This window comes from Dermacentor silvarum, chromosome 8 (genome assembly GCF_013339745.2).
Source record: "Dermacentor silvarum isolate Dsil-2018 chromosome 8, BIME_Dsil_1.4, whole genome shotgun sequence".
Taxonomy (NCBI): Eukaryota; Metazoa; Arthropoda; class Arachnida; order Ixodida; family Ixodidae; genus Dermacentor; species Dermacentor silvarum.
In genome coordinates, this window is record NC_051161.1 from 19,416,777 (window position 1) to 19,488,655 (window position 71,879).

Here is a 71,879-nt window from a genome sequence, read left to right on the forward strand (position 1 = left end):
CAGTCAACCAGTAATTTCGCCATCGTTTGTGTATAGCCTGACTTTCTGAAGTCCCCATTTTGCTCTCTCTGGAAGAGTCAACAACCCTGCTTTGCTCGTGGTTGGCGCTTCGTCATCTTTCTTCCAGATTCAAAGCGTGTGAATTCGGTGCTACTAGCGATGCTACGAATAGCAGTCAAACAAAAAAATTTCTCCTCGAGTAACCATGTTTGTTTCGCTACAACGTGACTACTTTTTCACACAGAATACGAGGACTGAGACTTTCACTCTATGCTGAAATTTATTGAGGAATGGACGGGTGTGCATTTTCATGTTGGTATAAAATCTTAGAGCATAGTATTTGATTTGTGGTTCATGAGGTATAGAACTACATTAACTATCTGAATTGTTTCTTTGACATACAGATTTAGTTAAGGACGATACAACAAAAACAAAGGAGGTGAAAGTATCCCTAAATTTAAAATTATAATTTTTCAGAACGAATGGTTGATTACATCTTTGGGACATGAGTTTTCCGGTCGTATGTGGCATGTCGAGAGAAGATTGCCGAGTGAATCCTTCCATAGTTCTGTTTCCTCTAAACGTGACTAAGATTAGCCTCCCCAAATACACAATGCTCAAAACGAAATGTCGCAAGTAGAGAGGATTATTACATTGGGTGAGGGGAACATGGTATGCTGCATTTTATTGCGATAGCAGTTATATGGACACTTCAAGCGGATTTCTGCCGTCGGCGTCGTCGTCGTCGTCGCCGTCAGCTTCCGTGTAAAGTCCAAGGGCGATAAAATTGCCGCCGCGTGCCGTATGTGCGAGTGAAAGCGCGCGAGGGACACGCGCTTTCACGGAGAGCGAACGCACAGTGGAGAGCAAACGCGACTCCTTCCGTCGCGCAACAGCCGTGGGGGTATGGGAGGAAGGGAGGGAGGGGGCGACGCTATGCTGCGGCACGAAATGCGTATCTTGCAACCGGGTGCAAGGGGAACTGGCGACTCAATATCCCACGCGAAAGGAGGAAAGCGGGAAGGCAGTGCGGGAGGGAGGGGGGTGGCTTCTACTCTGCCAGCAGCTGGGCACTTTGCGCCGGTGTGAGCTGTCGCGCGTACCGTATCTTGAAAGCGATCTCCACACGGCTCTGACCTTTGTATTCGCTGTGCTTCCGCCGCTCAGTTTTCGTTGAAGCGATAGACCTCATGAACCTTCGCTCGCTTCGGCGGCGGCGCTTGCTCACGCCAGCATTTTGAAAGTGGTTGTCTGCGGTCATCGAGTGTGATCTATTTATGTTTTCTTGTGCGCGCTGACACCGCGCTTATTAATTCAGTTAGTAAGCGAATGTATCCAAGTTTATGCAGCCGATAAAACTACTATCCCTACTCCGTATGGCTCACTACTAATTTGCAATCGCAATTGATGCTTCGCCTTTCCGGCGAAACTGCGAAAGATTTTTTTACTCTGCTGTTAAAACCTTTATGTCATTGAGGATATCGTCTGCTCAACCCTTTCACTACTAATGTGCATATGAAGAGCCAATATCTCCTAGTCACTCAGCGCAACACTCACGTTACAGAGCAATGTTCTCCTCGCCCGAATACATCAGATGGCTAGCCTGCACAAATTTTTCTTGCCTGCATTCAACACGTTTCAAGGTTAAGCACCCCTCAAGATAAATTTTTTTCTGGCACAAAAAAGCAAATACATGCAGATATCAGCGCAAAAAATGACACAAGAACCAAAGCAAAATGAAGCTATCCAGGCATACATGATGCCAGAGTCGCGCTCTCCAGAAACGGCAGTTTACAAAGGCTGCAAGTTAACTATCGGAAAAGGCCCGATGCTTATCCAAGCTAAGGATGCCACACTTTAACTTGCACATCGGAGACTGGAGTGTTGTGTAAATGAAGTAACACATACTGAACTGGCAATCTGCACCGCAGGAATATAGACATTTACGAGATTCTCAAGAGCTTCCAAGCACAGGCCACTGTAGAAGCCTGTCTGAATTATTTTGAGGTGACCCGCGCAATCACCTTCCCTAGTCACCGTCGCTGCGTAATAAGGACTCAGATTTTGTTGGCTAGTCCAGCTTCGCCTTGTGGCTTCTCCATAATACAAGCCGCAAGAGGTGTATCTTGAACCATGACAGCTGACACTTTAAAAGGTAAAAAGCACTGGTGTATTTCATAATCAGCATTACACTGTATCCGTAAGAGATTCAATGCACTGGGCTTCCCTACCTCGCCGCGCAAATTTTAATTTGGCCGGCATCACTGTTCCGTGGACCCGCAGTCATAAGGTGAATAGCCACAATAAAGGTAATGCTAATGGTGGCAAAGCATTTGACTGGGTATCGGCTAAACTAACAGACCTGGACAACAGTAAGGACGAGCCACACGTAGCGCATTATCAAAAGTTTGGACATTTTGAACGAGACGGAGCATAACAAGGCATGTTCATTTTTTTAATACGAACAGTAATGCGTGCGTTTCTGTTGCCTTTTAGTGTTTACCTGTATATCTTTATTGCCAAGAATAAGTCTGACTAAATTTAAATATATATAGATCATGATGATGATGATTACCTGAAGCCACGCGTTCTCAGGTAAGCTATGACAAATAGCTGCGCTTACAAGTTTGCCTTTCATTGCGGCGTAACGTAAGTGAATTCCAAAGTGGAATACGGGCTGACAGTCATAGTGAAATGCGTAATAGACTTCACCAGTATCCCACTTTATAAATTTTAGTATCGGCTGTTCCCTCATGAGCAAGAAAATTTCACATTTCAGCTGTTTATTCCATTTGGGTCTTATTCTTGAAGAATTTGAAGTTAATATCAAGTATGCAAATTGCAGGTTGAAGTTCATTATTCCTCTTCGGTTTTTTTTTTTTTCGAGACTGCAACGGCGACAAATAACAAAACGAAAGCTCATTTATTCGGATCAATGACGTGGTCTCTTTGTTCACGCACACATGCAGTATTTCACATGTGAGATTTGAAATCTCCAATTCAGAGCCCCCCTCCCACCCACCGGGGCCCCCCCTCCCTCCCAGAAAAAAAGAGATTACTTGGGCCCAGTAATTTATCCACCCAAGGCGAAGGTCAAATGTTTATTCAGTGCCATGTTGTTGCATAGCATTGTCTCTCCGTGAACTGGGATGGAAGCCGCACACAATGCGTTGGCTCGAATTTGACTCACGAGCACTCGTTCATTGCACTGTTTTCTTTTTTTTTACAGACTGAAATAAGGGTTGATACAAATGTGTTGCTCTGTTTCAGTCTATAAGGTATGCCAGTGCAAACGTGCAATGTCTCTCAAGGCGTACTTATTGTCCAAGAAAATTAGGGCAGATCCCGTATTTTTTGGAATCATTGTGAACGAATCTTTCTTGAATCGTTTCAGTTAAATTCTAAGCAAAGAAAATAAGATTGGCAAAAATAACATCCACCACACGACTCACGCGTGGTACTTCTGACCGCTGGGCCCTTCCTCTGAGTCTGCCCGGCGAGATGTCCATTATCGTTTTTAAATATCCTTTGTCCAGTGAATGTTCTTCTTTTCCTCTCCGCATCAAAGCTATGCGGGAGACCCCTCCGGTGCTTCTATTACGCAGGACACCAACGCCAAACCCGGAAGACGCAATGAAGCTAGGTCCACATATACCTGAGCCATTGCAATGAGATATTACTATCAGAATTATCAAATCTGCACTGCCTGAAGGATCGGCTCGCGTTAGAATCCACCTTGAAACGCTTTGAAGGGCACACAATGTGCACCGGTGTAGGGATGAGGAGCAAATAACTTTATTCAATACAAAGATAAGAAACGCGAGCCCGAGGGTTCGCTTACGCGAGCCTGCTTGCGCCTGGGATTGGTCCTCACTCCCGGGTCCGCCACACCAGCTGCTGCTGGTCGATTGGCCCACTAATGTCCCTGCCTTCGATTAAGCATCCTGTGTGATTGGTCCAGCGTTAAATACATCGTCTCCGGGAGCGGTGCAGTTTACGATTACACTCTTCCCGCGATCCGCCCGCTTTACTCGGCAAGAAACAGGAAACCTGTACAGGTGGAGAGAAGGTCGACAATGGAAGATTCATTTTAATTGCAAGCTGTTGCCTTCTTAAAGTGTAGCTTTCGATACGTCAGAATGAGCGAAACGTTTGCCTTTAGTATATGATCACAGGTGTTGTAGTTTTCCATGTGCAACGCCCCTTTCGACGAGCTTGAGCCTTGACCCCCCGCCCCTTCGCCCCAAATGTTCCTTATAATTTACGGGCGAAAGACAGAAATGCTTTATTTGGAAAGCGGGGGGCATATCGTCGTCGTCATTTGTACATACGACTCATCATCATCTTTTGTCTCGTGCGGTGCTTCGTCTCTGCCTCGGGCGGCTGCTCGGAAATAAAGGCATCGCATCGGTCGACGTCTCAAAATATATTTGATCTAAGATGTCGAATAGGTGTTAAGCATGGGTTAATTTTTTTATCTGCACTCATGCTTGCTCAGAAACAAAAACATAAACCCAATGAGACCTTTCGCTGATGCCAAGAGGAAGCTTTATATTTGTGGACAATTTACGCGCATTTCGTGTAGTTGGCTGTCCTAAATATTTTCAAAGCGTATGGCCACTCGGTGGTAGATGGTGCAGCAAAATGATACATGAATTATAAGTTTTGTAACGCACGAAAAACAAAACACAAAGAAGAACAGAAGAAAAGCAATATGGCAGGCTTCTTTCATGGCAGCCGCCGACGTTGTTGGTGCACTGTGCCCTAATTAAACTTTCATGGAACAAAGCCGGCTCGTCGGTGTCGTGAACCGAGTAAGTTCTTTATGGCGACTAATCTGCTGTAGACAGCTACAGTAAGCCTGCCGTACCCATAAAGCCGGCGCCATTCCGGTCACGCGAAGCTGAATTACGGCAGAAGTCAGGCGAGTGAGTTCGCTATGAGAGAACTCTATGGGAACTGTATTGGTCAAGTCCTCAAAAAAAGTTCGTTTGCAGTGTCTGGGCTTGCAGCCGTCGCTTCCATCTTCCTCGCAAGAGCGTGTGGTAGTTTCAATAAACTGGTAGCCCATTAGTCCTGAATCCCGGGCTTTTTTAGAGGGAGGAATCTGCAGGTAATGCGGTCAAGTTCTTGACAGGTGATTGCACCGCCAACAGTCTTTAATTACGCAAGAGAACACAGTTAACATAGTTATTAAAATAGGGGCAGGAATTAACACATAGACATGCGCCAGCTGTCAGAAATGAAGAAAGTGCGCACTGGTGCGCGCATTGTGATTCCTGCAGATGTGAGCCGCGCTCCTCAGACACAAAGATTGTTGAGAAAAGCAAGCAAATGTTAGAAGACTCAATCGATTAAAACAAAACAAAACAAACGTCCTCGAGTTATCTTGTGCTTTATAAACGCGATCTTGAAGGCCTAATAAAGCAACTGGAAGTGGCGTTCCTCCGGTCTACTTTTTTTTGTGTATGTGCTCATTCGTTCCCCTGGTTTATTAGCTGTTTCACCTACTAGATCCACAAGAAATACTCTCACGCAAGAAAAATCTTCAGTAAAAAAATGATTAGTGTGAAGTATCCCGAAGATTGTCACCGCTGCAGACTGAGTGTATATATATATATATATATATATATATATATATATATATATATATATACTTTTATTCCATTTTCTTTTTTTCAGAACACCGTCTACTCGGAACCTCTGATTTGGAAGTGCACTGCCTCAAAACACGTCTGAACAATGCACCTTTCTCAACGGCTTATACAGCTACTGGACCAGGTGAGCTCCGATCGTGGGTTCGAAATCCGTGGCACCCCACTGACGTGCCGGTTTTGGGGCTTAGGTATTGCCGCGAAATTCGAGAAGCGAAAGTTTGGCGTACATGTTTATCATCCTAGTAATCAATGTTTTATCGCGTAATTAGCAAGAGTTTTAAATACATACTTTATCAGTCCAGAACGTGATTGCGATGTGATTTATTATGAAGAAATTGGAAGTGTTGGCAAGTTTTGTGTCACCGACTTCTCAACAAATAGATTGTCAATGAGCAAAGGATGGCAACATGAAGAAACAGACAGACAGACGCACAGACGGGTGGACGGACGGATGGACGGACAGGCGTTCCGGCAATAAAGCACATTTCGTAAACATGCATAAACAGTCAAACTATAAAAAAGAGCACGTTCTTCACTTTTTCCAATTAAACACAAATATATCTTTAAATTAAACACAAACCCACACCGAACACACAATGACATACAAAGTGTTGACACAGAGATAGAATGTCACTTTCAGTAAAGATTGTTATTACGGAGTTCAAAATACAAGGAAGAGAAACACTGGTCCAAAATGGTTTAGTGTTTCACTCAGTGTCCCTCCAACGAGGTTTCATACTCAGTTCTGCCCCTGTATCTCTTTCTTCTCCTAAGTATTACACTTACGGCAACAAAGCCAGAACTTGCAGTGCAATAGGCATAGTTGAAGAATGAGGTCTCGAAGCAATGAGATCATATGTACTTTCGAGAAATCACATCATTAATCAGAAAACAAAATACAGAAAGACCTTCATTACAATTTTAAGTGAACTTTCGAATAACGAGAACAGAAAGTGATTGGTAAATAGAGATCTATCTGGTCATCAACCATGCAGAGGCGCTAATTTGCTTTGACAGACGCTTTAACGCAAATTTGACGTAACATGTCCGTAAAATCAATACATTTTAGGTATTTTTGCTATCGTTGTTTATTCTTTCTGTGGCGTATCAGAGAATGCCATATTTACAATTGCCAAATAACATGGCAGGGAACCATCTTGAAAGAAAACTAGAAGTTTGCTCTCCTGTGTTATTTCACCTTGATTGTCTTTAGAAAGAGTATACGCGAAACCATGCAGCAAATTTGGCAGACAAGGTGGAAACCAGGTTCCGGACCCATCCACCTTCCTACCCTCCTCTCTCCATCTTTGCCCCTGTCCACCGCAGTGCACGGACTTGAACGCCTCCGCAACTGTCGGTTTCTTTTTATTAACAGCGGATCTGTTCTAAGCTCTTGGTTAGGCCGTGTAGTGCGAACAAAAAAGCCGGCAGATTCTACGCCCTGTGGGAATCGATGTTATGCGAAGCAGTGTGCGGGGAGCCTACCAGTTAACTACACGACCATGAGAGCACCAAGACGTAGGCGGCTGTTTGAAGCACAGGTCATGACAATCATGTCACGAGTCCTCAGGAGTCCTTTAGTTACGCCTAAGAGAACTTAAGGCAAAAGTATTTGTCATGCTCATGGGACTATCACTTTAACCATCAACCTTTAGCCTTTTCCTTCTCTTAGTACCACATCCAAACCCAATCGATTGGTTTTTGAGTGTGAATCTTTTTTCGCTGAGTCATGATCATGACTATGACGTCTATGATCATTCTTTAGTGTTTCCTTCACTTAATAGCCATGTCAGAACCCATTTCAGTAGTTTTTGAGTGTTAATCTTTTTTCGCTGAGTCATTGTCATTTTCGCTGAGTCACGCTCACGAATATGACTTCTACCAACATCCTTTAGTGTTTCCCTCACCCAGTGCCCACGTCCGAACCCATTCCAGTGGTTAAGTGCTAATATTTTTTCGCTGGGTCATTGTCATGACCTACATAACACGCATGTCGTGACATTTATGTCATGACCTATCACTTACGACCGTCATACACTCCTGCCATACTATGCCAATTTTGGTACCTACCAAGTCAAAGAAACGACCATGAGAGCTCCAAGACGTAGGCGGCTGTTTCATGACCTACAGGACACGCATGTCATATCATTTATGTTCGTCATATGCTCTTCTCATGGTATGTCCATTTTGGTAATACCAAGTTAACGAAACGACCATGAGAGCACGAAAACGTAGGCGGCTAGATAGGTACTATCAAAGTAGCAAATAAATGTTCACAAAGAAATGCTTCGCATTTAAAACTGCGCCTGGTGATGACGTCACCACGCGTTGCCTAGCAACCGCCTCGCGGAGCAGCGTGTGCTTCGCCTTTTCTCCGAGCCGTGCACATGTTGCCTTGACATGGGACGTTTAGAGGGAAGGAGAGCTTGTGTGCAGCACGCGCTGGGGTCGGGAGAGAGAAAGAGAAAATGAGAGCGAGCGAGAAAGAAAGGAATTGTAGCAGCAACAACGGGCAACGTGCAGAGCTGCTACCGACGCCGTCCGCGTTGCCCCGCGTTGGCGCCGACCGCGCGCGGTGTCGATGATGATGATGATGATGATTTGATAGCCTCCCCTTTGAAACGGGGCGGTGACAAATTGTCACCTAGCGTGCGTGATGATCACTTAGACCAGGCAGATATGATGAATCAGAGACCATATCAGGACAGTTCTTAGGTAACATTAGTATTGTCACAGAGTTAAGGTTGTTGGAAACCTGAAAGAAAGAAAGGCGTTCCCAAGTAAAATCACGAGGTTTTGAAATCAGCAGTCCATCGAGGGTGACTACACGCGGATAATTACCCCAAGTGCGCATAAATGTCATTTGGTATCATTCAGACCCAACAAATTACAGTTGCAGAATTAAGTATCTGGAGGTAGGCTCGATCGTCGGTTCACTTTAGCTTACGCATTCGCATAATTACCAGCTCTTTCTGAGTGCTTGGTCAAAGTGGATTTCATTCGTCTCTATCAATATAAAAAGAGAAATGGAAACAGAAGAGTGTAATTGAAGGATTCAGCGGAAGCAGGGCGTCTCAGTAAACTGAATATCAAGACTTTTCAAGTCGTCCCCCCCCCCCCCCTCCCAACCCCCCATTCTAAAAAAAAGTGCATTTCAGCATTGCTGGATCGATGCACTTGCGAGTGCAAAAAAAAAAAAAAGAACGGTAATGGAAGCAGCATCTTGGGATTCGCGACACGCATCGTGGGGGTACATTCGCGGCGCTAATATGCCGATTAAGTGGGACCGCTGCCACTCCTCCTCCTACGCCCTTAATTATTTGGGCGCAAATGGACGTAATCACCTGCTGCATTGCCGCTGGTCGAGCGATGAATTTACTCCAGTTTTCTGAGGTACGTTTCTCCCGGTAGCACCACGACACGTGCAGGAAGCACCTTGCGGCAGCTCAGGGGCGCTGACGAGCGGCGCACTTAGCGCTCACGCTTATAAACTCAATACTTTCGTTCGTTCGTCCGTCCGTCCGTCCGCACACACTGCAGCAAAAATCAACTTTTGATGGACGTCGCAGCAGACGACGTGAACTTCGGTTTATTTACAAAAAGAAAACAAGTAATACTTTCAAACCAAGCAAGAAACTTCTCCCACTGTAAAATGCTACCGATTTACACAATCTGATCGAAAATCAGCCGTTGGCTAACCGGAAGCTTTAGGTAGGGCCCAACTTCGATGTCGTCTATCTAAAACGCAGAAATTCTTTTCTTTGACTGAAATTAGTTTCAATTTGGAGAGAAAATGAAATCCTAGTGACTTTCGAGCGCAATTTCGATTTGGGCCTGGTTGTTCTTCGAAAAATTGACAAAAATCAGTAAGGTTGAAGAAGATAGAAGCACGAATCTAGCACCACGGAGCACGATAACTAAGGAGAGACAGTATCCCACCCACGGCAGCGGAGGCGAGAGACGATTTAGCGTAACTCATACGGCGAGAAGGAAACCAGTTTCGAGCACGTTGCGGTAATGTCGGTCCTAGGGTGCCTCAATGTCCTCTTCAGCCGCCACTTTCTAAGAAATAAAGGATGAGATTACGGCCCCCAAAGGGCCTCTGGCTCTACCAATCAAAAATAAACTTTGGCGACTAAATAATGCAGGCTAAAAGAAAAAGAAGAATAGCGGGTGATTAGATTATCGTTTAACTCGGATGTGGCAGCTTACTTACTGCACAGACGCGAATTCTTCTCGCGTTTTACGGAGGGACATAATTTAGTTGCAAGTGTAACTAAAACAGACAATCCCTTCCAGGCAGTAAGATTCAGCTCTAACTATAATGGCCCGTTAGGATGGCACGTTTTTTTAAAATTTATTTATTACGTACTGCAAGCCCTGGACAGGCCCAAGGAGATAAACAAAAAAAAAATGTCGCAGTTTCACCCGGAAGGCGAAGCATCAATTGCGATAGCAAATTAGTAGAGAGATATACGGAGTAAGGATAGTAGTTTTATCAGCTGTATAAACTTGGACATGCATAAGCACCAACAACGCGCAGAACTGTTGTCGACGCCGTCGGCGTTTTGCCCGCGTTCGCACCGAACGCGCGTGGCGCTGGTGACTATTGCCGGTGCCTCTGGGGGCGGCTCGGAGGTTTTCGACGAGATCAGAACGGGACACTCGTCGAGCAGCGTCGGAAATCTTACCTACCTTCTCGCCTCGCAACGTTTTTATATAAATACGCATTTGGTGCCGCAGCTAGACGTCGCCTCACCACCGGGTGCACGCATTAATTGCCTGCTCTGTTGCTGTTCAAAGGCTGCTAACAAGAAAATTATGCAATTACCAGCTGTGTTGCTTAGCCAGCATTTCTCATGAGCTATAGACATTTGTAACAATTTTAGCCAAAAGAAAATCTCTTTGCCGTTTTCCTTAAGGTGGAGATACCGCCATTTCAAAGAATAAAGAGAAGCTTCGAATCCTTTTATTGTGCCTCATTAAAACGCGTGTCAGTAGCTCGCACATCAAAATACGCTTCGCTACAGCTTGTGTCCAACGCGTTCACGTTGCATCCGAAAGTTTTGATGAAATCAGCACTGCGAGAGAGAAATCCGAGCAGCTGCCCGCGCGTGAGGGCTGCGTCATTGGGATTTTCGGCGCAGTAGAAGGTTACCGCCACTAGATGGTAGAACACCTGGCTGAGGGAAGTGCGCCAAATACCCCAGTAAAGGGTGTTTTCGTACCAGCCATAGGTTCGAAGAGCGCGTATTGAAGAAGCGAACGCTCGCCGTGGCCACCTCATTACAACCCTACTGTAGTTATCCGTAGTTATATCCCGCTGATCGTTACAACGATTGTACTCCGTTGAATTTTCAGTCAGGTGCACCGCATTTGCCCTAAACACCACCGACCAGATGGCGTCAGCTATCGTCACACCAAAAATTGCCACGGCTTGAACACTTGATTTCGAACGCAAGGCTAACGACATGTACATTGCCATTGGAACGGTGATGAAATTTTTGAAGTGCCCAGGGTAAAAGTCCTCCACATGCTCCACCAAGTCAGGCGGGATCTCTGCGGGAGCTTCGTAACGGTCGTAAGTAAGACCGTTCTGGCGAGCGTAGAGAACGTTGCTAAAGAAGTTAGTGTGGAATACCGGTATCGGCATGTCTATCGGATAGACGTGATACGGAAGGACCAGTTTGAGTTCGCGCAGGAGTTGTCGCGCCACAGTAGCGTTTTGGATATCCGGAATGGTGCTGGCTTCGGCTTCGATAGTGTCCACGAGAGCATCGAACAGAGACATGATGACGTCATTGTGTACTCTTGTAGCGGAGAAAGTCAGCATGTGGTTGAGCATCCAGAGGGGAGTCAGTTGCCCTGTCAAGTATGCGCAGAAGTCGTAGTGTCGATTTTCCCACTCCCAGAAGGCCGTGTTTTCGCGCACTAAGCTCACTGCCGCTTTGGTCAGAAGCAGAACGACAGGAACGGGGTGCAAGATTCGGTTCGTCAGGGCTTTGAATCGATGCTCCAGAGCACCGTGAGAAGTATGTATAAAAAATTTGATCACCTTCGCCTCGGTCATATCGTGCACAACACTCTGCCACAGCCGTGCTGGTACTTCTGGAATAAAACTTCCCAAAACATCTGTTACTTCTGTTACTGTGTATGTGCCGTCGTCAGAGATGCTGCAGAGGTACCTCGAAAACTCTAGCAGCTGGAGCAATGTGACGTTGACCTTCATTCCGGCCGCTGTTTCCCTCAGTGCGGTATCATACAGAACTGTTGAAGTTGGAGAGGAAAGCTGCAGGCCGCACAAGTTGCCAGGTAGGGTGATCACATAAAGTCTTCGTCCTCGCGGTCTAGGTAAAAGCTCTCGATCAATGTCTCTTGGAAAGGCTCCGTTCGAATTGAGATACACGATTGGGTCGGTGTGAAGGCTGTACATTAAATTAAGCTTCATGATCAAAATAAACATTCTTAGCGACGTAGCACCTCCATCGACGTTGAGTATTTCCAGCAGAGCTTCAACTGCGTTTCGTATCTTGTTTTCTGGGCGCCACTGCGTCGAAATGCAGCTAGCGAAGTAGGTGAATATGGCTCGTCCTGCTTGATTCTGCGACAGGCCTTGAATGATGAATGCTGGAGCGTACATATAGTTAATAAAACTTCTCGATGTCCGAAGCTTGAAGTTGTAACAGGCGTACCAGTAGAAATCATCGCAGGGATCGAGGCTGGTGTTACTGGATGCCCACAGCATCTGGAGCAAGTCATCCATGCTCCTGTCCCTTGCATTGTCTTTGACGTTCGTGCGTGATCTGAACCAGTATAGTTGAAGGCAAACAGCTATAGCACCAGCCGCAGCGATGAGGAGTGAAGAAGAGATGATAATGGTGACTGTCTTGCACTCGCCAGCTTCTATAGTGTCGTTGGGCAGTAATGGAGACCGTTCATGGGTGGGCCGCCTGCTGGTCGACTCACGGGCTGATGACGGTGCTGCTGGCCTCTCGAATTTGGAGCTACGGCTCAGCTGTAAAGGTGGTCGTTGAGGGGTGCGGTGTCTTCTGGTCCACATGCCGAGTGACGGTGCTGCCAGAGCCCCGATTTTGAAGCTAGGAGTTCACATAGATTCCTAAACAAAGTTCGTAGCAGCAGCGTTCTTTTGCTTGCTTGCGTGTTGCTTATCTCGTGGTGCCAGAGCGTCAACGCAGCGGAACAGTTCTTCTTCTTCTTCTTCGTTTAGTGTGTTGCGCTCATATAGGAGAATGCAAAAAAATGTAATAGTTTTCTTACATCTGACACAGTGCAGAAAACATTTTAAGCAGAAAAGATAGCAATAACTGGAAGGTAGAGGCGGGGTTTTGTCGAGATAATGAACACTGGAAAGCCTCGCACAATGTTCGCGTCCACTGCGAAGCGTTATTCTAAGCATTGGATGCAGACTCTATGATTCTCTGCAAAGAAAAACTCAGCTGAGTTAAGCGATTTTTCCGTCACAGAACTAATATACTGAGAGAGCATCAGTATCTCACAGCCGGACACTGTTTTAAAGAATAAACTTCTTTGCGATGCACACAACGTCATTCTCGTCGGGTATGGTACTACTTCTCATGGCTTCCGAAACACATACACAGGCGCCACCCCTCTCGGAGTCTGTGGGGCGCCCAAAACATTTTTTTTTATTCCGGGAGGATTAGCAGCAAGTCACGTGGGGTATAATATAAAAGACTACACAAATTAACAGGCGGGAATATTTCATGATAGCATAGTGGTTAGCGCGTCCGGTTACTATATCCGCAGAAACGTGAGCTTGATTTTCGGTGGCGGTATTGTGTAATTTTTCCGCGCTTTTTGGTTACCCTCCACGTGTTCTGCCGACGTTTGTACGTAACACCTTATGTGTTTTAAGAACTTAGGTGTTAAACGGCCGTAATTAAAGCGCTTAATATGGTGCCATTCTATTAGCACGTCTGTGTTTCAAAGAAATGCCCATGAGCCGACTATGTATTTACAGGTATTATGCCATGAATAAATCTTTGATCACGAACAAAAAGATGCGCTCACTCCAATTACATTTCGCTTTTCTACACTGTATGGTGAAAGAGAAGCTGTTTATGACGAAGCAACTTGACGGTGACGCGATAAATGACGACAACCTGATGGTGACGACTACGGCCGTCGTCATTCTCGTCAGCGTAATGGAAAGCACGCACGGTGGAGACGGGATGACCGCAGCAAACCGAGTAGCGATCTCAAGCAGTTCTCGCAGATAAAGAAGCCTGCAGTTCACGTTAAGAGAGAGAAAGCGAAGAGAGGAAAGGCAGGGAGGTCAACCAGACGAACGTCCGGTTTGCTACATTACACAAGGGAAAGGGGGAATAAAAAGAGGAAAAGAGGAAGAGTGTGAGCATTGTGTGTGCAGCGAAGCACCGTGACACCAAACTCAAGTCCGATAGCTGGTGATGTGCGTTGTATACATCTGACATGAACCAAGGGCCAGTGGTCGTTGCGTGAATAGAAGGCTGCGGGTGAGCCATGGGGCTTACTCCAGACTTGCAAGCACTGGATTAAGAGCATCCAGTACTTGCACTGCACTTCGCGCTGACGGAGTATGCAGCTTGCTTAAGAGTATACGAAGGGTATTTACAAGGAACCGAAGCATCACAACCACTTGCCGGTCTTCTTCGGGCAATTTATCGGGAGTCGGCATTGTGGACTCGACCGCGGTGCACTGTATTTTTTGATGTGACATTGGTGCCGACTGTGGCATCGGTTGTGACTCCGGCTGTGTCCTCGGCTGCGGCTTCATCTGTGGCGTCGGCTGTGGCTTCAACTGTGGCGTCGGCTGTGGCGTTGGTTGTGGCCATGGCTGTAGCTTCGGCTGTGGCTTCTGTTGTGTCGGCGGCTGTAGTGTTGGTAGCGCGGGCCAGGCTTCAGTATTGGTGTTTTCCGGCACGACCTTGTCAGAGTTAGACTCGACTCCACTAGGCCAAGGGGTAGAGGAGGAGGAGTTGTCGGATGTGCCGCACTCTTCATAGAGGAATCTTCGTTCTTTGAAGTCCGACGGCGTCAGTAGCGTCGCTTTCTAATGGCCGCAACATCTTCCCGGCGAGACGAACGGTCTCTTGCCATCTGCTTCAAGACCGCCCTTTCTCTCTTCATTTTAGGGCAGTCCTTTGAGGTAGCATCATGGGACCCAATGCAATTGGGGCATTTGAGCACCGTGGCTACACAGGAGTCTGCAGCGTGGGGCTGTGCGCAGCGCGAGCAAACTCTCGTGTTCTCGCACACAGCGCTCACGTGTCCCAGCCTTAGGCAGTTGCGGCATTGGAGTGGTCTTTGGATAAATGGACGCACGGGGTGTCTAAAGTGGCCCACCTTGACGTGTGAAGGAAGAGATCCGCCCTTGAAAACCACCTTCACACAGCGGGATGTGCCGAGTCGAGACACATGAGTGATTGCACAGCCATCAACGGCTGGCTTAATTAAAATCGGCATGTCGGCGCTGGAGATCTAGACGTCCACGTCACTGATGACACCAGTCGTGGTATCACTGTGCAGAGGAATGCACGAGCGGACCTTCATGCCGCCAAGTTCCGTAAGTTTGCTTAAAGTGATCCGTGCCGTCTCATGTACGACGTCAATAGCCAAGACATTTTTCCGTTTGTTGACTCTGACATCCGTGACTTGATTTGGCGCCAACGATTCGAGAAACACCGAGACAGACTGTCTGTTCAGTCCCCTCAGGTTGTCGGTAGCGAGTTCTGGTATAAATAGAATTGTAGTGACTGCGCTATTCCGAGTTGGTCCTGCAGTCGACGTGCTTGAAGACAGGTAAGCCCTGGTGTTTCTTCGTTTCGCCTTGCGGCTCCTCACAAGCTGAAAGTCGTCATCAGAGAAGTCCTCACTGCTGAGCGAGTAGACACTGGTATCTTCGCTGTCGGTGTCGCTCTGGAGGCCGGTCCGCTTCCTAGACGCAGCCGTCGCTGAAGTCGCCATCCCCAGCAGAGGCGCGAGGACGTCAAGTTGTATCCGTGCAACACTCCATGACAGCTACCCGGAGATTTACAGAGAAATCAGGGGAAAACAGCAGATCTAGATTTGGTTTGGTTTGCTTTGGTGCCTATAGAAATAGCACAACCCACTACGGGGGATTGGCCATGAATCGGACGGCAGTGGGAAGAAAAATGAAGGATACTTAAATGGGATTTTCTTACTTAAGAATGAGATAATAAATGAATTCTAATCGTTAATTTTAATTTTCATGCTATAGCATCTTAAAATTTGAAGAAAATATTTTTGTTGTCTTGTGAAAAAAAAATAGCATGGCAGTCTCCTTGTTTCCATTACAAAATTAAATATGGCATCACATACATTCCTATCACAGTGTCCTAGTGCCGACGCCCCCAGAGATAGAATGATAGGTAGCGTAATGGTCAATCCAAGTTGGCGGAGGGGGTCTTCTAGAAGTCGTTTTCTATGCATGGTGAACCTACGACACTCTATAAAGAAATGATCCACAGTTTCGGGTTCATTGCAATAAAAGCATTGAGTGGAAGGCGCCAAACCAGACCTATGGGAATAGAAATTAAGCCTTCGTATTCGGCAACGCTTTCTAGTAAACGACACTTCAAATTTTCTTTTTGAACACCATCTGCTATGCCAAGGAAACCTAAGGTGCTGAAAATTGGTGTTATTGAGTACACGTGATTTGGCATGTTCTTCTCGGACAAAAAAATTTTTTAAATCTCGCATAAGTGACGCATGCCGAAGGTCTTAGGATCCTCAGTACCGGGCCGTTAAGAGATGCCTCTGCTAGTGCGTCTGCAGATTCGTTTAAAGTGAGCCCCACGTGCCCTGGCACCCATACCAGATGGATAAGGCGTAAATGTTGGGGGATGGATGAACGAAATTCTCGGAGAATGATAGATGAATTGGGCACTGATAAAGCGGAGCAAACAGACAAGGAGTCGGTTAAGATTACGGCTGAAGCAATAGATGTGGGAAGTTTTCGTAGAGCTAGGATGATCGCTAATAACTCCGCCTGAAATATTGGCGTAAAGTCGGGTAGTCGGAGAGAGAAAGACCAATTTAATGATGCCGAAAAATTACCCACTCCTGCCTTCTCTTCACTGACAGAAGCATCTGTGGCTATTACTGCATTTATTTGGAGGTTCTCGAGGTGGCCACCTAACAAACGGTTTAGCGAAGTAGCATTCTGGCTCGCAGAAACTTCGTCTTCGTTTGACCCATCTCTGACTATCGGCTCCTTGGCCAATATATCGCAGTCAGTAAATATTTCGGGCAAATATTGGTGCACTTCGGCATTTTTCCAAACTCTGAGATCTCCCACTGTTTGTGTTATTTGATTCTAATTTGCGCAATCAAGTAAACACTTTCACATTTTAAATAGTTTTCGTACTTAATAACTCTACGCAGACTGCATGTCATATGCTGTATACCTACGAAGTTTCAGTATGGCAAATGCCGGTTGGCTTATCTATCACCCGCATCACTACTTTCCTAAGACGCCTGACAACTGACTGATTCGATATAAAGAGAAAACCAAGATACTCCAGGCAGGTGGTCACTGTTTATTGTGCAAGCACCCAGATACCACTGACGTTTGTTGTTCACTGATGCGCATCTCGATGGACACTGCGTTCTGCTGACAAGCGTGAGGTCGTGGGTTCGATTACAGGCGGCTGGGGTCTCATTCTGGTGGGGACCGAATTCAAAAGCACTCCTGCACCTTACTTTGTGTTCATGTTAATGATTCGCAGGCGGTCAAAATTCTTGCAGAGCCACCGCTAACGGAACCTATACAATTCCATGAGTTTCTTTGGGACGGTAATCACTACAGACTATAATAAATTTATTTGAGTTCATGCATGAATATTTGGGTGCATAGAACGTTGAAAGGGAAGTCTCACTCAACAATTAGCGGTATCTTAGCGCGCTAAATATTGTTAATAGGGAGTTATACCTGGTCCGTAAACTGCTTGTTCTACCGATTAACTAGTTACCGGAGCCGTGGCTGGCAGATGATGATGATGATTATTATTATTATTATTATTATTATTATTATTATTATTATTATTATTATTATTATTATTAATTGGCATCCCCTTTGAAACGGGCCGGTGACAAATATTCACCTAGCCTGTTTGAGTCACTCAGGTATGCTATACATGCTTTTCATTCTGGAATTTTTGTATTGACCCTTTTCGCGGAGCAGTTTGTTTTAGAGAAACGAGATGGCGCTCACGGCGGCGCGCCATATCTCTCCTCAGCGACAGCGCACGAATACGAAACCATTACCGCTTCTATCTTGCTTCTGTGCGATCAGCTGTCGGAAAGGCAACTGAGTTTTCGCTAACACACTGTGCTCCAATCATACTAGATTGAATCATGTGGATTGAAGACGTGTGTAGTAGTTGGCTGCAAAAATAGTGGCTGGCATGTTAAGGAATAGAATGAATCAGTGTGGCCAAGTTCGCGGACCGCTGCTGCAACTGTCCGAACGTGTTACCGGCACTTCGTGATGTACGGCTTTCCTCGAGGATACAGAAATTTGCTCATCCGCCAGCCTTTTATCGCTAACCTTCAAAGAAATGGCTTCATCCCCAGAACGTCGGCAAGAGTGAGTACCACTAGTTAAACAATGACAAAGGGAGTAGCGCCGCTTCCTGTCATAGTAAGTTTCCCGCACGTTATCTATACACATCTGTCCCAAATGGCAGGAAAACTTACGCCCACTCTATCGCCGACGTATCAAGAATAACTGAATGGGCACATTCTTGAATATATGCGCACTGTATATGCACAATAAATGACGGACTACACCTATGGCGCACGAATGGTCGAAACTGAATGTTTCGTGACGGTCCACAAGAGTAAGCGAGTTACTAGCTGTAATATATATTTGCTACAAAGTATTAGAATGTACAAAACAGCTACGTTTCAAGCATTGTGCGCAGCAAGAACAAATCTATCGAAACTGAACCCACCCACGAGCGATTAGGCAGAAAATAATCAGATAGTGGCCGCACCGATCGAGGAACTTCGCTGAGTCAGAAACTGACAAGCCACTGCTTCAAAATATTTGCTGAATAAAGAACAAAGAGCAAAACACACTAATCCTGACTGAATGCATAATCGGAAAGCTTGGATAGCTTGGAATACATATTTAGCCCCGCTTTTAGAACAAGCACCATATACGCTGCTTGCGCCGTTTGGACCTACAGCTTAATCAGCTCCGAAGGCGCTTTTGCATGTTCTCTGAAGCTGTGATCAAAGCTTCGTGTCGTCCACCTAGTCACCGTCTACGATATCTCCGAAAACAGAGGTTTTCCAAGCCGCGCCGGCGTCGTACACTTCCATTGTAAACAAGGAGGCAACGGAGGCAGTCGAGGCAAGCAATGGAAGCGTCACCACGTGATCAAACATGGCAGCGCCCACGGGATCGCCGCGAAAAGGGTCAATACATTTCTTTGATCTTGTTTCTCTTTCTCAAAAAATTATCCATCAACCTTGTACCGCTACCTATGCCTGTAACGGATCCGGTCGTATCAATCTCTTCTCTGCTTATTTTTCAAAGGCAAGTGTTTGACATAATAGCTCAGCGGAAACCCGCTAGGTGGAGAGAAGTATTTAAATGGATGTCAAACACTTGCCTTTGATTCGAGTTGTTGACAAATTCGACATCGCCCTGCCATCGGCTAGCCACATGGTTAGCTCAGATGGTAGAGCGGCTGCCCCGGAAAGGCGGTGGTCCCGGGTTCGAGTCCCGGACCAGGACGAATTTTTCTTCAAGTGCGAGGCTTTTCTTTCCAGGAACCCGTATGGGTGTCCTTTGTAGCAAGTGCTACATTTGGGTGGTTGTCTGGTTTTCTATTTAATCACTGTTTCTTGTCTACATTTGCTCATTACTTCCCCTCTTCATTTTGCCATCTATAGACTCACACTGTTATCATAAAAACTGAACTTCGTTCACACGTTGCAGGTAGTAATTCATGGTATGAACACTACACCCAGTTTATGACTTCCTTTAGCAAACATTCACTCAAGCTTGCTCGGTTATTTTCTTGTTACGGTCCATATTCCCGAACATTAACCGCGATATGCGCCTGAATGAGCTCAGTGCTCTCCTCCAACCAGGCTGGCTTTTGTCAAGAACAAGCGGCCTGACCGCATAATTCGTTTCCCCAATTGAATTCTATGCGGTTTTGCATTTCTGCTGGCTGCGCCTTATTGCGTTATTGATGCGTCGCTGTCGTATTTATTTGGTTCAGTTCGCCTCCTTATCCTCCACATATTCCCGCATCAACCGTGTGAAGTGCGAAATATAGTCAAGGAGTTTCCTCTTGAAACAGAACTTGCAGCCCTTTATCTATAGGCGAGAGAAAAACATGAAAAAAAAAATATAAAAAAACTTTTATTGTATGTTTTTCACTTTTCATGAACTTAACATCGCCTCTCTTAGCTGCTAGCGGTTCACTGGTGTGTTAATTTGTTCATATCTCCTTGTTTAGCACTTTCATCGCCACAACATTCAAGTTTAATTAGTGTTTTTGTGCTTTGTAATACACAGCCGGGGGCTTCTTCTGGTTGAAGTTCTCGTAAAAGGCGTTAAAGACGCGTCTATGTGTGCTTGAAGGGCAATATCCAGGCGGGAACATCAAGCTTAGTTACAGTGCATGTAACTTACGTTACAGCTTTAACATGTGAAACAACTTATTTTCTTTACTCCATGCATAAAAGGGTGCAGCGGTTTTGCGACGTATGGAAGGATGCAGCTCATTTTGACATGTAGAACTTTTCTCGGATCAAGGGCGCTATAACGTAAAATGATTCCAAACTGCTTTGATTCTAATTTCTGCAATCAGCCTCCACGATTGGTCAAAACATTTTTGGGCCACTCCCAACTTCGCCTGTCTGTCACGCGACGTCACGAAAACCACGAGAGCTCCCCATCTGATACAACGTGTACACACTGATTATGCATGATTAAACCGCACAAAAGAAAAATAATGATTCCTGGTTCGATGCCTTTGCACCATTAGCCCTCTGCTATTGGTCCAATGTTTTCTGGCTACGCCCACTTCGCCTGTCTGTCACGCGACCTCACAAAACTGCAAAAACTCACCACGTCAAAGTAACGTGTACGCGAAAAAAATCACAGCATATCCACGGGGTGAATGATGATGAGTGGGGCGAAGCTCCGGGGGATCATTCGGGTAAACCACAGCTACGGACGAAAGATAAAGAGAGCGCGCGTCGGGAACGAGAGAGAAAGAGAGCGCGCGTCGGGAACGAACGCCCTTGTGCAATGCAGCGCCCCTAGCTACGGACGAGAAAGAAAGTGCGCGTCGGGAACGAACGCCCTTGTGCACCGCAGCGCACCTAGCTACGGACGAGAGAGAAATACGTTTAGTTTATACCGACATCTGGTACTAGCGTTAAGACTGGTTACACACTACGACGGGGACGAACGGGTGCCGCTATAAGGAGCTTCGCCCCTAAAACGCCGGAAGCGTTCTCCGGAAGCCGGAAGCTGGCTTCCGGAACCGGAAGCGGAACCGGAAGTGGAAACGGAAGCGGAACCGGAACTGGAACCGGAAGCGGAAGTCGGCTTCCGGTTATACTATACATATACATATATATGTATATATGGGTATACATACATATAGGGACACACAACGCCATCTATTGAGCAATTCATAAAACCAGACGTGGCTACCTACTACGACGGGGACGAACGGGTGCCGCTATAAGGAGCTTCGCCCCTTAAAAAATGCATTAATATGCCGAACTAGAGCACTGCACGGGCCGATTTTTCTCAGCCCGGGCCCGGCCCGGGCCAGTTTTTACGTTGGGCTGCCCGCCCGAGCCCGACCAAATGTTTTGGGGGGAGACCCGGGCACAGCCCGGGCCTGGAAATAATCTACATTACCCGCCCGGCCCGGCCCGAACCAGGCCCGATACCGAAAAAGACATGTTTTTCAGAGTCGAGACGTGCGTGGATAACTCGCTGCACGTTACATGCACACCACCAGAAAGTCCGAGCCCGGCCCGGGCCCGGGCCAAAAAGCACATGCCGCGCCCGAGCCCGTGAAAAAACTGCCCTACCCGGCCGGGCGGGCCCGAGCCCGTGCAGTGCTCTAATCTGAACTTACATCAGTATAACAAAACTACTGAAGAAAATCTTGCTAATGAGGTAGATTAGCGAAAAGGACATTGGACTTGCCGACCTGCGATTGGCAATGGGTACCCTGGCGACATAAATACTCTCTCTGTCACACGAAATGATAATTGTTCATGCTTTTAATTGTTTTGTTAGTAGACATGTAAAGCTGTCTTTTGGCATTTCGGAACTATATGAAAAAAAGGAGAAAAAAGAACAACATAAGTGAGTGGACAATTTTTGGGGCAGAATCGTGCAGTATTCGTTGAAATTGTGATGGCTATTAATGTTTTGTTGATTAGACACGCAGCTACTTCCTTACCTGCATGCTTACTATCGGGCGTATAGTTTTGAAACTAAAATGAAAGGCTGTTTTACCAGCCTTTCACCAGCCGGCCGGCCAACGCCGGCTGGTAGCCGGCGGCTACCAGCCGGCCAACGAAGGCAGCCGCCTTCGTTGGCCGTAGGCATCTAACCGACGACATTGTGTTGAGCACGAGAACGCCATAGCTCAATGAGGCCACTGCCGAGAGGTCGCCGCGCAAAGCAAGAACGAAATAATATTTAAATCAACCAACGAAAAAATTCAGAAGAAAACAAAATTAAGCCCACCATCAGCCAGACCAACGCAAACGAAGCAGGCGGTGGCATCAGATGCATTAATCTTTGGTAAAGAAAGTTTTGAACGAGGAATTGAAGTCTACTTAAAAGCGTTAATTATGATTAAGTGCGTTATTGAATAATTCGTCATGGTAATTATTGTGGTTATTAAATCTTCGTGCGTGAGAACCGAAATGTCTTGCGATGTCTTTTCGCCGAGTCATCCAGTCTATAGGAAGGAGAGCTTTCTATTAACTATCTTCCTTTTTCGCCTTTCTATTGTGTTGCTATAGCAAATGCAGGATGCTAGCTTTTAAGACACCCACATCCAAAAAAAAAGCTCGATTTTCACAAGTCATACAGATATCGAAACGATCGGAATGCGGATGTCTTTAATGGACGGCAAAGCCCGTGTCACTATGGCAGTTCTAAGCAATCCGCCGCCGTAGCCGAGTGACTGTGGGCTTCGGCTGCTGAGCGCCAGGTCGACGCTTCGATCACGACCGTGGCATGCAGCCGCTTTTCTAATGGCCGAAATGCAAAAAAAAATCTCGTGTACTTAGATGTAGATGCGCGTTGAAGAAACCCTAGGTGGTCAAAATTAAACCGGAGTCCCTTCCTACGGCGTGTCTCTTAATCATATCGTGGTTCCAGCATGCAAACGCCTAGAAATTTATTATTATTATTATTTTTTTGAAAAGAAACGGTGCGGCAAGAAGCAGGCGACGACGTGTACACAGCGAACTCGAGACATGTTGCCATGCGCGCTCGTAAGTTGCAAGTCATGCTCGCAGCCGGAGCCCAACAACGCAGATACCAAGGCGGCCACGGAAGCGCGAAGATTCCGTCAGCGAGATTCATATCGATAAAACGACGGAGACAGCGCTAACGCCATTGCTGTCCACGAACACAGTGGATGCATGTGGAAGCTTCTAGAACATTCCGAGTTCGGCAACTGTATGCCAGCTACGGTTTCGTTTTTTTTTTTTTTTTTCATTTGTTCGTTTGACGTCACCATCACCAGTTACGCCGAGCGCGGTGATAACGGTGGCGCGGCCGCTAGCGAGCCAGTCATTCAGCCAGTGACGTAGTTCGAGAAGAGGCCAATGAGAGAAGAAAAGAAACGGCCGGGCGTATCAACGCATGCGCCAAAGTGCTTAGCATCGTGGCTGTCGTGGTCATGTAACGAACATCCGGAAGCTTGGGCCGCCATTTTGCATTTTTCTGTCCACTTCGATGGGCCTCGTGTCGGCTGCCCTCTGCGTCGTACCGTACCCCGCGGTCCTGCTGCTCCAAATTTCACGCTAACAGTGGCAGCGTTTGACAAACTCGGGCCAGACTTTGGAAGAACTATGGCTTAATCCCCCGGCCAGGAGTGCAAAATGTGAGGCACGCTTCGAGAGACTTTGTTGCCTCCTTCTCGGCAATTCGTCACGCTCCTTTCCGAACTCCCGGAATGTATGCGACGGCCAGCTGGCATTTCAGCCCTTGGGGCATCCCGGTTAAGCCGGCGCAGCGTATAAGTCGCAAGTCGTGCCTGCCGAGTACTCGTTCTTTTGTTTGTGCGCGTTCCCATTCGTCGGCGACGCCTGGACCATGAACTGTGGTGGAGCAGCTCTGACCGTGGCTGTTAACGGAGGACTAGCGCGGCAACCCTTCACGGCGAGCGTCGTCACGGCGAGCTTCCAGTCGTCGAGCGTCGTCAGCGCTCACGAGCTAAGTCCTATAGATGGTCCCCAAGCTGGCGAGGGTGGCGCACGCCTTAGCTAAGTTAACTGGTTGTTGAGTTCCACTAGTTAGCGCTCGCTAGGATTGTATAGCTACATTTGAAAATTACGTAAAGTTGTGTTTCTTAACTGTAAGCCCGAGGAGTTTCGTGGGCATGGCTGCGACCACAGGGGTCTCCTCCGTGCCGGAATCGAAGAGGACGGGCCACCGTGTTCGGGGTGGCGGCGTGTGTAGCTTCAGGCTTAGCTGACACAAGGCTTAGCTCACACTAGGCAGGCTAGCTGATAGCCGTCCTCTTTTCGACTGCGGCAGGGACATGGACCCGTTCCGAATTGCACTGCGACCCGACCACTATTTCGTGACAAGGTAGCCCGGGCGCGTCAGTGCTATCGAGCGAAATGTGGAATCAGGGGAGCACTCGGAATTACCTCGCCAGCTTTTAGCTACTAATTCTGCTTAATGCAGCCCTCGACGCCGGACGTCGCCTTCGGTCCTCGTCGGAGCTCGGCCGGGCAGCAGCGACAGTAAGCGGGCCGTTTCGTTGCCGTTGTTGCTGTTCGGTTTTTTTTTTTTTTTCAGTGTGTTGAGTACTTACTGTCCACGCTGTCTTGCAGGGCATCACTCGTATCGTGGCCTACCGTGTTCCCTCGTCGGTGTGGTCTTGCTGGCAGGCGAGACCACGGTCATCGCCCTGCACTACTACAGGTAAGTACCACGTACTGACGACTCGTACTACACGGCTACATCCTGGAGTGGTTAAATAAGCCTCGTTGTCGTTTCAGGATCCCAACGTTTGCTTTTGCTTGCGGCCCACGAGTAGGAGAATATCCAGTGAGCTGCTAGACGTTTGCCATCCTCCCAACGTCCTCACACGGGAGATGGCCTTGAGCACCACTCGTACCGTGGCTGGCCGCGTTGGCTCCATTGCATTGTACCACCCATGGCATCCTGCTGGCAGACGGGGCTTCGTTTGGAGTCCTGCTACTACTGGTAAATCACTTACACACGATTCGTGCTACCGCTATGTCCTCTTATTATTATAATTATTTAAAATAATGCCGCTGGTCGACTGGGTGGATAGCAGGCGTGCATACTGCAGGCACTTTCGCGCTCAGTAGGACCTACAACGCTCGGCTGCTTTGTCACGCGCTTTCATTTTGTAGCTCCTACTTAGCGCGGTAGTACATAAAAAAAGGAAAATTATGCGGATCCCACGCACTATGGGTATCGGTGTAAGCGAATCATTCTGTCCCGTTTGCGGTGACTGACGATGATTTTGCGGTGATGTTTACGTCGAATGTTTACTTTCTTGAGCGTTCAGTGCGATACTAGAGTGGCGAGTTTCATATTAAACGTCACCTTGCGTATGTCTGTCTCCTTTGGGCACAGGACACAGCAAGACGTGTCCTATTAACAATGTCGCTTGTGCGACATCATTAGCCGGCGAGAAGGTTAATCGTTAATAGCCGGCGAGAAGGTTAGCTTAGTCATCGATTGCTAAGGCGACTTTGACGGCGAAAGCTTCAATGCGTTCACGTCGCTTTATTTACGATTGTTTGAGTATGTTAAATAACTAGTTGGTCTTAATTCGGTTTTTCTTACTTGCTGTTACGGAGTTTTTAATTGATTCTTATTAGTATGTACTGCTCTTTGGGACTCTTAGTCTCAATTTGACGTGACCACTTTTATCACGGAGTCTCGAATTGATGTTGAGTAGTCTCTATTACTGTTCGCAACCCTTTTAATTAATCGTAATTCTTAGTTGCTTAGTAATTCACTTTAGCACGCTTTAATAAAGGCGTGTGATGTCTGCGTATTGGTGTTGTTAATTACCCTAATTTTACTCACTTGGTGCTTAATTCACTTTTACATGCTTTATTGAACGGTAGAGGTGTAGTATGCCGCTGTCCGATTTTTGCTACCACAAGCATTGTCGACGATGGTCACCATCTGCTAGTTAAGCTTTTCGCTTTAAAAGGCGCTGATGTCCATTAACGCGCACGCACGAGCGCTTATGCTCCATCGCGTGCAACGCGCGCACAGCGTTTTAACCGCATTCGCACAGCCCCGCTCCGCCCCTCTCCTATGACTTGCCTGTCATAGGCAAGTCATAGAAGGGGGGGGGGGGGGGGGCTGTGCGAATGAAAGGCAACACCTATTTAGATGCACTGGGGAGCGCGGTGAGCTTTCTAGGGCGACCGCGCATGCGCACACCCTGGCGCTATTTCACCGGCGCGCTCCGCCGGCGAAAGGCCACCGGTCCGGCGTTCCGAGTTATTTTGTGGGCACCTGTACAGTGTTGCACACGTGTAGCTGTTCAGTTTCGCCAGGTAATCCAACGAAATAGTGTGGCAGGAAGCAGCTTGAAGTGTTGTGCTTTTGCGCAGCCCAAGTCGCATCGAACCGCTCCGCCTATCCCACGCGCGCAGGCAGAACCGACGCGAACAGTAGCTGCAAAATGTAGTTGAACGGGTTAATTGCGACCTGAGTGCTGGTAGCGCTGCTAATGCCCATGCCTTATTACCGCGATAGCGTTAAGGGCCCCGTGTTGCCGAAAATGCGGCGTCAGCGCCGGCGTTCGCGGCCGAGAAAATAATCCCCAATCACGCAGGCCCTCCGAATGTATTTAGGTAGTACATGTGTATGCCACGCCTTATATGACATGCGGTATATGTGGGTCATATTGCCACACCATTCTATCACTAATGTTGCTCATGCCTTGTCTTGCATTCTTGACAAAGCTGTTCCTCAGAATTTTGAGCATTACAATCCACAAACAAATGTCATGAAACCAAACACCCACAGCGCATGCCTTTTATGTTAAATCTTCTCAGGATGAAATATTATTGAACAAGGAATTAAACCAGCGAATACGCATACAGAGCAAGGAAGCGTGCAGGAGGATCCTAGCTGAGTCAGTTGATAGTATAACCCGCATCGTCCTGTGCTATTTGTTCTGAGTATGCGTCTAGTTAACGAGTTTAATTCCGTGTTCAATATCTAACAACTCGTCCGGTACTTGACGTTACTGCGTCCATGCCTTATTGTTTCAGAATCTTGACCTCTGCTTTCGGTTGCGGCCCACGAGTAGGATGCCCATTGTGCTGCTCCACGTCTGCCATCCTCCCAACGTCCCCATACAGGAGATGGCCCTGAGCACCACTTGTACCGTGGCCGACCGCGCTCCATCGCCGGTGTGCGGTCTTGCTGGCTGACGAGACTGCTCATCGCCCTGCACTACTACGTGTAAGTACTCCGTACCCATGACGTGCTACGGCTGTCCTCGAGTGGTTAAAAATACGCCTCGTGGTTTCATTTGCAGTTTTTCAGTATACTCTTAGCTTCTAGTTACAAATATTCGCTTTACTCATTTGGAAAGCAGATATACGGCAAAGGGGAAAAGCAACCGAGGAAAATCGGGGACTAAACATGCTTGTCTGCACGTGACTGGGCCCCTGACCTTGATATTTTTGTACACTTGAGCGACAAAGGTAACACACCATTGTCACTAAAATAAAAGTAAATGGAATAGGAAATTTGATGCACTCTAGCAATATCAAAAAATACATACAGAAAATGCATTTATCATGAGGTAAACAGTCTATAATTCGTCGAATACCTAAATAACTTAACATTCTATAAACAATTAGGCAAAGAAAGCAGAATAAACGATTCTAGCGTAAGTTTAAATACACGGGAAAAATACCCTGGCATAAAAAAAGAAAATTGCTCAGCTTTGTAATACCTTAACCGCGGGACAAGAATTATCAGGATTGGTCCTCCTCCTGATCGTTCGGAGGTAGCTTTCTGAAATGTCTCGAAGGGGAAGGGGGGGGGGGGGGGGGAGGGGGCTGTGCTTGCTGAATGAGTTTCAGGATAGCTATAATTAAACAAAGCAGAGATTTAAAAGCTAAGGTTCTATCTGCCATAATTTGTCCTTCGTTAACCGATAACAAATTTGAGTTGGAAATTTTTTATCAAGCTGTTCGTAAATTTTTTTGATCTCTTCACCTCAGTATAAGTATGTCGCGAGTCCGCACGCGTAGCTTGATTACGAATAGCAACTTGTAACGATCATGAAAGTCTCTTGTAGAGCCCGTGTTTCCCGAACTTTGAAGCGTACGGCTTGACTTTTTGCAACTTCACTAGTCTGATGTTTAAACAATATGGGGTTTCACGTGCCAAAACCACGATCTGATTGAGGCACGCCGTAGTGGGGGACTCATGAATAATTTGGACCATCTTGGTTTCTTCAATGTGCACCTGAATCTAAGTACACGCGTGTTTTCGCATTTCGCCACCATCGAAATGCGGCCGCCGTGGCCGGGATTCTATGCCGCGACCTCGTACTTAGCAGCCCAACACCACAGCCACTAATCAACCATGGCGGGTAGCCTTTTGATACTATTTGCACCCCATATGAGAATACAATACAACATCTGCGATTATATCAAAGAAATATAGGTTTGGCCTTAACTAAGTGGTATTTGGTGCCTCACCAAAAAAAAAAAGCCTATTATGCGTGATAGCTTCAAGTTTAAATTGTTAACATGCTCATTCTAAGAAACACATGAAGAAACTCATGAAAAATGAAATACAAAAATATGCTATTTGCGCGCTCTATTATCCGTACAGATATAAAGACTAAACGGATATTTACTCCAGTGCTACGAGACCTAAATTCGTACTCAGTTTAAGTGACATTCAGTAGAAGTTCGTTTACATCTAGCAACTTCGCCAACTCTCTTAACCACCTATTTGCTTTTATCTCAATTAATCCATCACAAGAAAAACGTTCATGTCATCCGAGTACAAAAGCAGTTATTCGGTGAGTGGAATAAAAGTCATATCAGGTATAAATAAAGCAAAAGCTGCCTTAATGAGCCTTGTGGTGCGCCTGTAGTCAGATTAGCCAGGACGATGAACGCAGTGTAAAATATTGCTTACCATTTTGCAGATGGCTTCTTAGAGGCTGCGGGCTTCTAATTCCATAAGACGGTTTACTGAACAGTACTCGGACTGAATCGATGGCTTTCTTCGGTCCAGAAATATTGCCACTGTACACAACCTTTGTTCGATATTTATAAGCTCCTTTGTTTGCAGTAGGACTAGCTCAGTTGACTTATTCTGTAGACAACCAAGCTGCGGTGGCGAAATTCATGCTTTTTTAAAATGTCGAGTAATCTTCCGTGCACTGAGCGTTATATCTTAGTGGAAATGCTGAGTATGAATGTTGTTACAGGATCCCAACGTCTGCTTTCGATTGCGGCCTACGAGTAGGAAGGACATCAGTGTGCCGCTCTTTGCCATTCTCCCAACGTACTCCCCCAGGAGATGGCCTTGAGCACCACTCGCACCGTGGCAGACCGTGTTTGTTACATTGCATTCCCACACCGATGGCGTCCTGCAGGCAGGCTAGACTTGCTCCTACTTCTGGTGAGTATCGCGTGCAGACAACTCGTGATTAGGCTCTGTCCTCGAGTGGTTATTAATACGCGTTCTGTCGTTTCGTGTTTCCAGATGTTCGTTTTCGATGGCGGTGCACGAGGACAATTTAGGCAGTGTTTCCAAAAGGTGGGAAATTGTTTGTTGACGTCAGAAATGTTTGTCCATTTATTTGTGGTGCAGGGTACCAACAGTGGCAATAGTAATTGCTTTTGTCAGCAGCCAATCGAATTCTAGTCAATGCGGCATGCCCTAACCATTACAGACGCTGTTCTGCATAGTTTCTAAATGTGAACATCGTACGTGTGGGCAGCTTTGGTTAAGCTTTCTACAGCTCACAGAAGTTCCAAAGACAGACATTGCATAAGGCTCACGTAAGCGACTTAAGTGAGCTTTGTTTGGGTTGCAGTGCAGGTAAGACCGAATGTTGGAAGACGTGTTAGCGACGCTGTTTGGAGGGTCCTTTATTAAGGGTGGAGTTGGCTTCTGTTAAGGGTGATACCTATAGCTTCATGCCTTTTGTGCCATCATTGCGTGTTCAGCAGAAACATACCCATGTATCAAACTGAATACTGAGGGATTTCATTTTCTCGGGCAAGTATGATGTTTGAAACGTACTTCCCGCTTCTGTGAATTTACGGATTGCTTGATTAAGATAATAAAATGTTTGAAAGCGTGAACGTCTGGCAATGAGGCTTGATTTCTGATGCTTGAAATATTTTTATCAAGGCAATGCACATGGTTTCGCAACTCGTTTTAAACCGCCGGACACACAGGAGCATTTGTGTGCGACTTAATCAAGCTTGTTTGAAGTTTGCTTGTTGAATAACTGTTAATTTATTTCACGTCAGCGTGGAAGGAATTGATTATAACTGCACATGCTCCGAACGTGACCTCGCTCTGCTCAATTTTTTTTTTTGTGAACAAGTGCGTTTGTGGTAAAGCAATAAGAAATTTTGGCCACAAATCTGGCAGAAATACACGTGACAATTTGGCTGCACAGGTTCCAGCACTAACCTAGAGAAGTATTTTCTTGCCTACGTTCCAGATGAGATCACATTGAGCAGCAATCGTCCCATGGCTGTCCACCTGAGCATATTGGCCGACAACTGTGGACATCGAAGTTTGAGCGTGGCCACAAACCGAGAACCTGCAAAGCAACCCCTTGTCACAGCGAGCTTCTTTCTGCGCGACGAGCTTAAATGCTCAAGTAAGATGGATGCCAGATGTTCTCCAAGCTGGCGAGGATGGCGCATGCTTTTGAGAAGTCAGTTGAGTGTAGCTGTATTCAAAAATTACGCAAGTTTAGGTGTTTAATTGTAAGCCCGAAGTTTGTGGGCACTGCTGCGGCCACATCGGGTCTTCTCCGTGACGGAATCGAAGAGGATGGACCACACCCGTGGTGGCGGCGGTTGTAGCTTCAGGCTTAGCGAATTGCGGGTAGGCTTAGCTGACGCCCGGCAGGCTATAGCTGACAGCCGTCCTCTTTCGATTGCGCCAGGGACATTAACCCGTTCTGCATGTCCTTGCGACCCGACCACTATTTCGTGACAGGGTAGCCCGGGCGCGACAGTGCTATCGAGCGAAATGTGGATTCGTGGAAGCAAACGACATCCGGAATCGCCTCGCCAGCTTTAGCTACCGCGGCATCGCACGTCGCCTTGGGTCTCCAGCGGAGCTCGGCCCTGCAGTAGCTAATGTAAGTGGTCCATTTCGTTGCAATTGCAGCCGTTCGTTTTGGCGTTTATGCTCCTCCCTTCGTTGCAGAGGATGACCTTGAGTACCACTCGTGGATGACATTGAGACCATGCTGGCTTCTTCGCATTCCCTCACCGGTGGTTTTTCTGGTGGACGATGCTTTGTTCCTCGCCCGGCACTACTCCTGGCAAGTACCTTGAACACTCGAATCGTACCATATGGCTGCGTTCTGAAGTCTTTAATAAGCCCCACGTGATTTCAGGTTCCGACCGTCTGCTTTCGACTGCGGCTATTCACAAGGATATCCGGCGCACTTCTGCACAGCCTAGTGTCCGGCCTACGCTATAGATTCTCGCCTGTGGCTTCCTGCTGGGAGACCGAGTGTCGTTCGGCTCCCTGCGGTAGTTCTGGCTAGAACCATGTACACTTCAATTCTACTACGGATGTTTTCTCGCGTGGTTTATCAGCCCTGCGGCATTTAACATTCAGAACGTCTGCTTTTGAATTAAGCGTCGTCTGTAGTTGTTCCAATGACGGCTCTTGTTCGTGTTCTCTCACTGTTTTCCTTCACTCTGTTACATCTTCCCGGGGCCGCAAAGAAACTTGCTGTTGGCTGCCTTTAATATGCAGGCCCTCGAGGTTTGGTTTATGCTTCGGAAAGCTTTCTTCTCCACGCATATTTTCCAAAACGCTCTTAAATGTCACTCTCCACGTAGGACGATGTCACCTTTCTTCAGTTCCTGGTGACATTTCAGAGCTGCTTTCATTTTCGCACCTCAATTCTTTCGTGTACTCGGAGGTCCATATTTTTCAGGCTTCACGTGGTTTCCACTTTTATTGAAGGCTGCCGTCCCATTCATCAGTCTCCTCCCAGTTTTGTTTCCACCAGTTGGTTCCAAAGGATTTGGAATATAGGCTATCCAGGTTAATCGTAAACGTATGTTAGTGACTGGTTGTTCATGATATCATCTTCGTATGTTAAGGTATATAGTTCTCCAATATGCGGTACACATCGGCCAATCGTTTTTCGCAGTTCACTTGGAACTATGCATTAGCCTTTCATAGAAACCACCCCACCACGGAGCGTTTTCCAGAATACATATCACTTGGTGATTGGTGATGAAATCTCAAGCTGTTTCGCGATGTAATCTAGAGACCGCATTCAATTGTCTGTTTCCTGGAAGTCTTTCGTTGTCGATGAGCACGTTTCTTCTCGAACCAAGAAGCGCCGTAAAGCTTGTATAAAACTGAGGTGAAGCGTGTTTCCAAATGTGCAGCTCTTGTCACGGCACATTTAAAAATTAGTACGTAAAGTTTGACAGTGTCACTTTTTGTTGTAGTGGCTCCGAGAGCGCCGGTGAAATGTAGGCTAGCGATTTCAAACGATGCGGCCTTCGTCACTCTAACGGCAGAAAGAGGTACTTCCTGTTACAACGGTCTGTAATGTACCGTCGCCACACAATGCACTGTCGTGTGAAATCTTTCACTTATTTTCGTCTTCTGATTACCCAAAATCTGGTTCTTGTTGGAGTCGGTGTGTCACGCACTCCACTGTGACAAGTTTGTCCATATGCGTGTCGAAATAATGGTGTCAAGAGATTGCTCCCATGTAATTGATCGGGTGCTCCTCGTCTTGTCATATGGGCCCTACCGAAGGCGCCCTTCAAGTCTGAACAGGTCTTCTTTGTCTTCAATCATTTCACATTCGCGTATTGTCTTGCTTGCTTGCTGAACTCCTTCAATTCTTTTGTAATTTTGGTCTAGCGAAATGAGACGAGTTTTGGCGGTATTTCGTCTGCGTTTAGTGTACCGTTGACCTTGTCTTCTAATATTGTTTACGCAACGAAACATCCACGCAGTTACTCTCGAAATAAACTGCCGAATCTGTCAACTTCATCCTCGTCTTACCATCACTTCCGACGTAGATCTAACACGTGATTCATCGTCTGTCCTTTCATTGTTATCCGGCTTTTTGTAACACGGCTATTTTTTGGTTTGTAGCAACTCGGATTCCTTCCACAATTTTTGACGACGAAATCTGTTCTACGGTGACACTTGTCAGATCTGCTGTTTTTTTCATTACTGCTGATGTGGCCTTGTTTTTCAATTGAGTAATCCCTTATTTCTAGCAGTATGTTCAATGGACGCTTCATGCATAATCTTTCTTTATCCGATGCAGCACAATTGTAGCAGTGGTCCAAAACTTTAGTTTGTCAATTTCTCGTTTCGGATTGTTCTTGATGCAGCTCCACATAACATTGTTGCTCTCAAGTTCTATATTTGCGAGACTGACAACGGCCTTCATTAGAGCTACTCTGTTCTTTGCCAGAATCAGTGCTGTCTGTCTCCGTACTACGTATTCTGCACTTGCATACACCACCGGCTTGCATCCCAGAAAATGTTAGTGCTTATGTTGTTTCTTGTTGTCGATATGCTCTGTAGGCATTTAGTCTGATTTATTTTTAACTTCCTCGATTAATTCCTACATAGATTATCTATAAACGGCTGGAAAAGGGTTGTCCCAAGATCTTCCGGTTTTTCCCAGTCATTGAATACCGCTATTAGCTGTTACAGTGTAGGACGTTAGGAATTCCAGCGGACCAAATATTTTTGCCCTGACTTGAAGTCCTATACGCTTCGTGAGCATTTCACTCAAGCCATTCATCCATATTTTGATGGTATAGCAGAATATATTCGGTCTTGTCCCCGTTCATTCCTTAAATACTGGTCTCGCTACGTTAGAACAGCATCTTCATAGGCATAAAAAAATTAATTTCTTCAGTGTTTAATGTCCATTTCCTACGGTTCATTGCTGCTCGGCGAAAATGATTTTTGCTTCTATGTACACACATTTTGTCTGCTTTTCTGCTCGTCCAAGCATAAAGTCAAGGTAAATCGAATTACTTCTGCTGTCATTAAAAAGGAATTGTGTCGAAAAATCATTAGTGTTAATCTACCTGGATTAATATTTACTATTGCTTGAAAGTTTCCTTTCCACGTCTCCTGTCGTTGCAACTGAGATGCTTCCAAAATTCATTACTGCTAGTACATCTGTATTCAAATTTCCTCCTGTCTGAAGGTTTAGAATGCCTTTTCCACGTCTGCTATCATTGCAACCATTGCAACTCAGTAGTTTCAAATTTTCATTCAGCGTTTGTATATCTGGATTCGAATTTTCTCTTGCTTGATGTTTTGCGTTCAGGATATTCCTGGTCTTGACCACGAGGCGTCAAATAGTATTGTCACGTAGTAGTGACGGTAGAGAAAACAGTCGCAAAACTGTGTATGACGAAACTGGTTGTTTATTGGGCGAACCTGTGCCCACAAAAGCAAGGTACACTCAAAGCACAACGATAGCGGCGAACAGTCGGCGATCGTCGAAAATCTGATCAGCGGCGAAACACGTCGGCTTTTATACCTGAGTCATCGAAGGTTCCAGATTAATTCCTGATGCCCGCGTGTCTTCCAGAAAGTTCTAGACAATTCACGTCGCTCATAAAATCAGATTACATGAGCGTCGGTGACCACAGACGAATGATAGAAGCATCGATAACGTTCGAGAAGCTTCCGATGCAGGCGCGTCCTGCGCCAAGCGATAACGTTTAACACTTGTTAGTCGGTGGAAAGCGGCCACCGGTGAAAGATAAACATGTATACGTGTCAATACCCTCCCCTTAAAAAGCATCGTCCCGATGCTACAAACACGAAAGCGAAAACAAAAGCACGCGTAATAAAGAAAAAGAAAACAATAACAAAGTAACAAAGTACCTAACGTCGTCAGCGGGCGTAGAAAGGCTTAAGACGCACCACATGGATGACTTCGGGTCGTGCCCGGCGCCGCTGTGATTTCGAAATGCCATCTGGCACGACCTCATAGTCCAGTGCGCCAATACGTCGGATTATCTTATATGGTCCGAAATAGCGACGCAACAGTTTCTCGCTAAGTCCTCGTCGGCGTATCGGAGTCCAGACCCAAACACGGTCGCCGGGCTGGTACTCGACGTAGCGTCGTCGAAGATTGTAGTGTCAGCTGTCGGTCCTCTGCTGGTTCTTGATGCGCAGGCGGGCGAGCTGTCGACTTTCTTCGGCACGCTGCAAATAGGTGGCAACGTCGACATTTTCTTCGTCGGACACATCCGGTAGCATGGCGTCTAGCGTCGTTGCCGCTTTCCTTCCGTAGACCAGGTTGAACGGCGCCATGTGCGTCGTTTCTTGCATGGCCGTGTTGTATACGAAGGTCACGTACGGAAGGATGGCATCCCACGTCTGTGTTCGACGTCGACGTACATTACCAGCATGTCGGCGATGGTCTTATTTAGGCGCTCGGTGAGGCCATTCGTCTGCGGGTGGTAGGCGGTGGTCCGGCGATGGCTTGTCTGGCTGTAGGGCAGGATGGCTTGAGTTAGTTCAGCCGTGAAGGCCGTACCTCTGTCGGTGATGAGGACTTCTGGGGCACCGTGACGCAGGAGGATGTTCTCAACGAAGAATCGGGCTACCTCGGCAGCACTGCCTTTGGGCAAGGCTTTTGTTTCGGCGTAGCGGGTGAGGTAGTCCATAGCTACGACGATCCATTTATTCCCGGACGTCGACGTCGGAAAAGGCCCCAGTAAGTCCATCCTGATCTACTGGAACGGTCGGCGAGGTGGCTCGATTGGCTGTAGAAGTCCGGCTGGCCTTGTCGGCGGTGTTTTGCGTCGCTGACAGTCTCGGCATGTCCTTACGTAATGGGCGACGTCGGCAGAGAGGCGAGGCCAGTAGTATTTTTCTTGTATCCTCGTGAGAGTGCGGTAAAAACCGAGATGTCCAGCCGTTGGGTCGTCATGGAGAGCTTACAGAACCTCTGGCAATGCTGAGGGTACCACGAGGAGGTAGTTCGCTCGGAGAGGCGAGAAGGTCTTCTTTAGGAGAATGTCGTTTTGCAAGAAAAACGACGCCAATCCTCGCCTGAACACCTTCGGCACAATGACGGCCTTGCCTTTCAGGTAGTCTACAAGGCTCCTTAGTTCCGGGTCGGCTCGCTGTTGTTCGGCGAATTCGTCGGCACTGATGGGTCCCAAGAAAGTGTCGTCATCCTGGTCGTCTTGTGGCGGAGGTTCGACGGGGGCGCGAGACAAACAATCGGCGTCAGAGTGCTTTCGCCCGGACTTGTAAATGACGGTGATGTCAAATGCCTGAAGTCTCAGGCTCCATCGTGCGAGGCGACCTGAAGGATCCTTCATGTTAGCTAGCCAATACAAGGCGTGTTGGTCGCTCACAACTTTGATGGGCCTGCCCATAGAGGTAGGGGCGAAACTTTGATGTAGCCCAGATGATGGCGAGGCACTCCTTTTCTGTTGTGGAATAATTTGCTTCCGTCTTCGATAGCGACCGGCTAGCGTAACTTGCAACCCTTTCTAGTCCGTCAGTTCTCTGCACAAGCACGGCGCCGAGTCCTACGCTGCTTGCGTCTGTGTGGACTTCGGTATCGGTGTTTTCGTCGAAATGCGCAAGTATTGGCGGCGATTGCAGGCGTCGCTTCAGTTCTTCAAATGCTTCGACTTGCGGCGTCTCCCACTTGAACTCCACGTCGGCCTTCATGAGATACGTCAGTGGCTCAGCGATTCGTGAAAAATTCTTGACGAAGCGCCTGTAATAGGCGCACAGTCCAAGAAATCTACGCACTGCCTTCTTGTCAGCGGGCGGAGGAAAGTTGTAGATGGCCGCAGTTTTCGGAGGGTCGGGGCGCACTCCAGACTTGATGACGTGGCCCAAAAACAAGAGCTCCTCATATGCGAAGCGGCACTTTTCTGGCTTCAACGTGAGTCCGGAGGTCTTGATTGCTTGAAGAACTGTTTCAAGGCGCCGGAGGTGTTCCTCGAAGCATGAGGCAAACACAACGACGTCGTCCAAATAGACGAGGCAAGTCTGCCACTTCAAGCCTGCCAGTACTGTATCTATGACACGTTGGAAAGTGGCAGGCGCCGAGCAAAGACCAAACGGCATGACCTTGAACTCGAACAGTCCGTCTGGTGTTATAAGGGCAGTCTTCTCTCGGTCCCTCTCGTCGACTTCGATTTGCCAGTAGCCGGTTTTGAGGTCCATCGACGAAAAATACTTTGCGTTGTAGAGTCGATCCAAGGCGTCCTCAATCCGTGGGAGGGAGTATACGTCCTTCTTCGTGATTTTGTTGCGGCGACGATAATCGACGCAGAAACGTAGGGTTCCATCCTTCTTCACTAAAACCACGGGGGACGCCCACGGACTCTTGGACGGCTGGATGATGTCGTCGCGTAGCATTTCGTCGACTTGTTGCCTTATGGCCTCGCGTTCGCGCGCCGAAACTCGGTACGGGCTCTGACGGAGTGGCCGGACATTTTCATCGGTTACGATGCGGTGCTTGGCGACAGGGGTTTGTCGAACTTTTGACGACGACGAGAAGCAGTCCTCGTATTGCAGGAGCACAACCTTTAGTTGTTCTTTCTTACGCCTGGGAAGGTTGATTGACGTCGAAAGTTGGTTCAGGTACTATAGTCGTCGTTGCAGGTGCACTGTAATCTGTGAAGGCGAAAGCACTGCTGGCTTGTACTATTTCGTCGGTGTAGGCGACCGTGGTGCCTTTGTTAATGTGCTTGTATTCGGGGCTGAAGTTCGTGAGCATCACCCTTGCTTTCCCTGCACGTAGCTCAGCTATGCCTCTAGCGACGCAAATTTCACGGTCGAGCTACTAGTAAGTGATGATCGCCCTCGATGACGCCCTCTATGTCTGCAGGCACTTCGGTACCGACGGAAATCATTACGCTGGAGCGAGGCGGAACGGTGACTTGTTCTTCAAGCACATTCAAGGCATGGTAACTTATGCTTGTATCCGGTGGCATCGCGTTGTGCGTTGAAAGCGTTATCGACTTGGACCTTAAGTCGATGAATGCACCGTGTTGATTTAGAAAGTACATGCCTAGGATGACATCCCTGGAGCAGTGCTGCAGGATTACGAAGCTCGCCGGGTAAGTGCGGTTGTTTACCATGACTCGCGCTGTGCAGATTCCAGTCGGCGTTATTAGGTGACCTCCCGCTGTCCGGATATCGGGTCCTTGCCAGGCTGTTTTCACCTTCAACTTGGCGGCGAACGGGCCACTGAAGACGGAATATTCGGCTCCAGTGTCGACGAGAGCGGTGACGTTTTGGGCATCGATGAGCACGTCTAGATCGGTAGACCGGCGTCTGGCGTTGCGGTTAATTCGTGGCGTCGGATCACGGCTGCGGCTGCTGGTACGTCGCGTCGGAAGGTCTTCTTTCGGCGGCGAAGTGCTGTCAAGGCTGTTGCTAGGCGGCGTGCTGATATCTCGTCGTGATGAATCGCGAATCGTCGTCGTCGGCGGCGTCGGAGGATCTTCGGCATTGCGTCGTACAGCAACCGCACCTCCATCGGTTGCTGCCTTTAGTTTCTCGGGAAAGGGCTGGGAGATCGGCCCCGGGTGGGACCGTTGTACTGACGGCGATGCGGCGAGATGTAGCGGCCTGGTGACGGCGAGCGTGAGGATCGTCGTGGTTGCCACTGGGCTCCGGCAAGGTAGTCGGTGATGTCGCGCGGTCGTTCACCTCGCACGGGACGCGGCGCATTGACGGGGAACCCTCGTAGGCCCATCTCGCGGTATGGGCATCGGCGGTAGACATGGCCGGCTTCTCCGCAGTGATAGCAGAGCGGGCGGTGGTCGGGGGCGCGCCAAATGTCCGTCTTCCTCTGGTAGCTGCGCTGGGCGACGGGCGGGCGGGCGTGCTGGCGGCGGCGGCGGTGGACGACGGAACTGCGGCGTTACGGGGCCCAGGCGCGAGCGCGGAGGGGGGCCTTGACGACGGGCGACGGCGGCGTAGGTCAGCGCTTCCGGCTGGGGTTGCGGCGATTGTGGCTGCACATCGGGAACTCCAAGTGAGCGCTGAACTTTGTCTTTGACGACGTCGGCGATAGATGCCACGTGAGACTGCGACCTGGGAAAGAGCTTATGCAGCTCCTCGCGAACGACCGCTCTGATGGTCTCGCGCAGGTCGTCGGCGCCTAGCGCTAGAGCGTCGGCGTAGTTGGTCAGGGCACGGAGGTTGTATTGCCTGACGCGCATTTCAAGCGTCTTCTCGATCATTGTAGCCTCGGAAAGAAATTCGGCGACAGTCTTGGGCGGGTTGCGCATCAATCCGGCGAATAGTTGCTCTTTGACACCCCGCGTCAAGAACCGAATTTTCTTTTCTTTAGACATGTCGGGATCGGCGTGGCGGAAGAGGCGAGTCATCTCCTCCGTAAAGATCGCGATGTTCTCGTTCGGCAATTGCACTCTGGTTTCTAAGAGAACCTCTGCCCTCTCCTTTCGTACGACACTCGTGAAGGTCCTCACGAAGCTCTCACGAAAAAGGTCCCACGTAACCAGGGTGGTCTCTCTGTTCTCAAACCAGGTCCGAGCAGCGTCATCCAACGAAAAATAGACATGGTGCAGCTTGTCGTCGTCGCTCCATTTGTTGAACGTCGCGGTCCGCTCGTATGTCTCCAGCCAGGTTTCAGGGTCTTCAGCCGATGATCCACGGAAGGTCGGTGGCTCCCGAGGTTGTTGCAGCAGGATGGGGGACGCTGGGGCTGCCATTGGGGTCATTGACTTGGCCTTGATTGCTGTGGTCTTCTCGGGAAAAAGTCCGTACTCCGGCAGAAGTCCTTGCTGCTTACGGCTAGCTCGCTGGTCCTTGGCGACGTTGGCGTTGTCCTCCGATTTCGGGCTTGGATCGCGGCTTTGCGGGGGCGTTCACTGCATGAACGCACTAGCATCTCCACCAGATGTCACGTAGTAGTGACGCTGAAGAAAAGTCGTAAAACTGTATGACGAAACTGGTTGTTTATTGGGCGAACCTCTGCCTACAAAAGCAAGGTACTCTCAAAGCACAACGATAGCGGCGAACACAGTCGCCGATCGTCGAAAATCTGATCAGCGGCGAAACGCGTCGGCTTTTATACCTGAGTCATCGAAGGTTCCAGATTAATTCCTGATGCCCGCGTGTCTTCCAGAAAGTTCTAGACAATTCGCGTCGCTCATACAACCAGATTACATGACCGTCGGTGACCACAGACGGATAGAAGCATCGATAACGTTCGAGAAGCTTCCGATGCAGGCGCGTCCTGCGCCGAGCGATAACGTTTAACACTTGTTAGCCGGTGGAAAGCGGCCACCGGTGAAAGATAAACATGTATACGTGTCAATATGCTTTCTTCGTTGATAGTAGGTCTTCTCGAATTGCTTGATGCAGCATATAGTATTTAACGCGTTCAGATTCTTCCGACAGCGCTTGTTCTGCCATTCCAGGCGTGCAATATCTTGCACTGCAGTTGTACATTCCCCTCAATACCGAATGTGTTGTTCATTGCATGGGAGTCTTATCTCTCTCTCTCTCCATCCTTCTGAACAGTCGATGATGATGTAGTAGGAGGACGTGAGTGGCTAAGGAGCCGTGCCGTCGTCCCTACCTTTACTTTGACAGAAGGGCGAAGGCGGCGGCGAGCCGAGCGGCGGCTGCGACGACCAGCGTTCAGGCTAGCTTCTAGAACGACACGGCGAGTGCCGAGCTTGCGCCTCGAGCACGTGCTGCGCCTCTATTTTTGTCTTCCTTGAGAGACTGATAGTCTGATACTGCCGACCAAAGCGCTCCCCATTGCGGCGTCGGTGGGCGCTACAATGTAACTACATGGCCCCATTCATGCATTGTTCTTCTGAGGAGTTATGGCAACATTTTCCATTTTCCACAACTTTGTGATTTCGTAAATTTAGTCAGTTTCTGCGGCGTGAAGAACCGTGAAGGGTTTCGCGTTTCGTACTTATTCTACACCACATGGTCCATGGACAATCCAGTCCATGGTCCATGGCCCAGCGTCTCTTGGCCATGGGCCCATGGCCCCGTGTCTCTTGCGTTTTTCAGTTGTAATCCGCAATCAATATTTCCATCCTGTTCGTATATAACTTACTCTTCGTTAAGTCGACGAAGTCATCCTTTTGATAATACGTCTATTTCAATGGCCTTGATTAGTTACTAATTCACCATCTGGATTTTGTTTGGCAGATTCTATACTACAGTCCTCTCGCTTTATCTTCGTCCGAATGCTCCCAGCGTGAGTACCTGTGCGGTCGAATTTACAACCTAGTTTTCGTGCCACACAGGCCCATGTACTCTTGTTGGCTTCCACATGAAATTCTTGCATCCTCTACTCTATTTTAACATTCTGCCCATGCTGTCGCCGTGTATAGAACTGAATAGTCTTGATACTGTTTAGGAGATGCTAGTTGCTATCAGCCACATCGCACTCTCCTTTTGCATTGTTTGACTTGCTCTCGTTGATTTTCTTCTGCACATTTCCTTTGGCTTCGCAACGCTTGCAAACTAGGGTTGCGTTGCAAGATTTTGCCCTATATTTTGGTCTCGCGTACCGGGAGCATGGCTTCGTATCGAAGCTTCTGCTTCATGTCCTATATTATTGATCGGCGGCAGTCTTCAGTGAAATGTATTTTGATTCGAGTAGCCTGGTTTGGCAACCAGGCAATTTTGGGACTGAGCTTTCAAGTCTTGCGCGTGAAGTTTAGTCTATCAATCCATTTTCTTTGAGCATTCTTCACTGCCTTCGGAGTAATGGAGTCAGTCGATGCATCTTGTTCTTGCAAAAATCTGTTTCGTGACTCTGCACTAGACATTCATTTGTTTCTTCCTCGTACAGACTGTTCATTGTGCCCGGAGTAGCTTGGACTCCCTTTATAAAACTAGAAGTCCATGAATGGTTCTCGTGGCGTCCTACGCTTCCAAATTGGCATCATCATTGGAGCGCACAAATCTACATTCACTCCGAGCACTTTCACTGCAATCATGTGTACTTAGACGGTCTGGCCGAATCCTCTCAAGCCTTTGAGTTCATCAGAATTTTTGACTGGTTTTTAGCTTGATCAACGCATTCATGGGAGTTTCCTTTAAATGTTCATTACCGTATTCTTCCTTCAAAGGCTCCCGGCCATGGCGGCCGCATTTCGATGGGGGCGAAATGCTAAATCACCCGTGTACTTATATTTAGGTGCACGTTAAAGAAGCCCAGGTAGTTCAAATTTCCGGAGTTTCCCACTACGGCGTGCCTCATAATCAGATCGTGGTTTTGGCACGGAAAACCCCATAATTCCTTCAAAAGCTACACAGCTGTATAATTATCGGTCTACTGCAGCCCTAAAATAAATGCAGCTGCCTTGCCATCAAAGGCAAAATAGTGGAACTTGTGGAAAATTCTGACGAAAATGAATTGCGCTTTCACACTGTGTCCAAAGTCTTTGTCACATCAACTTGTAGCCGTCAAACATTAACATCTTTAGTTTAGGCAGTTTCACGTAACTGCCATGATCCGGGGACTGATTGACTGATGCTGACTGGTTACTTTCTATTGCTGCATTATCGCAATCATTCGTCATTAGTCAGCTCATTTATACTGGGCTATCTCTCAAATTGTAATTACCTTCATGCCATATTCCACTACTTCCTAAAATTCGTCAGACGCTGTTTCCTCGATAACGAACCTCTCCATCTGTGAATTAGCGGCTCGGCAACTGTTATGCCCTTGATTTGACCAGAGCTTGTGATTACTGAATCTACGTCGTCTCCGTCGCTCACTTTTCTTTCTGCCTTTAATGAGGTTCATTATCTCCATCCTCAGTTTTCCGTCTTTTTCGAAACCTTTCTATTCATGTTCAAAATACAGGCTGACATTCACGAAGTAGCGATGGCTTCTATTCTCTTTAGCGGTTGCTCTCGGCTCCACGGCATCTGTTCCAGATTGCCAATCGCTTGACAGCTAGCTTTTTTCTTCACTGTTGTCCTTAGGGGTGAGGGTCGATTGCGGCCCACAAGACACCCAGTCCGCTCCTGCACATTGACTGTCCGCTCTACGCTCCAGGAAAGATTACTTCGCGCACGAGCCCCACCCGTTCCAGGAGCGACTGTCATCCACTTCTACATTCTCTCGCCGATGGCGTCTTGCTGGCAGACTCGACTGTCCTCCTCGCCCTGCACTACTACTGGTAAGTGTCGTGCACAGACGGCTCATAATACTACGGCTATATCATCCAGTGGTTAACAAATAAGCACTGTGTCGTTCCAGGTTCTGAGCTGATTTTCTATTGCGGTCCACAAGGACACTCTCCGGTCTATGCTCCAGTGGAGATTACTTCCCGCACGAGCACCACCCGTTCCAGGAGCGACTATCATCACTTCTACATTCTCTCGCCGATGGCGTCTTGCTGGCAGACTCGACTGTCCTCCTCGCCCTGCACTACTACTGGTAAGTGTCGTGCACAGACGGCTCATAATACTACAGCTATATCATCCAGTGGTTAACAAATAAGCACTGTGTCGTTCCAGGTTCTGAGCTGATTTTCGATTGCGGTCCACAAGGACACTCTCCGGTCTACGCTCCAGTGGAGATTACTTCCCGCACGAGCACCACCCGTTCCAGGAGCGACTATCATCACTTCTACATTCTCTCGCCGATGGCGTCTTGCTGGCAGACGCGACTGTCCTCCTCGCCCTGCACTACTACTGGTAAGTGTCGTGCACAGACGGCTCACAATACTACGACTGTATCATCCAGTGGTTAACAAATGAGCACTGTGTCGTTCCAGGTTCTGAGCTCATTTCCGATTGCGGTCCACAAGGACACTCTCCGGTCTACGCTCCAGTGGAGATTACTTCCCGCACGAGCACCACCCGTTCCAGGAGCGACTGTCATCACTTCTACATTCTCTCGCCGATGGCTTCTTGCTGGCAGACTCGACTGTCCTCCTCGCCCTGAACTACTACTGGTAAGTGTCGTGCACAGACGGCTCATAATACTACAGATATATCATCCATTGGTTAACAAATAAGCACTGTGTCGTTCCAGGTTCTGAGCTGATTTTCTATTGCGGTCCACAAGGACACTCTCCGGTCTATGCTCCAGTGGAGATTACTTCCCGCACGAGCACCACCCGTTCCAGGAGCGACTATCATCACTTCTACATTCTCTCGCCGATAGCGTCTTGCTGGCAGACGCGACTGTCCTCCTCGCCCTGCACTACTACTGGTAAGTGTCGTGCACAGACGGCTCACAATACTACGACTGTATCATCCAGTGGTTGACAAATAAGCACTTTGTCCTTCCAGATTCTGAGCTCATTTTCGATTGCGGTCCACAAGGACACTCTTTGGTCTACTCTCCAGTAGAGATTACTTCGCGCACGAGCCCCACCCGTTCCAGGAGCGACTATCACCACTTCTACATTCTCTCGCCGATGGCGTCTTGCTGGCAGACTCGACTGTCCTCCTCGCCCTGCACTACTACTGGTAAGTGTCGTGCACAGATGGCTCATAATACTACGGCTATATCATCCAGTGGTTAACAAATAAGCACTGTGTCGTTCCAGACTCTGAGCTGATTTTCGATTGCGGTCCACAAGGACACTCTCCGGTCTACGCTCCAGTGGAGATTACTTCACGCACGAGCACAACCCGTTCCAGGAGCGACTATCATCACTTCTACATTCTCTCGCCGATGGCGTCTTGCTGGCAGACGCGACTGTCCTCCTCGCCCTGCACTACTACTGGTAAGTGTCGTGCACAGACGGCTCATAATACTACGGCTATATCATCCAGTGGTTAACAAATAAGCACTGTGTCGTTCCAGGTTCTGAGCTCATTTCCGACTGCGGTCCACAAGGACACTCTTTGGTCTACTCTCCAGTGGAGATTACTTCGCGCACGAGCACCACCCGTTCCAGGAGCGACTATCATCACTTCTACATTCTCTCGCCGATGGCGTCTTGCTGGCAGACGCGACTGTCCTCCTCGCCCTGCACTACTACTGGTAAGTGTCGTGCACAGACGGCTCACAATACTACGACTGTATCATCCAGTGGTTGACAAATGAGCACTTTGTCCTTCCAGATTCTGAGCTCATTTTCGATTGCGGTCCACAAGGACACTCTTTGGTCTACTCTCCAGTGGAGATTACTTCGCGCACGAGCCCCACCCGTTCCAGGAGCGACTATCACCACTTCTACATTCTCTCGCCGATGGCGTCTTGCTGGCAGACTCGACTGTCCTCCTCGCCCTGCACTACTACTGGTAAGTGTCGTGCACAGATGGCTCATAATACTACGGCTATATCATCCAGTGGTTAACAAATAAGTACTGTGTCGTTCCAGATTCTGAGCTGATTTTCGATTGCGGTCCACAAGGACACCCAGCCTGCTCCTGCACATTGACTCTCCGGTCTGCTCTCCAGAGTGAATTACTTCGAGCTTCACTCGCCCTGTGACGGACCATGTTTGCATTGCTACATTCTCTCGCCGATGGCGTCCTACTGGTATACTGGACCTATCCTGGAGCCCTTGTGCTTAATTTTTGCTAAATATCACATACACCCGACTGTACTCCGACTGTTTTAGAATGACCAACAAACAGGCCTTGTGCCGTTTCAAGATGCGAGGGTGTTATCGCTTGTGGCACGAGATAATTGTTCGAGCACGCTCATTTACAGCAAGGACATTCCTGGCCTTCAAGAGTGACAATCTTGCCCGATCGTCCTGCGCAGACTCTAAACAGCCCGCTTCTTCTAACCTCTGAAACCGTGGTACGCCTCCGTGTCGGCGATGTCCTGCACTGTGATGGCGGCGTGTTGATGCTCGGAAGGACTGCTTGTAGTCGCCGTCCCGTGACCGTCCATCAGATGTACTTCTACAGTTCTGTTTGGTTTTTTTACGCAGGCATATTTAATGTTTCGTATAGCACGTTTTTCTGCTTTGAAAGAGTGGTACGTCGCTGAGCGAATGGATGACGCTTCTACAATTATCAGAATACGAAGCAGAACAGTAAGGTCTGTTTACGTAGACCACCCAGTTTTTCAGAAGGGTTGTTATTCTTCACGAGCTGACCTGTAAATTTTTGGTGGCGAGAGTAATGGGCATTAATTCACATTGTGCGCTTTCGTAGTAGTACGTTGACTGCGTGTGTGTGCGTTTGCGTGTGTGCGTTTGCGTGTGTGCGTTTGCGTGTGTGCGTTTGCGTGTGTGCGCGTGTTTGAGTGTGCGCGTACTGATTTGTTCATTTCGTATGTACCCACCTTTTATGTGCTCCTTTTGTTATATGGAGAACGGATGTATGACAAAGCGTCAGCGCTATTAGGCGCAGGTCGAATTCATTATATTTCGGTAGTATTTCCAGTGTCACCGTTGTATCCACAAAGCCCGTTGGTTGTTCATTTCTCCGGTTCATCCCGGTTAAAAATCTGTCTGGTTTCATCCGCTTTTGAATTGGTTGAACAACTCTTTTCTTTGGCTTTGTTCCTTAGGTTGATCTCGGTACTCGTTTCAGCATTCAGCGAATATGTAAGGCATCCTTCTCGTATCGGGAACGAGGGCTTCGTACACATTCTCGGTTCTTCCACATCGCTCATCACCGACTCAAGAGATCAACATGCCTCTACAAAAGCACACAATGCCAATAAATGGGAAAGATGTTAGTTATTCTCGCCAGTAAATTTTCCTGATTAGCTCATGATGGTAATGACGACCATTTTAAAAACTGGTTGGCGATAAATTTCGCCTTGCTCGTTGTTCCTGGTTTTGATGTGCCTGAATCATTAAATGCTTTTATGGTTGGGTGACTGTATGGATACGAACATCCTCTATGAAATGGTGTGTTCACGCCGTGCGTTGTCTACGTCACTTATCGGCACGTAAACTTGCGGTTCGTAAGATATGTGAACCGTGGAACCTCGCAGAAATTTGTTGCCATCGTAGACACACGAATAGGAGCAGCGTACGGCTCCTCGACGAGGCAGAGTAGGATGTATCTCTGCCTGGTCCAACATTTATGTTGCCTGTCGTTCGTTCATCGGACAGTGCTACCCACTGTCGCCACCAGGTATACTGTGCCGCCTTGGCGCCGTGGTTTGCTTGAGATGTGTTGCATAATCGTCCACTGCGCGAGGTCAGTAGTAACAGCGAACCGCCATGGCGCCCTTGACGGGTTTCTGGGTCGGTATTTTGTAGCGATGCCTTGCCGGTAATAATGCCTTTTCGCGCTTATCGCGCTTTGTCAGTAATCAGAGCGGCGGTCCGCTCGCGTTATCAACGGGATCAGCCGGCCGTGAGCGGTGGATAAGACTAGTATAGAATAAGTGGTAAGGTATCGCTACAAAATACCGGCCCTGATCTCGTTGCCTGCTGACTGTAGAGATGGCGTAGTTTTGTCATTCCATGATTGAAATATACCGCTTGAGCCATTGTCAAACGGCTGTTTTTTTTTTTCATCTTTATTCAATCAACATATCTAGGAGGGATGCAAATTGAGGTAAAGAGTCCAAAAACTTATCACTCTGAAGGCAGAGGAACCGGTTATCTGGAAGCTAAGAAGTTCAGGTCCCAGAGAGCCGCATTCTCGGCATAGCGACGAGAAGAGGAATGCCGTACCAGCCTTCAGCCAACACGTGTCGACGTCATACGCTGGTGAACGCGGAAAGCCCGTAAACCCCCCTGAAGACATCTAATTGTTAATAATTTTAGGTCTTCTCGACCCAGGCCAATATCGGCCAAAGTGTTCACTGATTCCCTGGCCCAAGTCCCGCGGTAAGACGGTCACCGACGAGACAACTGCTCGGGAGGTGGGATCCACAAGAGCGAGAAGTTCAGGGAAGAGATGTTTCTCTTGTTGGTCGTGGGAATCGGAGAGACGAATACGAGTCCCGACTACCTAAGCATCTAGAATGATCGTCTGGCCATCCCTTCAGTTACGTTTCTTCTCCTCCTCCAGGTCTTCCAGGCAGACGATTCTTCAGAGTCCTCGTAGCCGTCCGGTGACACATTGCACTCAGAGAGGCCAACTTAGGAATACATCAGTTTATTGTAGGACAAAGTGGCATACACCGACTAGCGGCGGCCGATTCTCGGCTCGCTCGCTTCCCCCCGTTTCATCTATACACACCCGTTTAAATCCCTTGCGAATTGGGGCGGGACTCTTGTTTTAGGTCCCCTCGCTCACATTCTACCAATCAGTTCTTTTTCAAGTAGGCGTGATCAACAATACACATTACCCGCCCCCAATTTCCAGTCCGGTTTTTGGAACACACCGACGAATATCACTTAAACGAAAGCCACATGGCCCCCTTGCTCGAGGCTCAGATGCCTCGGTGCAGTTGGCCCGGTGCAATGGCATGCCCCACGAACACATAAATCGCCCCGCGAGCCACTAAACCCCGGACATGCCGCAGAATCGTACTCGAGCGCGGCGTTGCCGCGAGGTCTCCCGTTACATACGTATGCTCGGCGGCGTAAACTGTGTGTCTCCCACACCGCAACGGGAATGCCGCCACCACCGGCAGTGCCTGTGCTTGTGTTAGCCCCCAAGAGCGCGCCTATATGCCGCTGAGTGACATGCGCGCTGTGAGGCGGCTGCTTGGCCTCTCGGTATACGTACGCTTCTCCGTTAAATGTCCGTATATCCTAGGCACCGCAGTGGAAGTGCGCCATCCCCAGCGGTCCCCGTCTCGAAAAGCAGCGCTGTTCTAAGAACCCAAACGACGTCGGCTGTGAAAGAATAAACAACCGCGCGAGTGTCATGCTTGTGGCCCCCGGGTGGCGTTCAATGCATGCAAGGCTGATTGGATCAGCCAACTTAACTCCTTCTGATCACCAGATCTGGAATTCTTGTGCCCTTTGTCGTCCGGTAGTGGGGCTCCAGTTCAACTTTCCAGCCTTTCTTTTAGCCTTTTGGCTAAGTGTCTGACGATGCAAATCATGTCTATGGATTCTTGGGTGGTGTGTACGGTGACCCTGTAGGTGGTGTATGGTAGGATGTGCCCTAAGGACTCGGCAGTATCGCAGCCGGCTCTGCACTTCACAGGGACATCTCTGCCTCTCTCTAATCTCGTAAGGTTCGGAATGGCAGCAATGTGAAACTTCACCAAGTTGATATATTCCTTTCCTTTGAGAGAGGTAGTGCCTTCTCCCAACCAGGCTGTCGAACCTTTGGCGTTTGAACAGTCTTTTAGTGGAATACCATCAACTCTTCGGTGAAGCACATTTTTCCAGTACTTCAAGGACTCTTGGGAGTTCTTGATAACGCTGTTCTTATAGGAGCAGAGTTCTTTTGCTTTCCTAGTGGCATCGAGCATAGTCTCCGTGGTACCGGCCACCGCACATGGATAGTAGGGAGAATGTAGGAGTTTATCGAACCGCCTAACTCTCATCCCAGGAATTCATCCCAGGAAAGGGGCTACATTTACTCCCCCTTATGCTAAATCATGTGTAAACATAGACAAAAAGTTGCTCGAGCGCGCGCAATGAAATCTCCAAAAGAAAATGTTCGCTTTAGTTGTATTTTTTTTAAAGCAACTAGTTTACCACAACCTTGATTTTACTGTACGCTGAGTTAATCTTTACATTGCTCTTGGCATGCATTTGAATTCGCTTGCGTAAAATAGTTGGAATTCGATCATGCTTCCGCTGTTGTCCTAATGTCGATTTAAGGACGCACACCTTGAGTTTTACTTTCAATGTTATCGGTAACCTCTAATAACGTTGTCCCACGTTGCTTGAAAACTAAATAAAAGGTGAGCAATGTCCTGTACTGAAATGCAATGTCCTGTCCTGTAATGAACCTGTACCGCTGCGATATGAAAGTCAAACCACGCATGCGTAATGCTGCTCAGAATGTCGCCTAACATACACAAGGCTCTATGGAGCCTTTCTGTAGGAAGTATCTTTTCATTTCGATCAGGTATAACGACGGTCCTGCAATTACGCCACAGAATACTCACAAGCAGTGTGCAATACGAGCAGTGCGATGATTTGGACTTACGTTGCGTAGAAACAAAAAACAAGCCTTCAACACAACTGGTACATGGACGCAGAGAAAGAACACACCCACACAACACTAAATTTAAAATACGACAGCGATGCACGACATTACTGTACATTGAGAGGCCTGTGTGATATTCGGTGTGATGTATTATATAGGATCGTCATGTAGAAATGTTTTTGTACCTTCTGTGCATTTCGCACCCAACTGGGCAAGTTCGCATACTTGCATGCTTTATCGTTTCCTAAAAACAAGAATCGGGGTAAATTTCCTTCCATCTCCATGTGAAGGTACTGTACAACGCTTGCTCTTTTCAGGTAGTTCTAATAGCTTACAGCTGTAAAACCTTCCATGCATATGCATATAAAGACGTAAGAAGTTGCTATTCCTTGGATTATGCTGTTTCGCTTTCATTTGGTGTTTTGAAAACAGTGTTTTGCTTTTTTTATACGTGAGAGTATTTTGAAGCTGAAATTATATATGCGATGTAAATCCCATTATGTATTTGATGTGCGTTTGTATACAAATGCATACATGCTTATTCTCGTTCTGTATATTATTGAATCCACTGTGTGCTGCTGTCTGCAGCATGGGGATAAAGTCCAATCAGGCGGCATTGAGTCACTTTCAATTACTTCAGTCTTGTTTTGCGCCGAGTGTATTAAACATGCAAACTGAACCCTACGAATATCCTGTCAAAATAAAACTTGCTCCTGTACTCCGTCTCACTGACTCCGTGTGGAACATGGATGGTGTCGTGTCAGCCAACCACGAGGCCGCATGCACTGCCTGCAACTGGTCGCGCGACACCGACTGAATGGGAGCCTGATGGACGGGTTAGTATATCGCACAATCGGCGAGCCTTTCTCATTTCTCTATAAAAAGCCGCTGGCTCATTTAGATGAATCGAGCACTATATGTGTTAGGCTTCTCTGTACTCCGAACAGTCAATTAGTTCGCGGGCATCTTGAGGAGGTCTCGGCGAGTTACGCCCACTTTTTAGTATCGGGTATGTGTTTCTAGCCTATTTCATGCGTCGATCCTGGAGATGGAGAAACGATTCTGGTTCCAAACGCCGTGCTGTCTGTTTGTGCAGCAAGAACATTTAAGCAGTCCGACGATCCTCTCGCGAGGAATGACGCGATAGTACTGTGCGCAGCAGCTTTGCCATATTATTGCAAAGCTGCTGTTACCCCTAACTCATTCAGGAAGACATTGTCTTTGATCGGCGTCAACTAGTGGTTAAACTTTTTTCATGCGTAGCCTTACAAGGCGAGTCGGTGATAAAATTCCATGTTAAACCAGAAAGTATTTCCTGATACAGGGCGATAACCTGAATCCAGAAAGCCTCTGTTCCAATACAGCGCGGAAATGTGAAGTTTCAGCCCATTGTGTGTGCCGTTGGTAGCTGCCATCAAGGGTACAGTGGCAAACAACTCATTGGCGTGTCTGCGCCGTACATTTTGCGAGCCCTTGCGCTTTCGCCGTTCCCCGTACGTAGAAAGGAAGCGTTCAACCTAGGCCGGAAATTCGCTTATACTATAAGGTGGATAGCAAGCAGTGTGTGACTTCCCAGTAAGCACCCCACCAGTGAGGGCTAAAGGAGACTAAAAACGAGAGGATGCGTTAAACCGAGGTTAAGCAGATTTCGGCACTATAATTATGTGCCATCTGTGTGCTCGTACTCGCGCATATATAAAGCATACTACTACAGCATAACTCTCGCACCCATCACCACGCATAGCACACTCCGTACCAAGCCGACGGCCATATAATGCTAGTCATATGGTCAGTTTCCGTTCAGGGAGGTTGCGCTTAAATGTCTTGTCTTAGGTCGATGTTTCAACAATGTACAGGGCTCAACTATTGAAACGTGATGATCGTGGCTTCCAGCACTTTTTACGCCACCAGTGGGCGCTGGAGACTCCGAGCTCTTAAAGTCCTTATACCTTCGGAAAAGTACCGCCATCCTTTGATCAACGCCACTTTTCTCTCCTGGATCTCCGATTGGGCGATGATAGCGCGCGCTTTCACTTTATGCACTGCATACCCACTATCTACATTCGTAGATTAAATTATGTGCTGCAAAGTAGTTAAACTGTTTATTAGCGCAATTAAGTAAATTATGCTCGTAAGGTAATGGCCGCCTTATCGAGTAATTTTGATCAAGGTTTGTAATTGTGCTATCTGCCACAGACATTTTTTTTAATTGGTGCATCTAAAAAAGACCACGTATATTGCAACACATAATCCGCTCTGGAACAATAATGCGGCCTGATTTGTAAAGTATATTTCCGCATGTCTATGGAACAACGGGAATAAGAAATGCCCTTTTCAGCATTGCAAATAATTAGTCTTGCGATAACGAAGGCATATCGTTATGTGGATCACAGGAAACCACTCTCTCATGCATCGTTCTGTTTGCCAGCGCTTCAGCTTGCTGATGGAACGCTGCTGAGCTCGAGATCGCGGGTAAGATAGGAGCAAAACGCAACAACGATCCTGTACTTAGAATGATAAGTATTTTAAAGATACCAGGTGGTCAAAATTAATCCGGAGTCTCCACCTACGGTCAGCTTCATAGTTTAGGCACGTACAATCCTTGGATTTATTTTTGACTTTTTCTGTTTGCTCATTTAAGGTGGTTCGAGGCCTTAGGTCTTCTATTGTATGCTGACTTCAATCTAGCACAATTTTTTTTTACGTTTGCTTCATGTTTTTTTTTCTTCCTGAATACGTATAGATAAACGTATGCGAACGTGTTACTGGACATACAGCACAACGACACATGTGCAGCTAATGGAAATATACACCTTACAAACAAGATGGTAAAATGACAGACCAAAGGAAATGCAGTGCATGTACATGTTTTTAAGTACATGCTGTGTGGCCAGTATGGATGCTGGATATCTAACAACCGTGTAAAGCAGCGGAAAGAACCGAAATATATATTTTATACATATATCTGGATAAGGATCTGCACAGATATCTTCAAGATGTCTTCACAAAACGTTTTCTAGCCGTCTTAGCAAGATGATAGTTTAGAACAGCTGAACAAGCTGCCTTCTAGGCGTCCTTCGCGGGACGTCCTCAAGACGTACATGAAAGGACGTTTTGTAGCCGTCTTGAATAGTTGTAGCCGTTCTAGTTCATTTTGGCTGGTCCAAGACGGCTACGAAACATCTTGTGTTCACTGGGATCTTTCCCTATGCCTCCGCCCTGTTGTCAGACTAAACGCCACAGGAAACAGCCGCGTCACAACAGGGAGGAGCTTTGCGCCGATCCTCACTCTCTTGCCTGCGTAATCATGCGAACGACAATTAGCATTTGGAGTCGGATATGTCGGAGCACAGGCATGCTAGAAGAATTCTTCCAATTGATACTGCGTAGAAACACGACTGCCTCTAACTTTTGAATACAAGCGTACACACTTACCGACAGCGATAATTAAAGTGTCGGTTGTGCCCCGCCGCGGCACCGGGGCACAACCGACGGCGCCACCAAACAGAGAGGAAAAGAAAAAGAAAATGGTGGTATATACCAAGAAAAAAAGCCCGGGCGAGATTCGAACCCGCGTACCCCTGATCTCAAAGCGAGCGTCGTAACCACAGGCCATACATAGCCTGGGGCCATAGGCCCACGCTTACAGAGCGTGCATTCATACAAACCATATGATTGTGTTCGAGCGTCGTCGCCGTCGTCGAAAAAAATGTCGCGCCATTCTCCTCGCCCTCCTTTTTTCTCTCTCGCGTGTGCAATCATCCGCGGAAAGCAATATACGTGGCCCGGCGCGGGCCACGTATATCGCGAGCCCATTGTGTGTGCCGTTGGTAGCTGCCATCAAGAGTACAGTGGCAAACGACCCATTGGCGTGTCTGCGCAATACATTTTACGAGCCCTTGCGCCTTCGCCGTTCCCCGTACGTAGAAAGGAAGTGTTCAACCTAGGCCGGAAATTCGCTTATACTAAAAGGTGGATAGCAAGCAGTGTGGGACGCCCCAGTAAGCACCCCACTAGTGAGGACTAAAGGAGACTAAAAAACGAGAGGATGCGTTAAACCGAGGTTAAGCCGATTTCGGCACTATAGTTATGTGGCATCTGTATGCTCGGACTCGCGCATATATAAAGCATACTACTACAGCATAACTCTCGCACACATCACCACGCATAGTACACTCCGTACCAAGCCGACGGCCATATAATGCTACTCATATCATGGTCAGTTTCCGTTCAGGGAGGTTGCGCTTAAATGTCTTAGGTCGATGTTTCAACAATGTACATGGCTCGGCGATTGAAACGGAATGATCGTGGCATCCGGCACTTTTTACGCCACCAGTGGGCGCTGGAGACTCCGAGCTCTTAAAGTCCTTATACCTTCGGAAAAGTACCGCCATCCTTTGATCAACGCCACTTTTCTCTCTCCTGGATCTCCGATTGGGCGATGATAGCGCGCGCTTTCACTTTATGCACTGCATACCCACTAGCTACAATTCGTAGATTAAAATATGTGCTGCAAAGTAGTTAAACAGTTTATTAGCGCAATTAAGTAAATTATGCTCGTCAGGTAATGGCCGCCTTATCGAGTAATTTTGATCAAGGTTTATAATTGTACTATATGCCACAGACAATTTTTTTTAATTGGTGCATCTAAAAAAGACCACGTATATGGCAACACATAATCCGCTCTGGAACAATAATGCGGCCTGATTTGTAAACTATATGTCCGCATGTCTATGGAACAACGGGAATAAGAAATGCCCTTTTCAGCATTGCAAATAATTAGTCTTGCGATAACGAAGGCCTATCGTTATGTGGATCACAGGAAACCACTCTTTCAGGCATCGTTCTGTTTGCCAGCGCTTCAGCTTGCTGATGGAACGCTGCAAGTCTGATTTTGCGCATCGAGCTGCTGAGCTCGAGATCGCGGGTACGATAGGAGCAAAACGAAACAACGATCGTGTACTTAGAATGATGTGTATTTTAAAGATACCAGGTGGTCAAAATTAATCCGGAGTCTCCACCTACGGTCAGCTTCATAGTTTAGGCACGTACAATCCTTGGATTTATTTTTGACTTTTTCTGTTCGCTCATTTACCATGGTTACAGGCCTTAGGTCTTCTAATGTATGCTGACTTCAATCTAGCACAATTTTTCTTTTACGTTTGCTTCATGTTTTTTTTCCTGAATACGTATAGATAAAGGCGAACGTGCTACTGCACATACAGCACAACAACGACACATGTGCAGCTAATGGAAATATACACCTTACAAATAAGATGGTAAATTGACAGACCAAATGCAGTGCATGTACCTGTTTTTAAGTACAGGCTGTGTGGCCAGTATGGGTGCTGGATATCTAACAACCGTGTAAAGCAGCGGAAAGAACCGAAATATATATTTTATACATATATCTGGATAAGGATCTGCACAGATATCAAGACGTCTTCACAAAACGTTTTCTAGCCGTCTGAGCAAGATGATAGCTTAGAACAGCTTAACAAGCTGCCTTTTAGGCGTCCTTCGCAGGACGTCCTCAAGACGTACATTAAAGGACGTGTTGTAGCCGTCTTGAATAGTTGTAGACGTTCTAGTTCACTTTGGCTGGTCCAAGACGGCTACAAAACATCTTGTGTTCACTGGGATCTTCACCTATGCCTCCGCCCTGTTGTCAGACTAAACGCCACAGGAAACAGCCGCGTCACAACAGAGAGGAGCTTTGCGCCGATCCTCACTCTCTTGCCTGCGTAATCATGCGAACGACAATTAGCATTTGGAGTCGGATATGTCGGAGCACAGGCATGCTAGAAGAATTCTTCCAATTGATACTGCGTAGAAACACGACTGCCTCTAACTTTTGAATACAAGCGTACACACTTACCGACAGCGATAATTAAAGTGTCGGTTGTGCCCCACCGCGGCACCGGGGCACAACCGACGGCGCCACCAAACAGAGAGGAAAAGAAAAAGAAAATGGTGGTATATACCAAGAAAAAAAGCCCGGGCGAGATTCGAACCCGCGTACCCCTGATCTCAAAGCGAGCGTCGTAACCACAGGCCATACATAGCCTAGGGCCATAGGCCCACGCTTCCAGAGCGTGCATTCATACAAACCATATGATTGTGTTCGAGCGTCGTCGCCGTCGTCGAAAAAAAGGTCGCGCCATTCTCCTCGCCCTCCTTCTTTCTCTCTCGCGTGTGCAATCATCCGCGGAAAGCAATATACGTGGCCCGGCGCGGGCCACGTATATCGCGAGCCCATTGTGTGTGCCGTTGGTAGCTGCCATCAAGAGCACAGTGGCAAACGACCCATTGGCGTGTCTGCGCAATACATTTTACGAGCCCTTGCGCCTTCGCCGTTCCCCGTACGTAGAAAGGAAGCGTTCAACCTAGGCCGGAAATTCGCTTATACTATAAGGTGGATAGCAAGCAGTGTGTGACTTCCCAGTAAGCACCCCACTAGTGAGGACTAACGGAGACTAAAAAACGAGAGGATGCGTTAAACCGAGGTTAAGCCGATTTCGGCACTATATTTATGTGGCATCTGTATGCTCGGACTCGCGCATATATAAAGCATACTACTACAGCATAACTCTCGCACACATCACCACGCATAGCACACTCCGTACCAAGCCGACGGCCATATAATGCTACTCATATCATGGTCAGTTTCCGTTCAGGGAGGTTGCGCTTAAATGTCTTAGGTCGATGTTTCAACAATGTACATGGCTCGGCGATTGAAACGTGATGATCGTGGCATCCGGCACTTTTTACGCCACCAGTGGGCGCTGGAGACTCCGAGCTCTTAAAGTCCTTATACCTTCGGAAAAGTACCGCCATCCTTTGATCAATGCCACTTTTCTCTCTCCTGGATCTCCGATTGGGCGATGATAGCGCGCGCTTTCACTTTATGCACTGCATACCCACTAGCTACAATTCGTAGATTAAAATATGTGCTGCAAAGTAGTTAAACAGTTTATTAGCGCAATTAAGTAAATTATGCTTGTAAGGTAATGGCCGCCTTATCGAGTAATTTTGATCAAGGTTTATAATTGTACTATATGCCACAGACAATTTTTTTTAATTGGTGCATCTAAAAAAGACCACGTATATGGCAACACATAATCCGCTCTGGAACAATAATGCGGCCTGATTTGTAAACTATATGTCCGCATGTCTATGGAACAACGGGAATAAGAAATGCCCTTTTCAGCATTGCAAATAATTAGTCTTGCGATAACGAAGGCCTATCGTTATGTGGATCACAGGAAACCACTCTTTCAGGCATCGTTCTGTTTGCCAGCGCTTCAGCTTGCTGATGGAACGCTGCAAGTCTCTGATTTTGCGCATCGAGCTGCTGAGCTCGAGATCGCGGGTACGATAGTAGCAAAACGCAACAACAATCGTGTACTTAGAATGATGTGTATTTTAAAGATACCAGGTGGTCAAAATTAATCCGGAGTCTCCACCTACGGTCAGCTTCATAGTTTAGGCACGTACAATCCTTGGATTTATTTTTGACTTTTTCTGTTCGCTCATTTACCATGGTTACAGGCCTTAGGTCTTCTAATGTATGCTGACTTCAATCTACCACAATTTTTGTTTTACGTTTGCTTCATGTTTTGTTTCCTGAATACGTATAGATAAAGGCGAACGTGCTACTGCACATACAGCACAACAACGACACATGTGCAGCTAATGGAAATATACACCTTACAAATAAGATGGTAAATTGACAGACCAAATGCAGTGCATGTACCTGTTTTTAAGTACAGGCTGTGTGGCCAGTATGGGTGCTGGATATCTAACAACCGTGTAAGTCAGCGGAAAGAACCGAAATATATATTTTATACATATATCTGGATAAGGATCTGCACAGATATCTTCAAGACGTCTTCACAAGACGTTTTCTAGCCGTCTTAGCAAGATGATAGCTTAGAACAGCTTAACAAGCTGCCTTTTAGGCGTCCTTCGCAGGACGTCCTCAAGACGTATATTAAAGGACGTGTTGTAGCCGTCTTGAATAGTTGTAGACGTTCTAGTTCATTTTGGCTGGTCCAAGACGGCTACAAAACATCTTGTGTTCACTGGGATCTTTGCCTATGCATCCGCCCTGTTGTCAGACTAAACGCCACAGGAAACAGCCGCGTCACAACAGGGAGGAGCTTTGCGCCGATCCTCACTCTCTTGCCTGCGTAATCATGCGAACGACAATTAGCATTTGGAGTCGGATATGTCGGAGCACAGGCATGCTAGAAGAATTCTTCCAATTGATACTGCGTAGAAACACGACTGCCTCTAACTTTTGAATGCAAGCGTACACACTTACCGACAGCGATAATTAAAGTGTCGGTTGTGCCCCGCCGCGGCACCGGGGCACAACCGACGGCGCCACCAAACAGAGAGGAAAAGAAAAAGAAAATGGTGGTATATACCAAGAAAAAAAGCCCGGGCGAGATTCGAACCCGCGTACCCCTGATCTCAAAGCGAGCGTCGTAACCACAGGCCATACATAGCCTGGGGCCATAGGCCCACGCTTCCAGAGCCTGCATTCATACAAACCATATGATTGTGTTCGAGCGTCGTCGCCGTCGTCGAAAAAAAGGTCGCGCCATTCTCCTCGCCCTCCTTTTTTCTCTCTCGCGTGTGCAATCATCCGCGGAAAGCAATATACGTGGCCCGGCGCGGGCCCGGAAATAATCTACGTTACCCGCCCAGCCCGAGCACGCCGCCCCTCTGCCTTAAGGCTCGTTCACACCGGAGGCGGAGCGGCAAAACAGTCAAGCGGGGTTTTCAAAGCGGCGAGGCGGCGACCGCGCGGGCCTGTTCAGACCAGACGGCTTGCCTGGCTGCCCGCGCCGCCGAGGAGGCGGAGCATCGAGCGCTTTCGCGGGGGATGTGTCGCCATCTCGTGGCACCGGGCGACCGCCCGTGCCCAGATCTCGCGCCGAGATACACCAGCGCCACCGTCGTCTGGCGTTCTGATTGGCTGCGGCAAAGCGGCGAGCTTGGGCGGGCGGCAAAAAATCGGTCCGGGGGCGATCGGACTAGCCGCCTCGTTTTCCGCCCGCTTTCGCCGCCTGGAGAGGAGGTTTTCCCCGCTTTGCCGCTTGGCCGCTTTGCCGCTCCGCCTCCGGTGTGAACGAGCCTTTAGGCGCGAGCCCGGCCCGAGCCCTGCTCAAAACCGGCCCGAGACCGAAAAAGATCACCGAGCGGCATTCAAAAATAAAATAAAGAAGAGAATGAAAGGGATTTATTCTTAAGGCATAAATACATGACATATGCAATTATGAAAACCATTTGAGCGGTCTGAACGCAAATACCAGCGCGCGAAGTAGTACGAATAACCCTGCGGAGCAGTATCGCCAGCAGTTTCCAACGGCGCGACCTTGATGCGGCCCAATCCACTTCTATCGCAGCACCGCCACAGTATTTTCCCCCTTCGTGCGCCCCCCTGCAAAGTATGCGCCGCCCACTCACTCAATTACTCCCACTCAACCGTATTCTAGTAGACTATAGCCGAAGTACAGCTACGACCGGTCGTGAGCACGACGCATGGATGGAGTAAATGAAGAAAGAAAACTTCTCGTTCTTCCATGGTGCAACGTAATGCGCTGCTGCTAGGCGGCCGGTTGAAAACATGCGTGAAATCATGAATGGACGCAGTGCTATATTTCAGCCGCGTGACGCTAATCTTATCTTACCAGTCATCACTTTACCAATTCGCCTTTGAAGAATCAGCAAGTCCCGAATGCGCTTGCACCACGCTAAAAGAATTAATTACATTGATTTAAGCAAGGAATACAAGGGAATCCTTTGCTTTGAGGCAACTTCGGTCTTTCTGGCCTTTTACATTCTGCGCAAACAGCGAATTATACGACAGAAGAAGAAAAGGGAAGTACACAGGAGTAGCACTGCTAGCTTCCAGCTGCACCGGGGCAACAGGTTTTTCAGAGTCAAGAAGCGCGAAGAAAACTCGCTGCACGTTATATGCACACCACGAGAAAGTGCGAGCCCGTCCCGGGCCCGGGTCAAAAAGCACATGCCGTGCCCGAGCCGGCCCGAGCCCGTGAAAAAAGTGGTCGCAGTTTCACCTGAAAGGCGAAGCATCAATTGCGATAGCAAACTTGTAGAGAGCTATACGGAGTATGAGTGAGTGAGTAAACTTTTATTGTTCGTAAGGGGTGACACCGGAGCTCCGGTACCGCTCGTAGGCGTCCATACGGAGTAATGATATTAGCTTTATCAGCTGTATAAACTTGGACATGCAGCATCATCGGCAACACGCCGAACTGTTGTCGACGCCATCGGCGTTTTGCCCGCGTTCGCTCAAAATGCGTGCGGCGTTGGTGACTGTTGCCGGAGCCTCTGATATAAATAGGCACTTGGTGCCGCAGCTAAACGTCGCCTCCCTTCCCTCCCCCTCCCCCACGGCTTCTCGCGCGTCGGAAGAAGGCGCGTTTGCTCTACATATATGGTGATTGTAAAGGAGAAAAGAGACGCCTACTTCTGCAGCCCTTAAGCGAGCACGGCGCAGAACGCGCGTTTGTTCTCCACCGTGCGTTCACTCCCCGTGAAAGACGCGCCCCTCGCGCCCTTTCACTCGCACATACAGCGTTCGGCGCGCGGCGACGATTTCTTCTCCAAATGACGTCATACGGAACCTCACGGCGACGGCGACGGCGACGGCGACGGCAGAAATCTGCTTTTGAGTGTCCATATAATTGCTATCGCAATAAAAACTGCCCTACCCGGCCCGTGCCTGGCACACGGGCCGGGCCGGGCCCGGGCTTTCGGGCAAGCCCGAGGCCGTGCAGTGCTCTATGCCGAACAAAACTGAAAATTTCTCTCAATAGCCACAGACTGCCCCGTTCCGAAAGGAATAGAAGATGGCGGCTCGCTGATCGCTCAGGCCCTCGCTACTCGCGCCTGCTGGTGAGCATGTATTTATTTGCGCATGATAAACCTTTTTGCGTGGCAGAAAAACGTTATCGAGCCCTTTCAGCATGCATACGACATCGCTCTGCCAAATCTTCCTTGCTGAGGATCCGTTTTAGCGCATTCTGGAGGCAGCCCTCCAGAGTTTACTCTCAGTACTGCGCCATGGATCACATGAGCAGCTCGTCGCAGAGGTCAGACAAGTACACCATCGCATAGTTGATGAAGGGCACGATATAATATTACAGTGGTTGCCTAGTCACTGTGGCATACAGGGCAATGATCGAGCGGACGCAGCGGCCCGATCTGCCCATGACAGTGTCAACTGCGTTTCCATTCCTCTTTCGAGAGCCGACGCAGCAAAAAAACTTTCCGCGCTTGCGCGTGAGCTAACATTGATGCAATGGAGTTCATCTGATTTCACAAGTGCACGCCTTCATGCCCTGGACCCTAATTTACGGCTCCGTATTCCGTTCAACCTTCCACGACGGCACTGCACACTTCTAGTCCGTCTATGGCTTGGAGTAGTATTTTCAAATGCGTACTCCTTTCTTATCGGAATGGCCAATAGCCCACTTTGTGAATTCTGCGGGTGCAACGAAACAATCGCACACCTTCTTTTTGAGTGCCCTCGTTTCAACCCGCAGAGAGCATCTCTTTCAGCCACGATAGATCAACTAATACCTGTACCTGTACAGGTATTAAAGAAAAGAACACCCTTGGGAACTGGCCTACACGAACAACGGCGCGAACCGCCCTAAAAGCACTGCTGCGTTACTTAAAAGACACCGGACTCAGTGATAAATTGTGACTCTGCACTGTGTTACGTAAGAAGGAACGTTGACACTATGCAACACCAGAACATCTTCGCAGACTGCGTGACAGTGCCCACAGAAACAGTTCTGTTTTGTGTGTGTGTGTGTGTGTGTGTGTGTGTGTGTGTGTGTGTGTGTGTGTGTGTGTGTGTGTGTGTGTGTGTGTGTGTGTGTGTGTGTGTGTGTGTGTGTGATTTTCTTTTCTTTCTTTCCTTCCTTTTTTATTTTTTTTTATTTTTACCTATTTTTTTTCTCTCTCCTTTCGTATCCCTTTACCCCTTGCCCGGTACAGGGTAGCCAACCGGAAATGACCTCTGGTTAACCCCCCTGTCTTTCATTTACCTTTTTTTAAAGACGATAGTCTTTCTTGGGGAACTTAAACGCTGAAAATTTGGTCTGTCTGTCTGTCTGTCTGTCTGTTTGTCTGTCTGTCACCCGATTCAGCCACCCGGCCAAAGTTGGACCACTTGCTTACCGCCCACACTACTTAAACTGGTACGGCTGTTCATACTTGTGAACGTTATCGATCACAGAGTAAATATTACGCATATCTGAGGCGCAACATCACTAGGTAAGTATTAGGAGGTGTGTTCCTTTAATAGAAAATACATAGATACGTAACTCTAAAGACCCTAGTTTCTTAAGCTGCGCTGAAAATGCATGCTATGCGCGCCGACGAACGACGTTCCCCGACTGCGCGCCGACGAGCACCCTCTGCCATGGAGGAAGGAAACCCTCTGCACAAGCTCATGTTTCCCGATGTATTGCCAGATGGCGTCCATGTCTCACGCAGCGCCTCCTCAATTTTATCAATGCCAGCCAGATGCGGCCGATTCAACATAAAGGAAGCGCTGTCTGAGGCAGGGCAAAACATAAATGGCCGCTTGATGAAATAATGCGGTAAAATGAAATCTGTTAAAACAAACCTCCATTGCATTTATCATGCCAGGACGGAAATGGTACGAGAACAGCATCACGGGTGGCCGCGGATCAGACCAGCACTCATGTAGTACGGCCGGCAGAAGACTATCGTCTTTCGACGACATTTGCAGCGAAGCACGCAGATACGCGGCAATTTTTTTTCTCTCTCTCTTATCCTTCCGTTGCACGCCGCCGCGATTTTCGACCAGCCACCGCAAGCTAAGTAAGGCGAAGCGGACCAATTGGAGAAGCCAGCACCACCCTCTTCATGCGGTTATCTGTTTTCACTGTGCTGGCTCGGCCCCATCAAAACCTACTCCACTAGAGCATGCTGCTCGCAACTTGCGCCAGCCAATTAGACAAGAAAAACCACTCAGTGTAGACAGTGTTATTGGTTTTGAAAGTGAGCAAAGGTGACCTCCTATAAACGAGGAGAGTGTTTGATTGGGTTGTTCACACAACACTGCGGGTCACCGCCCGATGCTTGCGTCGGTGGTTACGTAAATTTGACGTCAGGAGTTTAGAATCATTTTACGTTATAGCGCCCCAAGATTCAAACTCGGGTCGATGCAATTGGATAAAGATGTCCCATGATTTAAACGAGAAAGGTGTGTGCTGAATACGCACGTCTACCGTGGTTGCATGGCAACCAAGCACCACTTGTCGGTCTTCTGCGCAGGCGGCGCGTATACAAGGAACTACTTTTTGTAGAATTTTATATATAACTCGTGGTTCATACTTGCAAACATAAGAAGAAAGCAGATAATTGAGCCAGAGAAAGCATAAATAATATAATCGCGGCGCTTAACTCAAACGTAGAAATAACCAGAATAAAAGGGAAATGTAGGTGAATGAAGAGACAGCTTGCCGTGGGTGGAAGTCAAAGACACATGTTCCCCTACATTACACGTGCGGTGCTCTCCCATTTAAGCTACCATGGCGCCGCCGTTCTCCCGCCCACTTTCTTGGATATTTGTGTACAAGATATCCGACATCAGGGAAGTGCACCACCATGCTCTGGAAACAGGGCACAACATAATCTTTCAATGGATTCCTGCTAACTGTGGCATCATCGGCAACGACTTTGCTGACAGGGCTGCTTGTCTGCCAACGAAGACACGCAGACGCGTCCAATAGCTTTGGCGAGGACGGACATTGCCAGGAAACTTCGTCTGCTTGCACGCAAAAAGTCATAAGCTTTCTGGAGTTCAAGTGTCTTCAATGGCCGATTGCATAAGCTTGACCCCTTGCTACGGCTACAACTGCCACCTAGCCTTTCCCGCGGCGAAACAACCTTGCTATGCCGCTTGTGGCTGTGATTGGCGTTCACGAGCGCTCATGGAATGGCCGATAGCCCGATGTGCGACTCCTGTAGGTGCGAGGAAACCATCGAGCACCTATCGTGTACATGTCCTCGCTACGACGTACAGCGCCTCTCTCTCAAGACAACTGTAAACCGGACTGGACTCGAGACCATTCTCTGAGTCAAAGATACTCGGACCATGGCTACACCCGTCACTGGCACAAAAAGCGATTCGTGCACTAGTACACTACTTAAAGTGCAGCGATTTAAGAGACCGCTTATAGTGTCCTTGTGCATCATCCCACGTGTACTCAGTACTCACTCTCTCCCTCTTTTCCTCTTTCTATTCCCCATATCCCTTACCCCCAGTGTAGGGCAGCAAACTGGACGCTCGTCTGGTTAAACTCACTGCCTTTCCTCTCCTTGCTCTCTCTCTCTCTTTCTGTGCGTGTACAAGATCAGCTCCTGAAGTGTTAGACAGCGCCACTCATGGCCATGGCCGCGGGTGACATCCTTCACGTGCATGCGTAACACGAGCAGGCGACTGCCTACAAACTGTCGTGTCCAAGCGCATGGTACTAGGCTGCCGAAACCGAGGCCCTCGCTATGCAAGGAGCGAGATCTTCAAACTCGTGGATGGTACGTCATGTAGCACAAACATATAGCCTCAGTCTAACCATCTGCTCCATTGATCCAGTTCTTTTTCGAAAACGTCACCCGCCGGAGTGGCTCAGTCAGCTAAGGCTTTGCGCTGCTGAGCACGAGATCGCGGGATCGAATCCCAGCCGCGACGGCCGCATTTCGATGTAGGCGAAATGCAAAAACGCCCGTGTGCTTGCGTTCTAGTGCACGTTAAAGAACCCCAGGTGGTCAAAACTAATCCGGAGCCCTCCACTACGGCGTGCCTCATAATCAGAACTGGTTTTGGCACGTAAAACCCCAGAAAGAAGAAGTTTTTCGAAAACCTTCCTTCTTTCCCATAGGCTTGCCTCCGTGCGCTCGACACTGTTTCTTTGCTGAACTGTAACGGCTCGAGTGTAGTACTTCTCCATACCAATACACGACTTCTGAAGCGTCATTGAATGTGAACACTTGGTCTCATCATTCACGTGGCCATGTCTTGTGCAACATATTTTATGTCCTGCTTTCGCCTCTCGTATATACAATCAGTTTTTGTAGCGTTAGCTACACTGGCCTAGCCAAGCCCGTTTCGCGCGGCACATCAAGAGCCGTGCTGCGCATGCGCAAGGATCAGTGATGTCACACGGCTTGCGCACCGAAGCCACCGGAGCCGGCACCTCTCGCGCACTCCGCCGCCGCCGCGCGCGACTCACCGCCGCCGGTCTGCGCATTCCAGAGGAGTGACGTCATAGCCGTGGTAGACGCACTGGCGCCGGCGCGCGCTCGCTGTGCAGTCGCCGTCTGACACTGCGCTGGAGCCGCTGCGCTTCTGACTGGCGTTTGTCAGTGTGGTATAGCCATGGAGAAGGACAGCGCAAATGCTGCTCAACAGCGCAGAAGAACGGAGAAGCTTGACTCATCGGATCCCGAAGTAGTTGCCTGGCAATTAGCGGTTGAGCGTAGGAGACAACCAGGGAAGCTAAGAATAATCAGCTGAACCTTTGCTAACGCTACGTATATCCTGGCATAGCTGAGCTAAGCCACTGCAACATTTTTAAACAATGAGAGCTTCGAGTTTTGCTATTTACCGGTTTATTTATTTTCCCTCCCCCCCCTCTTTTTTATGGGATAAGACTTCCTGCTAACAAGTCCAGAGAGAAATGAACTATGAAATGAACGCACTCCAGGAAACGAGCAGTCGTATAAAGGCAGACGATGGTGCTGTCCCTTCAAATGTGCCTATTACATCCTGTTACTGCCGTTTGCGGGCTTTGAAACGTAGCAAAAAGAACTGGACAGAAAGATGACAAATGAGGACATTTATTCGTATATTTCAGTCATACAAGAAAAGGGGAGAGTAGATAAAAACGGCGCAATCGTCATTGCAAGAAACATTATTTACCGTCCGCTGTCTAAACACTATATTGCAGGAAGAAGCCATTCGTTCGTGTATCGTAAGTGTCATAAAATGGCGTATTATCCACTTCACTCGACGAAAATAGCCAATTGTGCGAATCCTGCAATAGACACTCTATTTGCCGCAGACTTACTTATTACTTTTTGTTCATGTCATATTTCATTGGAGAAACAGTCTTCAAGCTCTTTTCTGTTGTTGGCCTCCGATACTGTCGCTTAGATTCCGGCCATTTATTGAAGAAGGACACAAGGGCAGCATTGCCTTACCTTGAAGCTTCTCCCATTCAGACTTTGGCTTTATGAATTTTTAAAGAAATGTGACAACTGAAGACAAATCTTTCACATAAAAAACTACTCTTATCAAGGAAGCTAGTTGGCGAGGGAAATGTGATATGTTGGTGGCGACTGGTGATCATTTGGTTAGAATTTGATAGCTTTACTGGCGAGGATCCTAGTGGATTCGACTGATTCCTTTCCATGCGTGTCTTTTTTTTTTACCTTGAAGAGTCTTACGAATGTGCAAAAATAAACGGGCAGGAAAGTGAACTTTTCATTGAAATGCACTGAGCATTGTTGGTGCGCATTTTACCTACATGCTGCACTCAGTAACGGAGGAGAAGGAAAAGACTCCGGAAGGAGAGGCGCAGAAAAATTTTTACGAAAAGTTAACGAAAAGTGTAAACTCTATAGTGAATGCCTGCAATAGCGTGAAGAGCAAAACAAAAGTAAAATAATCAGTGTTTTGTGGCGTTGAATAACGATCCTACATAACTCCTCAACCGCGACACGTTTGCAAATCAGCAGCGATAAAAAGATCATTAGGGAATCTGCGAAAGGTGGTGTGGCCCTTCCAAATCTCCTGTCATTGCGCGTAAGTTGGTAGATCAAGAAAGATTGGATCCAGGACGCTTAAGCTTCGCCTTTAAGAGTGGAGCGCGATAGCATTCAAAGATCCCCGACTGCTTCTCACGCTTCCCAGCAACTGCAGCTTATGTAACCGTAATGTTCACCGGGAAACAGGGGCGCCGAACGCTATGCACGATGGCAAGCTTTCTAGTAAAAACGCAGCTCCTTGCGTGGGCCACTCCACAGGTCGTGCACAGCCGCGCTAAAAAATTGCAGCATTTTCAGGTTTCTGTCCATTGTGTCTCACTTTCATAATTTCAGTTTGAAAAGATTTAACGTAAAATGAATGCGCTGTCAGTGGTTGGTTTCGTGACATGTGTTTGTGTGGTGTCATTCTACAAATTCCGAGGATTAACATTGTCAAGAATCTAAGACAAGGTACGAGCAACTTTAGGGATAGCATGGTGTGGCAGTATAACCCGCATATACCACATGTCATATAGCAAGGCATGGTATATACATATACCTAAATATATACGGGAATTTTCGCTCACGGGACGCCGACATCGGTTTTACTGCGGTCCTTAACGCTTTTGCGTTAGAAGTAATGATTTGACTGACAGGAGCATTGTTTCTGAACAACGCAGCCAGCTCGTCCTTTTTAAAGCGAAGATATTTAGCGTGGAAGCTTGGGCGTGTTGGTGATTCATTGAAAAAAAAACACACACAGCGCAAAAAAGACAAGGACACGAGAAAGCAACACGCACACAGCACTGACTTGCAACAGTTTATTCATGAGGACATGAAGGAATAAATACATATGGCACTACCATGTGCCAACATGTGAATACTTAGCAAAACACTGGAGCGTCATTTCGAATGATGATAATGATTAGCACTGACAATTGGGCGAGTTGGTACGGATGCATGGCTTCATAACGGCGCAACAAGGAAGACGAAAAGACGAAAGAACACACGAGCACAAGCGCCGACTCACAACTAAAGTTTGTTTATGTGATGATAATGATAGCCACGTGCTGACAATGCACACTGGCTGTTTGTCATTCAAATGTTGTTTGGATATGCGATTTCCCGAGATGAAAGTGCAATCGAAGGTGAACTGACGCACGAGCTATCAAATTTTCTGATGAAATCTGCCTAAATGATTTCACGTGTCAGCTGTGAATTATGTCTAGCCAGCACTTCGATTTTGTCGAAGTAGGGCTTACACCCGGAATCACAGCAATGAATGCCCAGATGACCCTGTACCGTTTTGTACACGTTATTATGGTGCTCTCTGAGACGATCATTTATGCACCTACCGGTCTGTCCCACGTACTTTTTTTTTTCAGGAGAGGGGAATTATATACACCACGCCAGTAGTGCAGGATACAAAACTGTTCCTGTGTTTCACAGTACAACGGCCACGCCTGGTTTGCGAACCAAACTTGCAAAGTTTCGATAGTTTTTCCGGAGCGGAAAAAGCCACCGCAACATCAGCGCGTTGCCCTACCCTCTTCAGTTTGTGGGACACATCATGTATATACGGAAATACTGCAAGTTTTTTTTCTTTTTCACTGGCGGACGTGGTGCTCGATTGTAGTCACCCCGCTTTATTTGCTTAAAAAGATTTTCCGCGACGGCTGATATTAAAGCCTTCGTGTATCCGGCAGATAACAAGCGGTCAACCTGCGCATCAAAACTTATTTGCATTGAATGCCGACATGACTTTCTGAGGGCATTGACGAGGCACACATTAACGATTCCTCTTTTGACTAATTTCCAATGTGCTGCCTTGAAAGTGAGAAGCGGTCTCCCGCTCCTCGGTTCGAAGGACCAGCATAAGTGTCTACTGGACAAGCACAGCTTGACGTACAAAAACCTTAGACAGTTATTTTCAGACGATGCGTCAGCTCTAACTGATGCAGGTCTCCGAAGGGCGACCTATTTCTGGCACTCTGCTTTTGCGAAGCGTTGTTGTTTTTAAAGTCTTCCAATTTCATGCCCCCCGGCACGCATTCTTAACACCGTCACTCACATGCCAAAATAAAAGTGAAGCAGAAATACTGAAGGCAGATGTTCGAACGTCAACGAAGGACTCGGTGGCGCAACGGTAGCGCGTCTGACTCCAGATCAGAAGGTTGCGTGTTCGAATCACGTCCGGGTCATCTTTTTTTTTTTTAGGGTTTTCATTTTTGCATTATTTTTACCAGACCAACGTTATCACTGGTTTTCACGTTTTAAAGTTCTCTGACTGCCAATGCGATGTAAGTAAAAGTAAGGAACGTGCCATCTTTGCGAAGTGCATTCATTCTCTTCTCTTTCCTTTTCATATTTACATTTTCAATTAGTTAGCCCCAGAAGTATGCGTTTCACTTTATTCGGAGTGTGAGGGAACATAAGGTAATTTTTTATTTCGTCTGATTTATTAAAGGGTATGTTGAGGTACGCATAAGATAAACAGTGCGATCGATGTGTCAGGAATCTTTACTGTAGTATTTTTGGCATGGCGCAAAATCAGTGTAGCAAGTGAGGCAAGATACTTGCTGGAAGCACCGTTACATTTTCGCAACACGTACAACACGAAACAATTTCCCGTTGGGTGCAGTGCATGATAACGATGCAGTTTTTCCCGCAGCGTAAGATAAACGCGCCGACGTTGGCTAACACGACGCCTAAAATACGTCGCGGAAATGCGTTTCATATGTTTGGTGCTTAGTGATATTGTTGACCGAATTCTCATTCCTTTTGGTACCCACATGGCTGAGCCTTACAAGATAGGAATAGATAACTTAAGATAGGAACTGCATAAAAGGGCAGTTATCTTCTATAGTTATCCTTACGTTAACCATGCACACTGCCTTAGATAGTATGGTGATATCGCATCACCATCGCTACAGCACGGCTCTTCCGAAGCCGTGATCTGCTTCACCCGTTTATGTATCGCTTTACGGCTGCACGTAGCACTGGCCGCGATAAGGGAGGCCTCGATAAGGAGTTTCTCGGTGCTTCTTCGACGACATGTATACGGGCTGTGTATCCCCATGATTCATCCGTCGTGATATGAACCACGGGGTCTACGGTCTACAAAATTCGTTTCGTCATGTAATTTGTAGAATTACAACTGCAAATTACAACTTATATTGGCATTAGGTATTTGACTACGAATGAATTGGAGCCTCAATGAATCACTACCTAAATCGAAGGCATTTCCCGCGAACCGTCTGCCTGTCAAACTTGAGCTGCACGTAAATTAAATTAAATTATGGGGTTTTACGTGCCAAAACCAGTTCTGATTATGAGGCACGCCGTAGTGGGGGACTCCGGAAATTTGGACCACCTGGGGTTCTTTAACGTGCACCTAAATCTAAGTACACTGGTGTTTTCGCATTTCGTCCCCATCGAAAAGCTGCACGTTTACTACCCTGTATGCGGCCAAAAAATGTTTCATGCGGTTAAAGTGACAGCTGATGCCTGTTACATATTCATACCATTAACAGCGGCGTTCACTATCTTGCTTCGAGGGACATAGGCGCCAACACCGGTCAGATCGTGCGCCTCAAAACCGCTTAATCACGGTGATTGAGATTGTTCACAACCTCCCTATCTCAAGTCATATTCGTTTGCTTCAGCAGTACCAACTTTCCTTTTATAGCAAAGTTGACCACTGCTGACCAGCTTCTCCTTCACTAGCAATGTGGAAACAAGCGCCAGGACAGTCTCGGCGCGCTCCACAGCGAGCGTGCAATGTCTTCGCTTCTTCCGGACATTTCACGCTCAACCGTAATTACGAGTACCAGCCCCCATTTCCTGGCGGCGCACCAGAACCCTGCGTCTCCAGCAGTCTGCACGAAGGCGGAAAAGAAAGGGTAAATGGGTGCTCGTGGCGCGCATGCGTGAGAGACATGTAGCCCTCCAGGGATCTGGGCTCGAATCAAAGCCTCTTCTGGCTGTACAATTCCTTGAACATAGCAGCAAGAAGAGATTGCTCTCGCTCCCCTCGAAGCTATCGCGTGAGCCATGTATATACGTATATGCCATGTATAGCGCTTCTCGCAAGCCACTTCTCCTTTTTCTTTTTTTTTTTGTGTGTTCATTGTGTCCCGTATTGAACGGGCCGTCTAATGCCCAGCTTCGTCTGTGCTTTTAATTGCGACATAAATTGGCCGCCGGTAATGGTCGGGCAGAGGACGATTCATTCCCTGCTGGGCTTTCTGTGCTACCTTGTCCGGCTGTCTTTGTGCAGCCGCTATCGTCGCTGAAAAGATCTGAGGGCTACTATGCTGGATACGCCAAGAGCTTTCCAGCGTGAAACAATTTCCTGGATCGGCTTGGGAGCCTTTATCTGCGAGCCATTAAAGGATTTAAATCTCCGAAAAGGGTGGGATTGGCTCTCCGGATTTTGGTTTTGTCGTGTGTGTGCGTAGGCGTATGTGTGTGCGTGTGTCGAGTGTCTGTAAATGCGTGTTATTGTATGTGTGTGCGGGGGTTTATGTGTATTGGCGTGCGTGCGTGCGGACGCACAGTCCACTGAAGTAGTAATCTCTGCGACACCCAGTGTATATCGCAGAACTTGTGCAAGCAAGTAAAAGGGATTGCTTTATCTAAATCTGCCGGTATCGCTTTTATAAAGCTGTCTCTAGCATGATGTTAAATAAACATGAATCAATCACGAATAAATAGCCTCATCTAAAGATAAATCTATGGCTAAAGAGCTCTTATCTGAATACACGGGAACACAGAAGTTGTTTTTCTGGGCAACCATGGCAGCGGTTTTGATGAAATTGGTTGCATTAAAAGAAAGATTGAAATCTGGTGACTGTACGACGCAGACTTTTATTTAGGTCGTAACATTT

General features: G+C 47.7%; 1 protein-coding gene, 1 long non-coding RNA gene and 1 other non-coding gene across 9 annotated transcripts; all 3 read left to right on the forward strand.

Annotated features, from left to right (window-relative positions):
* Nucleotides 1–23,635: 23,635 nt before the first annotated feature.
* On the forward strand, nucleotides 23,636–29,733 carry LOC125947431 (uncharacterized). The gene is made up of 6 exons (XR_007468293.1): nucleotides 23,636–24,680; nucleotides 24,771–24,861; nucleotides 24,939–25,146; nucleotides 27,210–27,402; nucleotides 29,399–29,592; nucleotides 29,677–29,733. It is a non-coding gene; the product is annotated as an uncharacterized LOC125947431 (long non-coding RNA).
* Nucleotides 29,734–40,214: 10,481 nt separating this feature from the next.
* LOC119460747 (uncharacterized) lies at nucleotides 40,215–49,354 on the forward strand. 7 transcript variants are annotated; one of them, XM_037721823.2, is made up of 9 exons: nucleotides 40,226–43,352; nucleotides 43,433–43,612; nucleotides 43,693–43,872; nucleotides 44,213–44,392; nucleotides 44,473–44,652; nucleotides 44,733–44,912; nucleotides 44,993–45,172; nucleotides 45,253–45,432; nucleotides 45,513–49,354. In XM_037721823.2, the coding sequence occupies exons 1-9, from the start codon at nucleotides 43,301–43,303 to the stop codon at nucleotides 45,623–45,625; spliced, it is 1,425 nt and encodes a 474-aa protein (XP_037577751.1). In that variant the 5' UTR covers nucleotides 40,226–43,300; the 3' UTR covers nucleotides 45,626–49,354. The 7 variants fall into 7 exon arrangements, with proteins under 7 accessions (XP_049527940.1, XP_049527939.1, XP_037577751.1 ...); XM_049671983.1 differs by lacking the exon at nucleotides 43,433–43,612 and having other exon boundaries at nucleotides 40,215–43,352; XM_049671982.1 differs by lacking the exon at nucleotides 43,693–43,872 and having other exon boundaries at nucleotides 40,220–43,352.
* A 19,765-nt stretch (nucleotides 49,355–69,119) lies between these two features.
* On the forward strand, nucleotides 69,120–69,191 carry Trnaw-cca (transfer RNA tryptophan (anticodon CCA)). Its single transcript has one exon. It is a non-coding gene; the product is annotated as a tRNA-Trp (tRNA).
* Nucleotides 69,192–71,879: the final 2,688 nt, after the last annotated feature.

Coding starts and splice junctions, on each gene's coding strand:
- LOC119460747 (XM_037721823.2), top strand. CDS start 43,301: ATGGCGTCTTGCTGGCAGACTCGACTGTCCTCCTCGCCCTGCACTACT. Junction 43,353..43,432: donor CTCGCCCTGCACTACTACTG/GTAAGTGTCGTG, acceptor GTGTCGTTCCAG/GTTCTGAGCTGATTTTCTAT. Junction 44,393..44,472: donor CTCGCCCTGCACTACTACTG/GTAAGTGTCGTG, acceptor TTGTCCTTCCAG/ATTCTGAGCTCATTTTCGAT.